This window comes from Alligator mississippiensis, chromosome 3 (genome assembly GCF_030867095.1).
Source record: "Alligator mississippiensis isolate rAllMis1 chromosome 3, rAllMis1, whole genome shotgun sequence".
Taxonomy (NCBI): domain Eukaryota; kingdom Metazoa; phylum Chordata; order Crocodylia; family Alligatoridae; genus Alligator; species Alligator mississippiensis.
Genome location: NC_081826.1, coordinates 196209030 through 196281118, shown reverse-complemented (window position 1 = coordinate 196281118; position 72089 = coordinate 196209030). Strand labels below are relative to the sequence as shown.

The following is a 72089-nucleotide window of genomic DNA, read 5'->3' as shown; positions in this document are numbered from 1 at the left end:
CATAGGATCTGGTTCTATTGTATTAGACATTGTGTATATTTTTCAAGAATTTAAGGACACCTGTGATTTTTCAGCATTGTCTGTTGCAATAAAAAACTGTACTGTACAGAACAGTGCTGTTATAAGGGATGAGATTCTAAAATTGTTTTACCCAACTGAGCCATTGGTAGTGCTTTTTCATAAGGAAAGACAGGGTGCTGGTGAAAGACCAGAGGCTTATTTAGAGAGAAGGAAATTTGTATTTGTCTCAGCAGGTTTGGCATTACCCCTGCAGGGAAATGCTAATGGTTTTAATTTTGATGTCTGAGAAATGAAGGAGCCTCTCCTAAATTGATTTAATTTTAGACTGTGAACATATTTAGGAGGGGGGTGAGGGCTGTTGATGCCTCACTTAAAGAGTTTTGAATTAGATGCCAGAAGAAATGTGGATTACCATAAGCCAGGACAAGTTGCTGTGGTTTCTGATAAAGATCTAAGTGAAAAGGAAAAGTTAACACAGAGGTATAAGCATAGCGGTAAGACTGTGAGATTTGATAGTGACGGCGCAGCTAGTGATAAGCTCCTGCAGCAGAATAGGGAAAAGCCAGGAGTAAGTGCATTGGTTGATCAAATGGGGCAGTCCATTAGAGGGCAGAACTGAGCCCCGAGCTTGGACAAGGAGTGGCTCCAGAAAAGAGAGTGAAATTATAAGAGTTCCCAAGGGGGAAACAAGTGGGAATTCAGAGATCAAAAATAATTTTGCTCTCCAAGGAATGAATTTAGAGATTCCTTATGGAAAGAGTTGTTGCATTACACAGAAAAAGATGTAATAGGTGAGTTGCCAACAGTTAGGTTACTGGAGCTCTTAGTGAAATACGAGGAAGAGAAAGCAAAAACAGTCAGCAGCAAGGGGGAGATTGCTTCCATCACCTGCTTCAGTCCAAGACTCGAATTGAAGCAACCCAGTGTTACTCTCATTCCACAGACACAAGACCTCCAGTATGGCACCTATTGAATATGACAGTTGGGGATGACCCTTACTTACCATTAGTTTTAAGGATGAATTTGAATTGTGGCATAATCAGAATATGTTGGTAGATACCAGTGTCGCATTTAGTTTAGTAAGCTGTGAAAAGGGAGAAATTCGAAACCTAGCTTTAAGTGTAAAAGAAGTCTGGGCTGTTAACAAACTTCAGTGTGGATGCAATCAAAACAGAAGAGCCAAAAACTCAGAAGCAGTACCACTTCCGACAAGAAGCTGAGGACAGTATTAAGGAAACCATCAAAGCACTGGTAAAACAGGGAGTGTTTATCAGCACACACACATGTCAAATAGTCTGATTTGGCCAGTGCAAAAGCCAGACGGGAAAACCTGGTGATTGATAATTGACTATTGGCACTTAAAAAAAGTGACTCCAGTCTTAGCCCCAGAAGTTGCAAAATATCCAGAGGTATTGGCAAGTATAGCACATGGAGCCACCTGGTTCTTAGTCTTGGACCTTCCATATGCATTCTTGGTGATAGCTGTACATGCTGACCATTGATACAAATTTGCATTTATGTTCAGGACAAAACAGTTCACTTTTACCAGGCTATCTCAGAGCTTCTATAACAGCCCATCATACTTCCATAAGTTTGTTACTCAAATGTGGGAGCAATTACCTGCTCAAGATGTGAAAGTTATCTCGTATGTTGAAGTTATTTTAGTTACAGCTGTGTCACCTGAACAGTGTATAGAGTAAATGAGAACTGTACTTGAATTCATTGAAAAGACTGAATTTAAGGGGAATCCCTCAAAGGCCCAGATGGTGAATCAACATGTAAGGTACATCAGTCTTAATTTAGGACCAGAGAGAGGAAGTCCTGATGTACATAAGGTCAAGCTGATCAGTAAGCTCCTAGCACCGATCGATGTTAGCACTTCATGATTATTTGTAAGTTTGGTTGGATTTTGCTGACTGTTTATAAAAAATTTTGTTAACATTGCTGCTCCACTATTTGCTTTACTTAAAAAGGGGGTTGAAAAAGGAAAAGAAAAAGGGGTCAAGGCTAAGGAAGCTGCAGCAGTTGGAGAGCACACATCAACTGCTGCAGCTTCCTTAGCCTGACGAAGGGTTTTTGAACCCGAAAGCTTGCTTAATAACTATTCTCCAACCATTTGGGTTGGTCTAATAAAAGATATCAAATTCACCCAAGGACCCTTGTCTGCCTATATCCTTAGACCAACACGACTACAACCTAAACCCCTGTAGCACTAGTATAGGCACTATATCACTGGAGTTATTTGGTAGGTATGTCTCCTGTAATTTTAAGAACAGTGCATACTCCAACTAAATATATTGTTTCAGGAAGGATCAAAGATGCTGGCATCTTATCCCCTTGACTTGCCAGGTGGACTATTGCATGTTTATAATATTCCTACCACACTTTAAGCATTGGTCATAGAAGGTAACCAACATGAATGTCCGTTTCCATTTCTGAATCATAAGCTAACTGAATATCTTTTTAAAGGAGGAGCTAAATTTACCAATCAAGTTTTGTTTGATAATGATGTGACATGGTTTGTTGATGGAAGTAATTTTTATTTTGAAAAAGGTCAACAGACTGGCTTCACTGCTGTACAAGTGGGAACTACTGGAGAGATTGTCCAAACTATCAAGGGGCAGTTTTTCCCCCACTTGGAACAAGCAGCAAAGATGATTGCCATAGCAGCAGCATTTCACATTACCCCCATCAATCAGATATGTGCAATCTAGCAATTCAGAGTGGGTCACCAGAGCCCTCATGGACTGGTTCCCAGTGTGGAAAGCACAAGACTTCAGGACTCCTGGTGGAAAATTGGTAAAATTCTTGAAGTTATTACACTATGTGTGTCATCTAAGTAAGAACAGAATAGTGCCCATGATCTTCAACAAGGCAAAGGCCCACCAGAGAACCATAACACTAGAGAGCACCATTAACAATGTGGCTGACTTAGCAGCCAAGGAAGGAGCCAGGGTGGGACCTGCATGGGTATTGCAGACACAGACAAACTTGGCCGTGTGTCCAAGGTTACACTGCCCCCTCCTGATGTTGTTGATTTGATGGGGCTACAATGTCAGGATTTAGAGTTAAGGAAATTGGGAGAAAATAAAGTTTTTTAGGACTGGTGCATAAGGCAAGAGCCATCAGGCCTCATCCTCACTAGGAGAAGTAAAGAGCTTCCAGTGAGTGGTGCTGAAGCAAGTGTGGACCAACCTCATGGCACTGGAACACAAAAAAGCCACCAGGGCATTGATAAGACAGCTGAAAGAATTGAAGCCTTTGGGTGGTAGCCTTCTTTGAAAAATGATGATGCTCATTTTAACAACTGTTTATTGTTTACATATAACCCAGACAGAGTTGTTCGAAAAGGTACTTTGTGTGACCAAAGAATCTATGATCCCTGGTCCAGATTGCAAATTTATTTTATTGGGCTATTACCAAGGACCAAGAGAGGTAATCATTATTGGTTAGTTGTCATTGACAGTTTCACTAAGTGGGTTGAGGCACTTCCCACAAAGAATTATACAGCATTGACAACAGCCAGAGTACTTATTGATCAAATATTTACAAGATGAGGAACTCCAAGGTACATGGACAGTGACCAAAGTCCACATTTCACTGATAAGGTAACACAAGAAATTTGTAAAGCTTTTAATATTAAGCAACAACTGCACATCCCAGGACATCCCCAGAGCTCCAGCCTGGTGGAGAGAAGTAACAGGACCATCAAGATGTGATTGAGAAAGGTACTGAATAATTATGGAAATAACTGGGATAAAAAATTACCACTCATACTTATGGCATTATGAAGCACTAGAGCAAGCCATGGTATAACACCCTATCTGGTGTTATCCATTTATGAGAAGTATGAGGCTTCCTGAGCACTGGTGGATCAATAATGACATGCCAGGAGATTGGCAGCTGAAGATGTTAACTTCTATTTTTTTGTATGACAAAACCGGTGTCCCAGAGTCATATTTCACATTGGACAGAGCTGAGCCACAATCAAGTCAAGGGCATTGATGTTTCCAGGGCAATGGAACATAGGGAATTCTGTAACTATGTGATTTGCAGTCTGTGAGGGGGTGCCACATTAACAAGTGGCACTTGATGTCAGGCCCATTTGGTGCATGTTAAAGAGGAACCAGCCATAACTGGTTCAGAGTCTATTGAGGTGAACCCAGGAGAGTCTGTTCAAACTGAAGCTGGTAGGTCTTGTAGAGGGGGCTTCAGGTGAATGTTTTGAGTCTGCAGTTCTCAGAGGACTATTGTTCTTCCCATAGATGTGCAGCCTGGTTGTCTAGGGAAGAATCTTTGGAAATAGAGCACAGGTGGTGCAGGTGGGTGATGAGGGGTTTCCTAGTTTGGAGGCACTGCCTGACTGGAGGGTCTGAGCAGATGTGCTGATGTACATAGTGATTATGGTCCACTTCAGCATGCTGAAGGAGGCAGAGACATTGCTGCTCACAGCAGATGTCAGGGGGAGCAATACCGTAGATGAGAGGGAACTGTGATGTATCACAGCATCACACTTCTGCATCACACTGGGACACAGTATTCAGCTGTTGAGTTTGCCAGTGCCAGGGTGGTTGTCCAAAGTATGCTAGGGTTAACTCCCCATCTGAGGCCAGCTAGTCAACAGAGCAGGTCATTTCAAGCTTGTACTTTGGCTGCCAGTTGGGCAAGGTGCATCTTGTAGGTGAGGGTGTGGTCCAGGGTGAATCCAAGGTACTTTGGGTGAATTTCAAAAGGGATGGAGTTTTTTCCACGCTTGACATTCAGTGTTGTTTTGGTGAGTGTGTTGGCAAGGTGGAAGGCACTACTGATCATTTTTATGATGTTTAGTTTGAGTCTCCAGTTCTGAAAGTAAGTGCTTATTGTAATGAGGTCCTTTGTCAGACCTTGCTCCAGATTCTTGATTTTTTTTTTTTTCTGTGATCATTGTCTGAATATATATATGAGTCTGAGTATATATATTTTCGGGTGTTGTGGGAGCAAGTCTGAGGTGTAGATATTGAAGACGAAGTGTGCTAGGACCGATCCCTGAGGCACATCGTTCTTCAGATGGTACATGTTGGGAATGTCTTTTCCAATATGAAGAGTGAAGTAATGGTTGAAGGTGAGTTATTCCAGAAAGTAGACCATGTTTGTTGTGGATTTTGTGAAGGACCCCATGATGTGACAATTGGTGCTCTGGCCAGGAATCTAGCCATGCACAGGGAAAAAGCCCATGTCCCTAAGAAGGGATGCAAATGCTTGGGCTGGAATAGAATCCCTGATAGGTTTATTGTGAGGTAGTGGCACCAGAGCTCAGGAGGAAGAGCTGAGAGCAGAAAATACCACTGCAGGAGATTAAAGGAGGGAAGACTTCAGGTCCAGGCCAGCAAAAAGTAAGGCTGGGAGATAACCATGGCAACGATGGAGTCAATGGAAGCCTGGTAGCAAGAGGCCTTCAACTGGTAGTTGCAGGTGGATGAAGTGGAGGAGAGAGCAGCCCATTAACAACGGGAGTCAGAAATAGTGAAGTCCAAAAATGAGCAGGCCGAGGTGAAAGTGGCCACATTAGAGCTGTGTGTGCAATCTGGAAAGAAGGAAGGAGGGTCTAAGGAAGTCAGATGCCTGATTGAAGCTGAGGCTGAAAAAACCTGCACACTGGAATGGCTCACCTTGAGTGAGGCTGAGAAGAGCAGAAAGTGAGAAGAGAAGCTGCATTAGATGCAAAAGGACATGGAAGCACTGACGACAAGATCATCTGAAGTCTGTGCAGCCCAGATGGCAGAAGAGTTGGATTTTTGACATTGATTAAAGAGTTGAAACACATTATAGGAACAATAGAAAAACAACTGTGGAGTGGAGAAGACCAGGTAGAAGAGTAGCATGAGGAGCTGGAGAGTTGAGGAGTGCGACACATTGCAAACCCAGTTGCAAAGGGTGGAGGTGAAAAAAGACCAACTTGGGGAAAAGATACAGTCCCTGAAGACCCTTCTGGAAATAGGCATGGACAGAGAGGTGGCTATACGTCCAGAGAGGGATCAGCTACAGTCATGGCTGCAAGTCGAAATAGAACAGGTTTAGTCACTAGAACAGGAGAATCAACAACTATGGGAGACAATGGACCAGGATGCTATAAAAACCCAAGACGCTTGTGAGAATTGGCTGCTAGCCACCCAATACTGAATGATGCCTGCTGATATAGAGAGAAAGCTACAAACACTACAGGCTATGAGCCAGCAGGAAGAGAGGCTGGCTGCGCTGTGGGTGCAGTTGACAGAACACATAGCCATAGCTAAAGCCGAACACTAGGATCAACTTCAAGAGAGAAAAATTTTGAAAGAGTCCTTAACAAAGACAAGAAACAGCTAGAGGCCATACGGCTAGGGGTCCTGAAGTCCCAAGAGAACAAGGAACTACCTGAATACTCAAGCCCTGGGAGTCCAAGAGATGAGATGGAACCAGTGCAACAGGAAAAGAATGCCATGATGGATGGACCCCCAGGGGTAGGACCTACACCCATATAGGAAGAGGTCCTGGCAGTGATCTTGGGGTGCCTGGATTGGAAATGAGGCCAGTTGATAAGCCATCTTATGGAGGAGATGGACTGACTAAGAGAGAAACTGGAAGAACTCGCCAGCAGGCATGAGGCCAGAATATTGACAGTGACAGATCAGATCCAGTGGATAGAAGTAAAATGAGTGGACACAGCAACTGAGCAGAAGAGCGAACAGTCCAAGACAAGAAGCAAGAGCAGTGGTCTGTTTCACCAAAGTTGCACTCAGAGGGTGAAATACCCAGCAATGCTTTTCAGATGAAACAGTTACAAGACCCTCACTCTGTTGCTTGCAGATACCACTGTGTTCTTCCTGCTCTACCATAACAAAGGGCTATTGTACAAACAGATTTTTAAATCGCATTCCAATTATTTAGTACAAAATGACCGCATGGTGATGCAGTTTGTAAAAAGTAAATATAAAACTTGCCACATTGCTGGATCTGCTTAAAACATGTTTTGGCATGGCCAGACATGTGTCTTGCAATGACTTCCACAAACATGTTATTTAAATAAAGAACCCTGCTTTTTAGTTTTTGTTTTTTAAACCTGTGTGTGTGTGTCAAGGTTGTGGGTTTCCCATCGACGATGGCATAGCCATCTAAAAAATAGGTCCCCACTTGAAATTCCCCACCCTGTAAGACATGCTGAATTTGAATATTTCCTTTTTCTGAGATATACTTTAGCACTGGATAGATGGTGTAAAAAGTCTCTTTTTCTGCCTATGATAGTTTGGTGGGAGAAACGCTATGGTCTGGTATTTCGAAAACATAAACCTGCACATAGCCATACAGGCAGAGGCCAGCATGATGTATAAGTACAGGTTTACCTTTCTTCTCCACTATGTCTACCTGACATGTCATTTGCATAATTTAATTCCTGTAGGGGCAGCAGGCCTCCTTAAAAATTTTTACATCCTGTTGGCAATAATAGGCCAGGTCCTTTTGCATATCAAAGGCTTATCATGGTTATCCTAATACCATTCTAAAAATTGTTCTTTTTCACCAGGCTTCATATATTCAACCCTGTAGTAATCCACCTTCAGGAGAGGTCCCACCTAATTCTGGTTTTATGACGTGTTAAAAATGTGTAGGAAGTAGCCTTTGCACCCTTCAAACCTGATTGCCTGGGGAAGCTTGCTAAGTTTCATAGGCAAAAAATTTAAGGAATCTATTAAATAGATACCTGGTAGGGATGTGCGAAGCAGGCAGCATTTGATTTGGATTTGGATTTGGCCCAATTCAGGGGCAGTCATTCAATTCGCTGATTTGGATCACTGTCCTGATTTGATTTGGTCGAATCTGAAGATTTGATTCTGATTCAGGGAATCAGTGATTTGGCCATAGACACAGCTTTATGTTTTTTCTCCGTACCTTGAGGTACCTCAAGATAGAGAGGAAAAAAAACATATAAAGCTGTATCTACGGCTGAATCATCGAATCTCTCTGAATCAAACTGGAGGATTCCAATTCAACTCAGAGAGATTAATGGGCCTTCTGATTTAATTCAGATTCAGAGATTTGGCCGCCGAATCAGGCCAAATCTCCTGTGAATTGAATCAGAGACCAAAGCTTCATACACCCCTAATACCTAGGTTGGCCACTTCTATAGACATGAGCTTATCTCCCTGTGTGATGAGTTTCGCACCCATTTTTTCCTTCAATAACTGCCTAATAATGAAATACCCATCATAGCCTTTATCACTGTAAGCTATGAAGGTGTAGTCATGGAACTGTATCCATAAAGACCTTAATAAAGTCAGACAGACACTCTGCACCCTTAAATTTCCAAGTGTCTTCTGGCTTTCCATTCTCAACCTCCCAAGGTTTTTCTAGTGCTAGCTCTATCACAAAAATGTAATTGGGCACATTCATCCCTGTTTCCTGCAAACATTTAAAGTCATAAAAAGTGTAACCCTCTCATATTTCAGGCTTTGTAATCTTGGGCCTAAAGCACAGGTGCTTGTTTACATCATTGATCTGCTATAACCAATATCTCTATTTGCATTGCCTACCTTTGCACTCATGTTTTTTGTCCACATAAGATTGATGCTTATAACACAAAGTTTTAGACAGACATTTCATCTGTTTTTTGGAGGCCAGTGCTATGTGCCTTTCTAAATACTCTTCGGATTGGCAGAGAAGTTTACAGCTAGGGCATACCTCACCCACATTGTCTCTGCAGTCCAGGCTCAGAGGCAACACCAGAATCTACACATGTGACTATGGCTGTACAACATCTGACAAAGATCACAATTGTTTCTCACACCAAACACCTCTTTCACATCCTCAACACCATAATAATGTTCACTATGCAACAGAAGGAAACATGTATTGGGATACCTGGGGATGTCACATGTTTAAATATAACCCATCCTGTTTTTTCCTCATGAATTACTATATACGTATTAACTTGTAGAAGATCCTCAAACAATGACACTTCACTAAGAAAGCCCTTTTTTGAGCTAATCACCCCAACTTTTCATGAAGCTGGTTTGCGCCATGTAACAGCTTAGTGTCTGTGGCATCTCTACACATTGTGACAGCCAACAGATTGCCTGCAAATCACAGGTTATTATCAAAGCTACTTTGGTCAATTAAATACTGCCTCTTTTTAGCTATGAGTTGGGCATAGGGGTTAGAACTTATGACTCTATGGGCACCTCCACCCACAGGTGTTACAACAATCATGTTCAGTTGGAATGTTGAAGCAAACAGTAGTTCTCTCCAACTTTGTAACTGGTTACTGACCCATTGTCAAAAGGCGCCAATGTCCAGATGAAATTAAAAGCTCAAGAATGTAAGCAGTTCCTCATGTCTTCTGCATCAATACAGAACTGGGCAGAGTCACCAGGTGTGTATAACTGGATAAGATATGCTACAACTTGTTCTTATCCTCTCCTTCTGGCTGCATCCACCATGTGTTATGGCCCCAACTCCAGATTCACAAAGCAAAACTCCTCTACATACTTCTAGGCTCCAAACCTTGCTATAGGCCACTCCCATCTTCTCACCCATGCCGTATCGACATCTGACCAGACATCCTCCACATGCTCAGGAGGAGGGGAGGCATTTGAAAAAACCTCTACTGGGTCCCCAGAATCACATCTTCCACTCCCACTCTTCAACTCCACAGGTTGAGAAGGAGGGGAAGCATTTGATGGGCTTTCTGAATCACTATCACTAGAGGGTTGCTTTTTTTTTCCTCAACAGCACTTAGCTTTATCAACTCTCATTTTTAACCAGGCTCAGACTTTTTGTCCCACATGTCACTTACCTTTGAGTTTGCCACCCCCTCTCTGTACAAAATCTACCCTTTCACTCCAACAATAATCGTGATCTTTCAAAACACTGCACATTCTTTCTGTAAAGTATGCATCTGCCTGCACCCCCCAACAATAATCATGATCTTTCAAGGCAAGATGGGCACCCTCCAAAGTCCCCCTCTTTTTGTTTTCACAATAATCATGATCTTTCAAAAATGGATGAAGAATCGCCTTCTGGGTGGCTTTTGGGGCAGGGAGGTTGGATCTTCTGATGTCACAGGCCATTTTAATGGGGCAGGAGATTTTGGGACAACATGGCAGCCAACATGGCAGAAAGGGGGGTTGGATTTTAGATGTCACAGTCCATGTGATGGGGGGCAGGGTTTCTGGCACCAAGGTGGTGGCCAAGATGGTGGTCAAGTTGGTGGCCAAGATGGCTGCCAGGGGGTAGGACTCCTGATGTCATGGACTGCATGCCAGTTTGGGATGTCTGGTTATAAAGCTACAAATCCTCACCTAAAAGAAGTGTATCTGGGGCAAGAGGCTGGACTTCCAGTGGCAGAAGTCATGGGCTAGGGGATAGGACTTCCACTCCAAAGATCACAGCCAAGATGGCAGCCAGGGCTCAGAGCACCTGTCAGGGGGTGGGACTTAATAGTTTGACAAGAGGTGTACCCCTTATACTACTATTGTTATTGAATGCACATACACCAACTCCAACTGTACATCAGAGAGCAGGCAGAGGGAGCTGGCTACCCATGGTAAGGACCAAAGACAAGAAAACTGAATCAAGCACCACGGTAGAAATGCCAACTGCCATGCTTATCGTCAGCTAGCAGTCTGACCCAGGACAACCTGATACAGTGGCATATACAATCTAGAGTCTATATCCATGTTTGCTGTTAAATTGGCATGGTGGTTCCAATCGGACAAAGAAGGGGATCCCATAGGCATATATACCTCATGGATATAATGCAAGTCTAAAACGCCAGCTTCGACATTTTGATAAATTGTGATGGTATAAATGTTGATGTGTGGCATGAGGATGACCATGGAAACTGGACTATGGAACTTCAGAAAGGATGTGACAATCAAACGGAATGCACTTTACAGTTCCAAATTGTATCTTCAATTTCTATTATTTGTTGGAACATAAGTTTGGCACTTTTTCCATTCAAGTTATTTGCGGGGTAAATGGTAGTATACCAGTACAATCAAAAACGGTTGCTAGCTACATAATATTGATGTGGCATATGCCTCACATCATCATCACTGGTTGAGCATTTTGGATATACATGCAATCACATTTTTCTATGGAACATCTGGAATCAAGCCATAGCAGCAAGATCAAATTTCAAGCACCTTCATCAGTGATTTTTACCAGCAGATCAATGTGGAGTTTATCAGACTTACCTTCAGTATATTGGACTGTACATAAAAAATCTATCAGACACTGTGAAATCAGTACACTTGATTGGACACAGTTTTGGTACACAGACATTGTAATGAAAAAAGATTTAACAGGATGGTGGTCTATCCATACGAGTCATATGTCAGCAGTAGTTAACATAGATGCTGTGATTACACCTGATATTGTACCAGTAGGTTTGGTACATGTTAGACAAGATTATTCACACACTTTAATAGTTGAGCTGGTAAGAGCTTTAAGAAAGGTGGAATGGCATTTGGATTATCTGAATGTAAATAGGTTCAATCAGGAGTGTAATGAATTCATCAGACCACTAAAATCAGGATGTTTTGGTTGGGAGTGGAAAATGCAAAGATCATTGCACAGAATTAGGAAATGAGACTTGTCAAGTGCAGTAAGTGGCCTGAGCCTGGAAACAGGTCTAATTAATTCTACTGATACAGAGACTTTGGGAAATAAACTTACACAAGTGTCTCATGAAACTCAAAGTTTACAAGCTCCTATAACAACAGCACTTTTCAAGATATTCTTCCAAGAATGGATCACTGCAAAAATACTTCCCAAATGGAGGGAATTGAATTAATTGGATCATCTGTTTTTATTTAAAACTGTACACAAACTGCAAAATGACACAATACTATCACTTCCCTGTTTCCAAGCACAATCATGGGTTCAAAGTGTGATGATGGGTTTAAGACAAAGGTATGTGGGGATAATCCCTAAGAAAATAAAACAAATAATATTGGAAAAAAACACTAAAGCTGAAAAAGAATTGCTAGACATTGTTTCTGTGGTGGAAGTGACAAAAGTGTTTCCAATTGTACCATTAGGACTTTGAGCAAATGGATTATTAATTATGTCTATCCTAGACAGAAAGTGGGACTGATCCAGGAGGGTAACTGGAGATCCATAGATAATGAAGGATGTAACTTTGAAAACAACCTGGCTTAATTTGTCCCAGCCATGATCTCAGATAGGAATCCTTATGCTTAAATACAAACATGTCAAAATGCACTTACCAAATAAAAAATGACAAGGTTTTTAGTGATTCAATTGTAAGACAGATCAACAAGGGATGTGTTCATGTCAACATCCTCTTTCCTCAAATATTAGTAAACCATTGGTTTAATTTTGAAGTTAAATGGTTTAATAACACATTTTTGGTTTTGTAATGTTATGACAGACCATGGTTGTGATTTTGAGGTTAATCTCCCAAAAACTATTTTTCTTAAACTAAGAACCAGTTTGGAAATTTTTAAATGTGTAGACCCAGTATCTATTGGAATGAATTTGAATGTAGATCAGAATCCGTTGTATCATCCAAAGTTAAAAATGTTGTTGGAAGAAAATCAGCACAGTGTGCATCAGTTAATCATTAACATTTCCGACGATAACCAAAAAAGCACTACCATTTTGAATTCAGTAGTTAAATTGGGAAAACATTCTTGGTGGGAATCAATTTTAGACTGGTCTCCGACTGCTACTAGAATCTTAAATATCATGCTGCACCTAATTGTTTTAATATTTGTCTGTAAGATTGTTACTTTGTTTTGCATGATTGGGATGTTATGTGCTTGGCTGAGACTGTGTAAGAAGATGTGTATGTTGAGAAGATGCATAAAGTTATAACAGCTGACATAAGCTTTGATGTGAATAACAGTTAACATTCCTATTTTATGTATTCTAGCAGGCCACAACATTTGAGATTCAGTCTAGTGCAAATAATAGATCTTTTGCACAGCACTGCACTGCCTGAGCGACCATCACTCCTCCAGCGCTGCCACGTTGGGCATAGAAGGGAGTCTATGGCCAGGGACACTGTAACTCGATTAATACAGGTGATGGCCATTTTGGTAAACCAAAAACCATCAAGGAGGGGATACGTTGGGCCACAATCCACAGTGTCCCTGGCCTAGCTACTGAGTCTTCTTAAGTTATTTACATACATTTTTACATGTTCAGTGGGTCTGTAGTACAGAAAGATCCAGAGATTGTAAAGTTTTGAAACATTATAAGAGAATGGCCCAGTTTTTTAGTTCTGAGCATGCCCAGTCTGTTTTATGTAAGGTAACTTGATTTGGCATGAACTTTCAGTAAGTTGACAGCTACCTTTCCTGAGGTGAGCTGTGTTTTAATTGGTATGGTAAATGATTGACAGCACCTCTGTGGGAGTGATTGGTCTTAAGAAAGATTGACAGAGGTGGTGTGATTGAAGGCTTTAAGAAGGGCTTGCACCGGTAGCTTGGGGGAGAGTGGATTGATTGCTGTAATGTGTGTGTGGTAGTGTAGTAATGTGGGTCTGGTTGAGAGCTTGAGAGAATTTGTTCTCCTGTTTGCATATGTGTTCTTCCTGGTGTCGAGCAAGGCTCCCCACGTGACACTGGCATAAGTCCCAAACCAGCAGAAGACTACCAAGTGACCACCACCAAGTGAAGGGTAACATATCACCCTCCCTTTGATAGAAGAGCTCGAGTATCTAAAGAGAGGCAAAGACTCCTGGGGTGCGGGGAGTTGGGAAAGCACTCTGCTCTCTGCTTCGAGTGCTTGGTTGATGTGTCAAACAACTGTCAGTGCCTGCAATATGTTGCAAGTGAGGAGAAAAGGGAGTTTGCTCTTTCTTTTTTCCTTTTTTTCTTTATTCTTTTCCTTACTTCATTGTTTGATTCCTACTGTTTACTGTTGTTTGTTAATTGTTATCACCTTGATAACATAGACTTGTAGTTAAACTACTAATTGAGTCTGTTAGTTATTTCCTAATTATTGTATTATGTCAGGTTAGAGCCAGGCTGTAGGCTTAAGCCTGGTGAGATTTGGGGCTCCACTATCCTTTTACTGGACAGTTGTGTTAATTTACTGAATGAATTAGTGTGCTGATATTCAACACATGTTTTGGATAAAAGAGGTCAGGTCTACAATCCTGTCCCACCTTTAAATTTTTTGGTATGGAACTGAGAGATCTTGTATTGGCATACGAGCCCCTATCTACATGTTCAAAACAGGAAGTGTTATTGACAGGAATGATAATTTCCACTAGTCACAAGCTAGATTCTTCTGCTGAATTATTTACAGAACTTGAAATTATCCTGGTTCCTCCCTAATAGAAGAGACTTAGCCTGCCCCCAATACCAGCGTATCTGTCTTCACCTCCAAAACTGTGAAGGAAACTCAAGAACACCCATTAGAATCTGTAGGCGTGCCTAAACCAAGAAAGAAATTTTGCAGGTAAGAACAAAATAATGTTCTATTATTCACAAACATTAATAATGTCTTTTTATACAACTATAGTACAGACTTTGCTTCATAAAGATTTCAATCTCAGTGAAAACACTGCAGCAGTAGGGTGGGTTGTTTTGCATGAGATCTTTCATCCAATCATATCCTTGTATGCAAATAGTCCATAATCCAGACAAAAAAGCACAAATAAAACTAAATGCTCAGACAGGACAAAAATCACTGCACTTCTCTCTGATACCTTATTTCACCTGTGTTTCAGCACCTAACCTTAAACATGTCAACTGAAAAGATGAATAAAACCCCGCATAGCAATTCTGCTCCAGAACTGCCTGAACCACTCAGGGATCTGAAAATTAAGTATACTAAGGTTAGCATTATGCATGTTTATTAATTCATCTTAAGCGTTGATATCAGACCATCGGTTTATTGAAACCAATAAATTAATACTAACTTAATTGGTTATTTGCAAATGTTTACCTAGATTTATTTTTTATATTGTAATTGTTGATAACATTTTCTAATTACTTCTGTCCTGAGAAATTGTTTCAGGAAGCTTGTAAAATTTATGCTACTATTTAATGCAATATATTTGGGGGATTTTTTTTTCTGGAATTAAGTTCCTGTGGTTATAAATTTCCTAGAAAGTATAAAATACACCTAAAAAGAAATATCTGTGCTATTTCTAAGGAAAAGAAGGAATTACAAATGTAAAACATGATAACAGTCTAATTTTTATACACACACACACAGATTTTGTAGGATTATAAGAATTATGCCCACTACATTAGGTTGGAAGAAGGGATGTTAAAATGAAGCTAATGTAGTTATCTTTCTTCTATTAACATAGTTGCCTAGAAAAAATACAATTATTTGTCTTACTAATCAACTATCAATGAAACAAATATAGTTGGCAATGGCTAATTAGTCAATATCACCAGAAATACTAGATAATAGCAAACTTTTTTCATACACACAGACACACACAGGTAAAGTAAGTCCGAGATTAATTCTTTTTCTAAGACTAAATCTAGACTTCTGTTCCTGACTTAAAGACATTTCACTACGCCCTTACAGTAATACAGAGATAGCTACAAGAACTTTGGACAAGCAGTTAGCAAAAGCACTGGAGTGCTTTCCTCTCTCAAACTTTCACAGAGATGAAAGGTAGAGCAAAGAGAAATAACATAGCAAGAAACAAGCAGAGAAATCTCTGTAATGATTACAGATTTGTTGGCTATTCCTATCTCTGTGTTGGGGCATGAAACAAAAGGTAGCATATCAATTGTTTGTGCTTCACAGAATAGTTTGGAATTAAATTGCCACTTCAGGTCTCTTCTTTTAGGAGACTTCTTGAGCTAAAACATTTTTTTTTCAATAAGCACAAATATGCAAAGAGAATTAATTTTAACTTCTCTCAAGATTCAAATCTTTTTTCTAATTCTGGAGTGCAAATTTGATGGGTGGTCAGCCCCACTCAGAATCAGTCCCATTCTGTGGTCTTTTACACAGAAAAGCTACATTGAATGTAGTGTGCTTTTTTCTTGAATACAGTGTGCAGAACTGGACTTCAGTTCGTAAATATTTAACAAAATGTTAAAGCTATAGTAGGGCAATATAATTCAAGCACAGCGTAGCTCACTCAGGCAATTCCTGTTTCAAAGTATAAGAAGCTTAATCCACAGAAGATATACTAGGAACAGTGTGAGACACATTTCCAATTTCAGGCTTGTCCTAGAGAAAAAACAAATGAAAAGGTGCTCATCATAAGCCTGAAAAGAATAAACTATAATATGCTTCTGCAGACCCTGCTATGTTTCCAAATTATTTAGCTAGAAAAGAACAACATAGAATACACTTTCATTAATAGGGGAAATATTTAAGGTAAACAGAATGATCAGTTTGTCAGATATTTTTATAATAGTGATGTAGGAGAGTATTATCAGGAATCCACTGAGTATAACACCTTTAGGTGAATACACATATACATCTTCAGGTATTTTGCCATGCTGTTTCCCTATGTGTGAAGGTATATGTTTTGTGAATAATTCAAAGATTCATATGCAAAGCGAGGGGCAAATGCAGCATATAATAAAGACTATCAACTATTTAAATAATTAAATGTGCAGAGGGGCCCTTTCCTAGCAGATTAAACTTCACAGTACTTAGTTTAATTTTTAAATAGGATGGTTTAATTTTTAAATAGTTAATAAATGGTTTGGATTTTGAACTGGGGTATGACCTTGAATTTCTTCCATGCCTGAAATTCCTTGAAACACATGCAGGTATATTTTCCTGAATGTTCAGTGTTCAATGAATGTTTTAGGTGTACAAGAAATGTGGATTTGTACTGGGTATTCATGATAAATAGTTTGCTAAGTTAACTAAAGAATTAGGCAATGACAGTTTAACAATTTATTCTTCTTCTGTTGCTTGTAAAACTAGTAAGTCCTGTAGCACTTCCACAAATGGGTATTAAAGATTGATCAGTTGCTTATGAAATGGTTCATGTATATGAAGAAAAGGGAAGGCGAGGAAGAAATGATGTCTCTTCCTACAGTGTCCCATGGAAGGCCAAGGGCTAAGTACAGACTGTCAAAAAGCCCAGGTTGAATCAATCTAGTCTTTGCAGGTTAGTCTAAGCAACAGAGATTGAACCAGCAACTAAGCAAACATTCACTTTTGATTCAGGAAATGCAGGCACATGACTTCAGTGGCTCAAGCCAGAAGCTGTGGGGGGCTAGAGCACACCTCCCAGCCTGCCAGATCCAAGTCTTTTCCCCACTCCCTGCTCCAGTGGAGAGAGTGTGGCCAAGCCCCAGCCCACAGCTATCTGGAGGGTCTGCCTATGTGGGGTGGGGTGGGAGGGGAGCAGGACCTACAAGGCTGGGTAGGGGGTGGGTGGCAAAAAATGGTAGTGGCATTGAATTTATAAAAGCTTGAACAAAAATAGTCCTTTCTCTGAAGTAAGTATGTATTGAACAGAAGGGAACAACCCTGTGGAAGCCTTCTGGCTCTGATCATGGACTACAAATCTCAGAGGCACCTAGAAACAGAAAGAGGAAGTGATAAGCAACCCTGCAGAGTCCTGCTGCTGTGGGTCTGGACTTTGGGGGCAGCAGGAGGAGGAAGTGAACACACAGCCCATGCTGGGGGACTCTGATTTAACTTGAACTAGGAAGGGGTCTGGGACAGAAGTTTCATAAACTGGTTTGACCTAAATCAGTTAAGACTGATACTATATTTAACCAGGTTTATCTTAAATCAGTTTCAGGCACTTTGAAACTGGTTTATGTGCACTGATCTTCTGTTCTCTTACAGGTTTAAACCAGTTTCTGATCACTTAAACTGGTTTATGTGTAACTTCTGTCCCTAGCCAAGGACTGTGGAAAGTTAAATCGCTTGTATAAAAAACAGGAAAGGGTAACATCAATGTGAAACAAGTTTTAATAACAGAAACTAGAAGCAAAAACAAAATTCAGTTGGTTCCAACTACAAACAGATCTTAATGAAGCACAGGACTACCATCTTTATGCAGGAAGAATTCTGTTTTCAAAACTGAATTCTTATTTACCAAAACAAATACCATTGAATTCAGTCACTGAAACTTATATCTCTGATTTCCTGCTGATTGCAGCAGTGAATTCAACTCACTACAGCTAAGTCTTTTCTTATGAGATGTCAGCTTCCTCTAAGGAGTAGGAAAATAGAGAAAATAACAGAAGGTGTTTGGTGCTTGAATTTACTTACATTAAGTAGCAGGGAAGTTCCACTGATTTTTAATATCACTTTTTGCAGCCTAAGGTGCCACTCAAAATGAGCATGTAGTTTTCCTTTCAAAGCACTTGAAGTTCAATCAGCTGTTTTCTGAGGAGCCATCAAATACTCACAGATGTACCAGGTTATAAAGTCAGAATAATCTTATATTATCTTGTAAGAATATACAAGAGCTAGTGCCAACTATTTTACAATGTTGTGCTTCAAACATTTGATTTAAAGTTAGTGTAACAGAGCAGGAGTCCTCAGGGTATGAACACAGCTTAATGTTCTTTTTATCTCCTTTAAATCCTTTAAGAACATTTTGTGAAATGTAGTTCTTCAGAAGACTAATGTCCAGAGGGCAGGTAATCAGGTAACCACCTTTAAGATTCAGGTGACCACCTACAGGCTCTATATAAGAGTAAGCCTAAACTCATTTTAGGGCTTACAAGGCTTTTGTAAGGGAAAGGGTCTCCAAATAGCAGGGTATTCAGGAGACACTACTGAGAAGGAAGGTTTGGTGTCTGTCTTCCCTCTCTGCTACTAAAAGCAGGGAGGTTCCTGGTAGCTAGATCCAAGTGAGATTGTTTTGCATCCTTTTTCATTAAGACAACCTTCCCTTAGCATGTAAACATGGGACTGGATGCATTATGGATGGTTCTTTCACTTTCTTTGATTGGTGTATCTACATTGGATTATATTTTACGATACTAATATCTAGTTAGGTAAAAATCTTCTCTGCTTAAGGATAAATTTAAGAATATAAATCAGATTGAATAATGTAGCTGTATAAATCAGATCACTATAAAATCAGGGATGAGTCATTTCCTTCTGTAAGACCAGGCAGTAGCTGAAAGAAAAGATATCCACCATTGCTTTGGAAGCCAAAGGTCCTAAAAATCCTCCACTGGCTTTGCACCTTGGGAGTTCCTGATTCCCAGGCCTATGTTGAAACTATTAAACTAACTAAATGTTTCCATTCTGCAGATTGTCAAACCACATGGGGTTAAAATGAAATCCCTGAAAAGCTGTCAATTTTCCAAACTTCTGATTATCTGAATTGGTGTCTCCTAAGCAGTGCAAACCATGATGTTTTGCTATACTTTAACCCCTGAAAATGAAATCCAATCAAAGGGACTTTGCAACAGCCATCTGCTTATGGTCTAGGTCTTTATTTTTAAATAAGGGTTCAGTGCAGTATAGAGCCCATCCACAACAATTGTTGATTTCCAGTTTTAAATGAAAAGGAGTGGGAAGATGATAAATTTCCCATGTGGCCATTGTGGGAGTTGCCATCTTGCTTCAAGATCTCACTGAAATAAATGCAATAATGTGCCCACCATGGTGTTTCTAGGTCTTCGTTTAGTTCTCATAAACAACACCCATTTGGCCTCTGTCACAGTGGCTAGGCAGGTAGTTGAATGCACATCTTGTAAAACCACTGAGTCACATACATGATCTTCATATCTGGCAGCAAATAATCACATCAAGATAATCGTTGTTGCTTTTGTCAGCAGGTATCAAAAACATACTGCAGTTCTACTGTTCTGCTCATGGTGGCTGCATATGCTCATGTTGGTTGGTGATTTAGCTTTTCCCTGTTTTAGTAAACCACATCCCTGTTGTAGTAAAACACAGATTGTACAGTTCATAGTGCTAAATGAATGTAGCTGCCCATATAATGCTGAGTTCCAAGATAAAAATACCTACAGCGCTTGCAGCATTACTTCGGTGTGGGAGTTTGGATTTTTGCTCTTCTTTCTGCCTTTCATATCTGTAAAATCATGTCCATAATTTAACCTGAAGACTTTTGGATATTACAGTTTACAGTTTCTGATGCATTATAATACTTACATACAGAAACAGGTTAAGATTATAAGGAAATGGCATGAAAAACAATAATAACTAAGATACTCTAAAATAATACCATTGCATCAGTGCTCTAAAACAAGTATGGTACTTAAACCAATATTTGCAAAACTTCCAAAAATAGTATGTATGACTATTATTCCTTTCGCAGACAGATATGAATTTGGCATGCACTAAAATCATAAGTTATATAACATTTTCCTTTCACTTTGCCTCTTGGCAACATAGCTAGTTATTAACTCTTATTAACCCTTTCGTTTCTTTATATCCAAGTCCCCTGAGAGCACTCAGTCTCATGTGCTGTTTTTATGATGGGCCATGTCAGATTTGTAAAATTGGTAGGTTGTAATATAGTTCTTTGCTTTCAAGTTTGAAAAGCTTCAGTCAGAAAGTTACTTACCAGCACTGTTAACTAAAGACATCAGTTTGGCTGTATATATGATATTTCTTGGGTTCCATATACGGCTAAGTTAATATGTATGCAAGTCTATAACAACTCTAGGATTATTCACAGCCTAGTTTAGCAAATATTTTGTGGATTTATTTTCTTCCCAAGATATCCACCAATATTATTTTTGGTTAGGTCATAATAATAACATAAATAATAATAATAACAGATAACTATTTCTTATCTTCTATAAAGAACTCAAACCCTTTGTTACACTTCATATTTGGCCATGATATCCAGGATTTAAATGGACTACATTGTAATGGACATTTATCCTAAAGTTTCAGATGCATCACCTACAAACTGCTCCCCAAAAACCAAGCAGCGTTAGTTTTAAAATGACCTGCCACAAAATATTTATTTCTTTGTCTCTTAAAAGTTAGAGTCCTAGTAGTCTGAGCTATAGGATATTTACTAATATGTGTTTATCCTAACAGAGGGAAGATGGGACTCCTTCCCCTTTCCCATGCCATTTGTTAGTCTTTCCATTATAGCTATACCATTCTGTACCTTATTCTGTGGCCTTTATGGATAAGTATAGACAGTCAAAAAGCCTGAGGCTGAATCAATTCAGTCTTTGCAGGTTAATCTAAGATGCGGAGATTAAACTGAGAAACAACTGGACAGACATTCACTTTAGATGCAGGGAATGCAGCCACATGCCTGCAGTGGCTAAGGCCAAAAGACAGGGGGCACTAAAGCATGTCTCTTTGGCACATAGCCAGCATGGGCTGTGTGTTAATTTCCTCTTCCTGCTGTCCTCAAGGTCTCTGGGACTTGCAGGCCAGAATTACAGCACCAGGACTCTGCAGAGTTGCTCATCACTTTCTCTTCCTGCTGCCAGGTGCCTCTGGGACTTGTAGTCCGCAGTCACAGCAAATGATAAGTTTTAGCAGAGCAGGGCAGGGCAGGGCAGGGCATCTATGTACTCAGGGAAAGGGAAGTCTCTCCAGCCTCCCCCCAGCCCCCCAGACTCCAACTAAATTTGCCAGGGGGTGGGGTGGGGCAGTCCCTGTCTTCCTCCCCCTCCCCACCAACCCTTCTCTGTTGGAAAAGACAGCACATCCCAGAGCTGGAAAGTATTCTGGAATGCTGGGGGACTGTGATTTAAGTTGAACCAGGAAGGGGTCTGGGACACAAGTTTAATAAACTGATTTTACCCAAATCAGTTAAGTCTGATACTACATTCAACTAGGTTTATCTTAAACCAGTTTCAATCATTTTGAAACTGGTTTATCTGCACTCATCTTCTGTTCTGTTACAGGTTTAAACCAGTTTCTGATTACTTAAACTGGTTTATATGTAACTTCTGTCCCTAACCTATGTGCTGTAAATTAGAATGTTACCAGAAATTATATAAGGTCAGATATGATCATAAAAATATCTTCAATAAAAGAGGCCCTGATAATGACAATGGTACAGTCAGAGTCTGGGCCTTGTTGCATTTCTGAAATGTATGGGGGTGGGTAATTAAATGGGTATAGGTGGCAGAAAGCGGAGCTAACAGGGCTCAGCCCTCCCCAAACACAGGGCAGCAGGTATGACCACAGGGATGCCTGGCCATAGACTGCTACAGAAGAGGAGGAGTTGCATGCAGACTCAGATACACTGCGCAGACAGGTTACCAGGGGTGAATCATTCACCCCTGCCCCTGTCTTGCTCCATGCTGCAATATGGGGATTGTCCCATGATTCAGCCTGGCCAGGGCCCCATTCATGGTGAATGGGGCCTTGGGCGGACCAGGTTGTGGGGCAATCAGAGCCTGGTGACTCCTCCAGAGGCATGGCATGTCACAGCACTTGGGAGCCAAGGATGGGACATGTGGACCACTGATTTTTGCATGGGGCAAGGGCGGGCTGCAGCTGCGAGCTGGGTTCTGCCTGCTCCCTGCCTCCGCACCTCTCTTCCACCTTTGGAAGTGACACAGTGCAGCACCTTGTGCCACACTGCCCGGCCCGCCCAGCAGCAGGACGCACATGGCGCCACTTTGCTTTCAAAGGCACCAGCTAAGTATGGAGGCAGCAAGCAGGCAGAGCCCAGCTTGCAGCTGCAGCTCACCCTTGCCCCATGCAAAAATCAGGAGGGCACATGCTCCCCCTTGGCTCCCTGGAACTGCACCTAGGAGCCACCAGGCTCTTTCAGGCTCTTCCCGGGGATGACTCAGAGTGGGGCTGGTTTGGGCAGGCGTGGAGGTCCTGGGGGCTCCATTCCCTTCAGCGCAGCAGTGCAGCTGAGGCTGGATCCACTCCAGTTCCCAGTTCTGGGTCCCTCTGGATGGTGCGGGGTCAGGGCTGGTGTGAAAAGGCACCCAGTGCTGGTGCAGGACTGGGGGCAGTGGATTCATGGGGGCTGCCAGCACTGGGCAATGACCCTGGGTGCAGGGGAAAAGGCAGCTGCATGGGTGCAGTGGGTCCAGGCCCTGATCCCAATCCCGATCCCAGGCCTGGCTCTGTTCTGCTCTCACCCAATCCCTACCCAATCCCAGCCCCAGCCCCACTCCCTCCCCACCATGGTCCTTTCCTCTCTCCCCACAGACTTTCCTGCTGTGGGGAGGGCACGTGCATGTATGCACACATACGCTTAGCTCCTCAATTTTTTTTTCTCCTTCCACCTATGGAAACGGGAGGTAGAAAGTAAATGGTCCTGGGGGAAGAGTGGTGAAATGAAGGAAGTCAGCCACTGAAGGATAAAATAAAAAGAAGCAGAAACAGAAAAAGAATGTACAAAAATAGAGGTAGTAAACTAAAGAAGGTCTTATATTTTAATAAATTGAATTTGGGATTTGGGTGTGGGGGGTGCTCGTCATGTTTCCTGGGGTGGCCGGGAGGTAGAAGTGATGAAGAAAGGTGCTTTTGGGGGAGCTACAACCCCTGCCCCAGGAAGGAATCCCCAGCTCATGGGGACCCAATCTGGTCCCCTACCTTGTTCTCTCCCCTTCCCCCCCAGACCCCACTCCTGGACCCGTCCATGCCCTGTGACCTGGGTAGCTGGCATATGCTCTTCAGGCTCTTTGCATGGGGTTGTACTCCTAGCGGTGGGAAGATCAAACCCTTTGGGGCAGGAGGGAAAGTTGACTTGATGCCCCCTCCTGGGAACTAGAATTCAGAAGGTGAAAAAAATTTCCACATAAAACATGAGGGTGGGGGACAGGATACTGCATCCTGAGAGTGGCCACACATTAATGAAACATAAACTAAGTAACACAACAGATCAGACTTGGAGTGGTGTAACTTCACGTTGCCTAACGTGTGCTTAAAGCTAGTTTTATGTGTTAAGGCATGGGCAATCCAAGGGTTAAGAGCTCCAGGAGCCACCTAAAATTAATGTGTAACAAAGCCTTCTGTCATAAAATATAATGCAGTGGATAAGGAATCTGGGTCTACAGATAATGAAGGATACTTCATATATTTATGATTACTATTGAATTATATTGATGTTAATGTGCCCCTCATAACGTATAGCCAATGTAAGAATTAGCACCAAAGGGCATGTTCCCATGAGCAGGAATGTGTGTTTCCCCAGTGAGAAATAGCAATGGCACATATTTTCTCCACTGCTAATTGGCCCCAGGCACACCCCTGCTCTGGCATGCAGCAATTGGCCCAGGTTGGGTAGGGGAGGCTGGGGGCTGGCCTCAGGAGCCTTACCTGCAGTCCTGGGGGCCTTGCGGAGCTGCAATGGCAGTGATCTGGGTGCACGGAGCCTGGCCAGCCAGGCTCCAGTTCTGGGTGGCACATGCTGCATCCATGTACACTTCCCTGATTTTTCTGCTGTTTTTATTTTACACTGGGATCTCATAGTGTCTAAAACACCCACTGCGCTGCAAATGAGCAGCACGGCGAATGCATGCACATGTGCACATGTGGTTTGCAGGGCCCCAAACTGCATGTGTGCGCTCATGGGGACATGCCCAATGTGTCCACCTATGCTTTTGCCCTCTATCCATTATAGGAAGTATTTCTAAATGATGTTTTCCCTACTTTCTCTTCTAGACCAACTTATATGCTGCTTACACAGCATTTTACCAAAATGTGTTGCATTTCTGTGAATATGTAAAATAATTATTTTATACAATTGCTACTTGTGGTTTAAAGGCAACAGTCTTTACAGTTGCATGAACCAGCCAATTTAGCAAACAGGACCTTGAAATCATATTGAAACCAGGACTTTGAGTTTTACTCAGAACTCCAGTTAGCTTATCACTGTTTTCCTCAAAATGCCTCATCAATGCTAATGTTTTATAGGAACTCCATAAGTAGGGCCTGGCTTTGTGTGTGTGTGTGTGTGTGTGTGTGTGTGTGTGTTCTTCACTCACTGTCCCAGCAATTGGTTGCCTTCTGCACAAAAGGGGGACAAGTTTTTAGTGCTGATGAATGACCATCATCACCCTGATCTTGTATTTCTATAATTAGTATTATAATTGTTATTATAATTATTTTACAATGAAAGACAGTTCGCTATTTATCCTCACAATCACAATGGTATTTAGGATGTCAGAATTTCTCTAAGATCACAACAGAAAATAACTGCAGTATTTCTTATACCACTAGGTGGTAACTCTAGGTAAATGGTGACTGTTCAGTGACAATGGCTGTGGTTTCCTTAACAGATCGTTATGGGAAAAATCCTGTTCTACTAACTGTGTCAGGACTCTTACTAACATTCAATTGGGATTGTCAAATAATAAAATACAAAGTAGGCAGCCATTCCGGAAATCCTCATTTTGTCTGGTTTTAGAAAAGATTTTATATAAGAACTGGGTGACAGTATGTCAAGGAGACTTCTGACTATAAAATTCAGAGAAAAAAATAAAACAAATGAGAACAGTTCAGAGTTTTATCTCTGTCCATCCTAAAACTTTCATAGTGTCTTTGGAGACCATAGTTGGGTTAGAAGTTTTTGTCCTGACCTACTAAGAAATTCAAATATTTACCTATAGAAAGGATTAATTTATACCTTACCTATAAGGGTTAAACTTATACCAAGGGTTCATTTGCCAATTATGTAATCAGCTGGTACATGTAAGGGGCTATTTGTGCTTTACAGTCCCATCTACAAGTCAAGATTATGATATTTCAATGTGGGATGCTGAAATACCTATTCCATCTGGTTTATCTTTTTAAATGTACATTTGTGCCAGGATGTCTGAATTTTCCTATACCATTTTTTCTATCTATATGAGATGGTGTTTGTTCCAGCTATAAAAAATCTATGTGGCACACACTGCTCCTTTTCCTTGTATAAAAGCTAAAATTGAATACATAATCCCTGGAATGTATGAAACAGTTTTTAGATTGTGCTATCAGCAGTTTCAATGATACAGCATGTGCCAGTATGATCATCTTTAGTTTATACCAGCTATGGTACATTTGTTGTTATTGCTTAGTTGTTCTTTGCTATTTATATGCTTGATTCTGTATGAAAAGATTTAAATCTAGAGGACAGAAGCTAATAATTAAGAACCCATTAGCAAATAAAGAAGAAAGAATACCTTCCCTATTTAGTTTGGTGTTTTTTAATGCTATTAACCTACTTTCAGTGTTATGAAAGGTGCTGAGGATTAACAAACATGAACAATATCAAGGTTTGGTCACCCAGGACATAGAGGGCATTCCAAACAAAGGGGATAGATAGCACAGGAAAAGGTAGGAGATACATGGTAATAGTTTTCTAGAGATGAGGAGAGGAGTAAAATTGTGAAAGTTCTTGGAAGTAAGCAGAGGAAATGTTAATCTGTTCTAACACCTCATAGGGATCCAACACAGGCATTCAGACTAGGTGATAAAACAGTCATATTGTATATCTGTGTTGCGTTTTATATGTTTTGCAGGAAAGTTTTATAAATGCCACAGATTAATAAATTACAGTAATAAATTAGAGATGGCAAGGATGGATGAGAGTTAATTAGCAAATAATTAATCATTTGGCCCGCATAGTCCAAAAGTTAATCACATTGGAGCAGCATTAAAATTCCCATCTAAAGACCAGTTCATAAAAGTAAGGAACTGTATCCCAAATCCAACTTTACTTTTATACAATCAGAAAAAAGAACACATGCCAAAGACAAAAGGGTTGGATATCTGATGTGTCGTGAAGGAATGGTCAACCATGGGCCATATATGGAAGGCATAAAGGGCATTTTTACACATGGAAGCACTGCAGCGCCGGGCGCTTTGAAAAGCACCTGGAGCTGTGACACTTGCAGTTGTATAAGCAGCAAAATGCTCATCAGCACTGAGAAAATGGTGGTGACATGCTTTTAAACTAAAACACCTTGGGGGTGCTTTAGTTCAAAAGTACACTGCTACCATTTTCTGTGCACTGATGCCCATTTCACCGCTTATACAACTGCATGCAGTGCAGCGCAGTTTGCCTCAGCTTGCATGTAGAGCAAACTCGATTAATCAAGTCTGCTCCAAAGCAACAGATCTCCAGCATGTCACAGGACAGAAAGGTATGTGTATAAATACCTGTTACTCATAGCTGACATGCACACTGAGGACCCGGAGAAAAGAAATTGCAGTAGTATTATCAGCACTGAAGTTTGCTGATTTTTATCCAACAATGTGACTTTCTATTTTAGTTTATATTCTGTAATTCAAAAGCATGATCACATGGCAAGACCCCTTATCTTGTAACTCTGTTGCAATCAGTGAAAAGCATGGAGTTCAGATTAGGGAAATACAGGTTATTCATAGTATTTTGAAGAAGGTGACTAAAGCTTCACCAATGAAAGACATTCACTCTACAGGACCAGAAGTACAAATACTTTTCCAGAAGTACAACACAAAAGCTCCCCTTGGATGCTAGGCTAGGATTTACCGAAACAATGGTTTATGTATATCATTAGAAAATTCTCTTCATTTCTGCCCTCAGTCATTCAAACAAGATTTCCTGTTAACACAGTTCATAACAAATATAAAGCACATAATGTCTTCATTCTCCTAAAACGTAGCTAAGTGATTTTGCTAATTAGTACAATTAAAATCAGAGAGAAGTATCATTCCTTCAACATTTATTCTTAGTACACATATTCACTTGAACTTAAACAAAGGTAAGATGTATTTCTGAATGGACTGTTGTTATGTGGTTGTGTGAATGCAGGAGTTTGAACTTAAAAATGTCAGACATCCCATAATCCTATAAGGCCATCAGTAATAAAAAAGGCAGGTGGTTAGGATTTCACTTAGCAGATACTTCTAATATTATTTTATAAAAAGACTACTGTATGTTGGGAAAAATATAAAATCCTGGTGTCTAAAATGAATCTGCTTGTACAGAGTCCTGTGACCATCACACCAAGACCTTCAATGCATAGGCATAGGCAAGAGTATGTAACTAACTGAAAATTACATTTGGCTTAGTAATTTTAAAACCGAATCATGGAAAAAGAGGGATGGGCTTATCCAACCTTCTGTTCAAGGCAGGAATATCCCTGACTATGCTGTTCGAACAAATGTTTGTCTAATCTGCACATAAAAATTGAAACACATGCATACACTTACATTATAATACACAATAATTTTCTGCATGTTAGTCTAATAATTTACTGTTTTGTAATAAACTGTTAATATTGTTTCATGCATTTTAATGATATGTACAATGTATCTTTAACATTAATATAATAATTGCACAGACATGGTTTTGGCGAGGAAGAATAAACTATATCGTTTTAGTAGACCCAGAAATAAATTCTTCTTGATCTGTGGATCCACCCCTGCATTTAATGAAATGGATCTCTTAGTTCCTGTAAAAGATTAACAACATTTGTTCTGTGCTTTTCAATAATCTTCATTAGGATCATATCTAATGAGGCAGCAATCCATGGGCAGAAGGGTTTGAGGAGGAAAAAATCACAGAGATTAGTACTCTTCTTTATTTTTCTCCTCTGACTTGGAAATAGAGAAGTGTGCAAATCACATTTTCTGGCACTTGCCTGATGCCTAAATAGTTCTCTTTTTGTTGCAGATGCCATTAAGAAGGCTGTGGCTCTTTAGTGTGGTCTTTCATTACAGAGAATCTTATTTTTTTGGAGAGGAAATAAAAGAAAAGATAAATGATGCAAGAAAGCTGATCTCTCCCAATTATCACAGGTCACATGACTTGCCTGTCTACTGTTTTCAGTAAGAGGACAGATCCTGTCTCTGTGGCACAATGGCTTCTCTGAAAGTCAAATATAGTAGCTCTGGAAAAGGGGTACATGATTTGAAGGAAGCAAGTTTGCTTTTCCTGTGCATCAAAGAGCTCAGTTCTCCAGGGGATCCCTGTATAATAGTAATGCATAATTGGAGAATATACAAAAACATACATCTTCCTGTCAACCAAAGTGAGGCAGTATATCAGTGTCACAATGGCAGTAGCAATTTCAAAAGTGCAGGTCAGTTACCACCTTCTCTTCCCTTGTACATTCACCATGGATTTAAAAAAAACTGATGTTATTAATATAATAATATGGCTTATGATGTGGGCCAAAACTATGACAAAATACCTACCTTTATTAGATAGGGATTAAAAAGGTGTTGTTGACACAAAAGTGCTTCAGGAATAGGGATTCTGATTAATTCCACGTGTGGATGATCTTATTCTAGAATAAAAGTGCCTTCAGTTGAATAATTGTAAACCACTTATGATGAATTTTTTTTTCAGAATAAGGCACTTTTATTCTAAAAGTAAATCCAACTAATTCAAACCAAGACAATTTTATTCCAAGGTAAGAATATCCGTAAAGACAATTCTACCTTAAAGTCGCATACTACCCTAACATAAATAGATTTCTGTGTGTAGACAAACTATGAGAGTAGACAGGTTTAAGTATGAAAATCTTCATTTTTTCTGCTTTGTTTAGGTTGTTGTTGCAGCCATGATAGTCTAGGAAATGTATGAGAGGCAAATGTCTTTTTATGAACAGAGGATGGGCAGTTTGTGCCTGAAAGCTTATCAAACTTCTCTCCCAACCATACAGTTGATCCAACAAAACATCACAAAAAAACCTTGCCTCTTTAAATTTCCACATTAATTGTTTCTAATTTCTCTGCAAAAATGAACATTGTCTATATACCACTTGATACATGAGGGCTTAAAACAAGAAAAGATTATTGGATAGCTCTTTTGATACTATATAGGTTGTTCATTGCAAGTGTAAAAAAAACAACTACTAAATTTGTATTCCATCATTTGTTTTCTTCCTTCCTTGCAGATATTTATAAATAATGAGTGGCACAATTCAGCTAATGGCAGAAAATTTGAAGTCTATAACCCTGCAACTGGAGAGAAAATCTGTGAGGTTGAAGAAGGAGACAAGGCAAGTTTTTAACTGTTCACCATCTTATTGCTATCTTTCAATTCACTCCCCCACCTTAAAGGCAATAGGACAAATGATCTGCTGCTATAAACTGGTGCAGTGCCACTGATTTCAGTGAGGTTTTACTCATTTCCACCAGGTGAGTCTTTGATGCAAGAATATTTTTGTAATTGATTTAATTAAGAACCAGATCAAGGCCTTTGTATTGCAAACTACTTAGGGAGCAGAATTTCCTCATGGTTTTCTACAGCCATTTTGCCTCAAAATTGGTCCATTTTCACTTATGAAAAAGTATTTATATAAATAAAAGTGTGTGTGTGTGTGTGTGTGTGTGTGTGTGTGTAAATGGGTCCATTTGAATTTACTAACAAAGTGAAAAAAAATTAAAAGTTTTATACTTCCTTAAGAATATTTTGTACTTATAGGGTGCATCCAGATGAGTGGGAATATATGTTTTCCCAGGAAAAAGCAGCATTGGCACATCTTGTACCACTGCTACTTGTCCCCAGGGAATGCCTGTGCTATGCACGCTCTGGCCCATCCCTGCCCATCCCTATGTGGCAAGTTACCCTGCGTGGGGTAGGGAAGGCTGGGATCAGCAGCTGTGCTGGCCCCAACAGCCTTACCTGGGGTCCTGAGAGCCTTTGGGAGCTGCAGCCATAATGGTCCTGCAGCAGGAAGCCTTGCTGGCAGCTGGAGTGTGGCTCTGGCTAGCCAGGCTCTGGTTTTGGGCTGCACGCGTTGCTGCCATGTACGCTGCCCTGATTTATTTTGGCATGCATTTTTTTGACCCCAGGATCTCCTGGGGCCACCCCCCCACCCCACCCAAAGCTTCAAAGTAGCAGTGCAGAGAATGCCTGTATGTGCGGTGTGTGGCTCTGCAGATGGGCCTGAGGTGTCTCATACTTCATGTCTGTGCTTGTCTGGACATGTCCATAATGGCTGAATCCTCAGATACAATCCTACCACCTGTAAAACTTTACCATCAAACCTTGAGATAGCCAGAGGTCGGTCCAGTACTTATTGAGACTTACCTTCGGGGCTTCTTTAAATTATCTGGCTGGTAATGGCTCTTGTGGGAACCCAGCTGGAAAACACCATAGAATATCAGCACTGTAGCCACATCACAATATAATCCTCTGCTATGATCAAAGGGTTGGGGGATAACAGAAATCTGTGTATTCCATTTATTCCCTTCAGACAATGGTTAAAACAATTTTCTTCCTGAATCAAAGTAAGCAGAATGAGATTTGATGGGATTCTGGCCCTTTACATTCAAGAGTAATAAAACCCTTCAAGAAATTCACTAATGCAGAAACACAGTGTTTGCCTTGCAACTCAATAGAATAGAAAGCCTTCAGCATCATCTCTACCCTACACTGAGAAACTATGAAACAATCATGCAGAGGCCTAACAAGGCAGCTGGGAACCTGGGGCAGCAGGCAAGACTTGGGAGCAGATACTGTTGCTGCTGCAGTGGCTCTGCATCTACAGAGGCAGCGGTTTTTTCCCCTCTCACCTCTCCCCTTAAGGCAGCACTGGGGCTAGTGCCCTGGTTGCCTTATCTTAGTCACACTACTGTAATCATATTATTTCTCCAAATTATGATAACATCTCAAAGTACTGCAGTGACTTCCAAGTTTGGCAGGGCCTCTATCCATGGAATAGCAATGATAATGTCATTTTAATTATATGAAATGAGAAGACAGTAGAATGCCTAAATATTCCTTAATTTTATCTGGTTGTTTCCAGTTTACCCCATCTATGATCCCAATAATTCTTCCTATTGCTTTATGATAATCTGTTAGTGGCAAGATTTTGAAGATATAAGTCCAGGGTAAAATATTATGCATGAAGCAAAATTTTGTTCATCCTTGGTTGCATATTTCAGCATTTTATTTGATACCATGGATCTGGTATTCAAAGGCTATACATATCATGAAGGAAAAGAATAATTAGGATCATATATGGGGTAAACCAGAAACAACCAGATAAAATTAAGGAATATTTAGGCCTACATATTATCTATAGCATAATAACTACAGATATTTGGGCCTCTGCCTATTATCATCGAATTTATTGGAATCTGCTGTCATGCTTAGACAGAAGTCAAGCAGTCATGTTTGGATCCCAACTTAATCATGTATAAGTATACCAGATCCATGGTATCAAATAAAATGCTAAAATATGCAACCAAGGATCCATAAAATGTTTCTGCATGCATAATATTTTATGCTGGACTTGTATCTTCAAAATCGTGCCACTAACAGATTACCACAAAGCAATGGGAAGCTCAGCAGCAGGGGCAATGACAACATGACTGCTTGACTTCTGTCTAAGCATGCCAGCAGATTCCAATAAACTCGATGATAATAAGCAGAGGCCCAAATATTTGTAGTTATTATTGGGAAAAGCCATTCATGAGGATTTCAAGTACCTCAGAGGAGCTCTTGGAATTTTCATTCTTGTTCTTTTCCATTCATAGTAACTTGGAGCTAAGATCTTGTATGACTGCTTCTCTACTTTTTGTCCTCAGCCAAAGAACTTCATAACCTCATTCTTAACGGTAAATTATGTCTCAAAGTAGAGGCACCTTTGATATAAAATGCTAACCCTCTGCCTCTCCTAAGTCTTTAAAAAAATCCAGTTATATTGCAAGGCAGATTGATCTGATATTTGATCATCCTCAAATTAAATTACTCATGACCTGCAACTGTTCACATACCATTCAGGATTCTTGTAGCTTTTATTCTTTACAAGCAATCTAACAACTTGTTAAATAAAGAGATAACACTGTTCAACACACAGGTTTGCTTTCTGTCCAGTAATTTTGCAGATTAATGTGTAATGACAACTGCTATTTACTAAATTGCCTAGTGAAATGTACAAATCTAGTAAATTACACAGTCATTGTAAACATAATATTCCAGAGCCTAGTCTTTAGATAATGAGCCAAAGATTTTAGGAATTTAATTTGTATGTACAATGGAGTTAACAAAGGGATGTACACTGCTTTTCAGTGGTATTTAAGGGGGAATAAACAAGTGGAGTTTACAAAGCACAGACACATATGTGGGTGGGAACTATTTTCCTTTCAGTTAAATGGCTCTGTCAGGCTACAGTCACTAATCCTAAAGGCCTCTAGTAATAATAAAGCAGGACTACTTCATTTAACAAATGGTCAGTGAGATATAAAGTAAATGCACATCTATAACAAGTGTACAACCAAACCAAACAAAACCCTCTCATAAATCTGGCCCTCTCTTTCAGTGTAGATTTCTATGTTAAATTTAGTTCTTTACAAGTTAAGGAGAAAACTTTTTGTTGTTGTTGTTTATTTTAATTTCTGCTCACAGGACTTAATTAGTTTAATTTTAGTTTTCTATTTCTATGGATTTTAACTGTCTGAGCTTGTAGTAAAGATCCCTGCAGAATATTATTTGTATCATTTTCAAACTAGATTATACACAGTTTAACTCTCACCATTTCTACAAGTATAATTTGTGGTTTTATTCTTGTTCTCTTTCTGTACTAAATAATATATGCAAAGGGAATACCACTGAAATGTTTTATTATGAAGCTCACATAATGTTTAGGCAAATAAAAAAAAAGTATTAATTATTAATTTAATATAGTTGCGTTGAGACATTTGTATCAGGCTAGATGTTTGGAGGAGATTTTGTAATTTCAGCAAAACATGGGAGAGTTTTCTTGAAAATGTTTACATTTCCATCAGCCAGCTCAGCAAGGTTCTTTGGGATATGATATCTTTTATTAGACTGACTGAGTAGTTGGAATGAAGCTCTTTGCAAGCTTTTGGGCACAAGTACCCTTCTTCAGGTATAGGGAGACACTGTTGTTGTTCTGAGATCTCCAAGAATCAGCCAGCTCTGCACTTTATTTGTATGTATATGTAATGATTTATTGTGTGGTATTAGAATCACAAGGAATTCAAAGCTCAATGTGAGAAACATCATAAGACAATAGTTGAATGATTTACATTAACATTTGCAACTTTGTGTACCTTTAACTAGGTACTTAAATATATGACCCCATTGTCAGAGGTGTTAGATGCTCATACGTGTGATTGGTTTACGTGTAGGCCAGAAGATCAGTAGATTGTTGGTTGTAAAATATGCAGGGATATGCTGCTGTGGAAACCAGTTTCATCCCTCAAGGCAGAACCATAATAAAAGATATGTAAGGCTACTGCTGCCATTAACCTGAAGAAACTACTGCATAGAAACAGCCAAACTCTAATTTATGTTTGTAGAATAGGTATCTTCTCCTGCAGCTGTGTTTTGCCCCTTGTCTGTTTGAGGAACTGGGACATAATCCCACGGAGACATCATGCACAACTGTTCATTTTATAAGAACAAGCAAACTTGTGGCCTAAATCAATGGTTAAACAGACTCTCCCTATACCTGGAGAAGGGTGGTTGTGCCCAAAAGCTTGCAAAGAACAATTCTTCCAACTATTTAGTTGGTCTAATAAAAGAGATCACATCTACCCAAAGAACCTTGTCTGGTTAAACTGCATACACCCATGTGATGGATGTAGGGTTTTTTTTCTGTATATGACAATGTGTATGCCCACTTTGAATCAAATTCTCAGCTGATATGAAAATAATGTTTAATATGAGTTATACACGTTATTGGCCGATTAGTATCTCAAGGAAAAAATCCTCTCCACCTCCATAAGGCTAAAACTTTAGCAGAGGTATGTTTTATCTTTATGATAACTTCAATACTCCTCACATTCCTCTTTTAGGAAGGACTGTTACTAGAACCTTGTAGTTACAAATTCATCATTCATTAACTCTTTCATCCTGCTCCTAAATTACTTGTCCTATGCAATATATCTGTGGTGTATACACCCTCCATGAAATGCTTGGGTTCTAGCTAGCAGTTTTGCACTCATTCTGTAGCCTTCTGGACTTTTATGATAGGATTGTCCTCTTCTGAAGGAGTATGATAACTGAATATTAGTTACAATGTCTGTTATAAATACTAAACCTTATTTTTCTTCATAACAGTTTAACTTCACGTTAATTTCAATAGAATTACTTTTGATTTTCTCCAGTGTGGGGAGGGAAGGCAGAAAATTTTAATTTTTGTACATGTTTACTTAACATTATGTGCATGAACGAAGCAGAAATTCTGTTATACACAGTGATTCCTACTTCTTCTGGAAACCTGATTTTTAATAACATACTGAATTCCATTTCAAATCCTGGAAAAAAATCTCAGTAACCCTTTACATAACCCTTTACACACTGATAACACTCCAGACATTGAAATGTATATTGTTTCATAGTGGTGAGAGCTAAGTGATTAATAATAGGCTATGGCATAAAAACTGTTGAGGTGTTGGCAAGTTAACATGTTTAATGCAGGGGCAAAGCCAAGGACTTTGAAGTACTTGAGCTTGGCATCTTAAACTTGAGCAGTTAATCAGACACCTCCATTACCTAGGGTGCTTAAATGTTGTCCTTGTATTAATAAAAGTCAAAGGTGATGATCTGTTTTCAAAAGAACACATTTATGACCATCATATGAAATCTTTTAAGGTACTTAACCTGAACTCAGTTAAGTCAGTAGAATTATTCTTTTTTTTAATGCTCCCATATTACAGGTACCTGATTTGTGAGCTCAGTAACTTACCTGAACATCAACTTAGATTAAATTACATGATTAGGTGATAAAGTGGGGGCCAGGTTTGAAAAATTAAAGGTAGAGTCCCTCAGTATATTTGTATTTATGGGTTTGAGAATCCATCTATTTCTTATATCATTTCTCAAGCAATACTGGTAATGTTTGGGGAAACAGTAAGTCAACAATAAATTATATACGTATCTCAAATTAAATTGGAACCACTTGGGGTGCAGATAGGGTGAAAACTGTCACTTCTATCTGGCCACAGAAAGTGGTTTATAGCCATGATCAAACACAAGTGCATGGCTAGGCTGCAGACAGCTTCAAAAATGGCAGATCAGGTGAAAATCAGAATCCTATTGCATGAGGGGTCAGATGAAGATCTTTCAAAACAGATTGTCTTCTGTATCTTCTGTCTGCATTGCCTGCCAGCTGGTCATTGTTTTCAGAATGGGAGGGGGGAAAGGGAGCGGAGGGAGCTCATTCTCGGGGGGTTTCATCCCCTGGTAAGGATGGGGTGGATGTATTGTAGCCCTCCTGAGGTGGGGGGGCTTCAATTCACCCACTCCACCCCCAGCCCTGACTGAGGAACCCCTAGAAAAGGGGTAGGCAATGTTTTTTGGCTGGAATACCAAAAAAAAACAAAATGTCTACCTTGTAAGGTGCTGGAGTGCCGGCATGCCACAAAAACAAAACTGGGACTGAGGAGATACATGGCAGGATGCACTGCATATTTAATACTATTAATAATCATTAATGTTGCTTTTTTAACTTTAATTTTTTTTTACAGTAAGTAGAGAGCTGGTGTCAAGTGGGGAGCAGGGGCTCCCCAGGGCTCCGCTACTCGGGCCACAGCGGGGGGCCCAGCAGCACCGGAGTCGGGGCCCAGCCAGCCTGCACAGCTCCGGGGGATGGGGCACAGCCACTCTTCCCACAAAGGGATGCTGCCTGGCTGGGGCAGGACGCCAGGCTCAGGGGGCTTCTGCTTGGTCTCTGTGTGTGCTAGGTACAGTGTGAGTGGAAGCTACAGCCACAAGCTATTCCCTGGGCTCTGGGAACAGCCACCGCAGCTGGTGCTCAGGGCCGAACCAGCCAGGAGCCTGCAGCACAGAGGCTCTGTGCAGTGTCTGCCCCAGCCCTGGCCCCTTGAGGGAAGCTGCAGGTCAGCAAGACTGGGACCTGGGCAGGCTGAGGTAGCCATGGTGGCTGTTCCCAAGCTCCAGGGGGCTCCTGTGCCCAGGCCCCTGCACCAGGGAAAGCTGTGCCCTGCCTGCACTTTGCCCAGTGTGCAGGGAGGCCGATCCCAGAGAGGGAAGCCCCACAAGGCCGGAATCGTGCCCTAGCCAGGCAGCATCCCCACATGTGCATGGTGGCTATGGCCCATCCCTGAGGAGCTGTGTGGGCCAGGCCAGGCCAGGCCCCGCCATAGGTGCCGCTGGGCACCCCTGCCTGCCCACCCACCACAGCTCAAGCCAACAGAGCCCCGGGGCAACCCCCACTTCCCACCCATCCCCACCTTTCTAATGGCCCGGCCAGGCTGGCTTGCCCATGGCACTTCCCCCCACGCTGCCCAGACCCTGTCCCAACTGCCCAGCCCCAGCACTTCAGTGCTGCTCCAGGGGGGACAGGACATCTGCCTGCCTGGGCAGCTCCCTCCAGGGGCCAGCCGGGCTGGAGGGCGCAGCCTGGGAGCACGGGGAGGGGCAGTCGAGCACAGACAGCATCCCTGCCTGTGTTCTTCTGGGTCCGCCCCAGTGCCTGCCGCGGTGCTGCGACTTGTGGCTGCACAGGAGCAACTTAGAAAAAACAAACAATTTCTTTGCGTGCCTCCCAGCGTGCCAGGAAAAATGTCTCCCTGTGCCACTATGGTACACATGCCAGGATGTTGCCGACCCCTGCCCTAGAACGAGCTCCCTCTGCTCCCTTTCCCCCTCCCATTTTGAAAAATTTGCAGCCTTGCAAGGAGGAGGGGCCACTGCTTGGGGAACCTGGCTGCCGGCTCCCAGCCAGCAGCTACATGCTCGTCCTCCCTGGAGCCAACAGTGAACTTCTGTTTGTTCCAGGGGATCCTTGTAACTCAGAATGCTTCCTGCAAAATATTCTGTTGAAGTGGGGAGCTGTATTTCTGTCCGCAGTTAGTGGGAGGATCAATATATCCTTTTTTTTTTTCCATAATGTGTAGCAAACTCTAGGTGCAGTACAAATAAGAAAAAATGGGATCAGATAACAATCAATATCAGTCAGAAAGGTCTCCTCGTTGTTCTTATGCAGGAGGACATTGACAAAGCTGTTAAAGCAGCCAGAACAGCTTTTCAGCTTGGGTCTCCATGGCGCACAATGGATGCTTCAGAACGAGGAAGGCTTTTGAATAAACTGGCTGACTTAATTGAAAGAGATCGTCTACTCTTAGCTGTAAGTATAAAGTATCTACTTACAAAGAAAAGGGGAACAGTAGTCTCATATTTATGTCCTGATTTTAAAAAAGATGCAGTATGCAATATCAGTAAGACTAGCATGTGCTCAGGCCCTCTGAACATCAGCCAACAGTTTGTTTTCAGATACATCTCTCTCCTGCTTTAACTTGCAAATTAACATGTTAAATAGCCTGCACTTTTGTATCCTAAATTCCCAATTCAGGAAAGCATTTATGCACATACTTAGCTTGAAGTACATGATCCATTCCCATTAAGGTCAATGCACTTACAATGGGATGTATTTAACTACATGATTAAAACTGCACGTGACTGTTGCAAAATCATGGTCCAAAATCACAGCTCAGTTTAACTCTTCCAGAGATACACTTAGAATACTTCAGAGACAGGAGAAACTTTAAATTGCATTAATGTACAGTTTTCATCATGGCAATCAGGGCTCGTGGTATAGATGATATCTTTTATTAGACCAACAAGATTTTTGCAAAAAAACCAAAAATTAATTGCAAGCTTTTGGGCACAAACACCTTTCATCGGGCACTGGAGAAAAGATTGTAAAAGTTCTCCTGGGTAGAAATGAAAGTTCATATTTCATAGGATTTCACAGAGGAGTCAATAGATGGAAAATTCCTCTGGGCAGTCAGTTCATAGCTGGTATGGAGCGGCTCACCTGTGAGGATCTGTGATGATGCAAATTACCTTGAAACAAAGGCAGGAGCAGGATCTCAGGTTTCAGATGGTCACAGTTGTTTCCTGCTTGGGAAAATATGAAGATATCATTTTTAAAAGTCAGCTAAATCAGTTTTCATCATTTTATTCTCATCCTCTTCCTCCCTGTCCTTTCTTTATATCTAACATTCTTAGAGATGATTACAAGGTACCGAAGACAGGAACATACTTGCTGTTGCTAGTAAGAAAGTGACAAAAGAAGATCTCATAACTCAGCATACTTAGTACTGTGTGGGCCGGGAGCAGTCCGAGGCCCTTTTTTTCGTGTGGCGGGCTGTGCCAGCAGCCCGGACACGCTGGGTCGGGGAAGGCAGGCGGCACGCTAGAATTAGGCACAGACGCTTAATGGTTGTTTAAGATTGTTTACTTACACCGTAGATGGTTGCGGTGCAGGCTGGAAAACTTCCAGGAATACTTCGCTTAAGTCCCAGTTTAAGGACTCGGACAGAGCTCTGGATTCACTCACACGAAGTTTGCTAGGCTCCGTGGAACTTGTGCGCGCAGGGAAAGGGTACATCGAGGATTTCGCTCGGCGATGGGGAGAGGCTAGAGACTGATCAGACCCCTGTTGCCTTCTTGATATTCACGCTGGGTCCAATAGGCTCCGCAGCACTTAGAGATCTTCACGAAACGTGAAGTCTCCTCCTTCTGATGTTCGTGGAGTCCTCCAACTTGGGCGGAAACCACTCAGGCCTCTTATACGGCTAGCAAGCCAATCGCTAGCCGCCACGTAGGAATAATTTAGAACTGACCAATAGTGGGGCATGAATCTAAATACAAATGGTGGGAACTCCTTGCAGCGTGCATTTCCTTTCCGCAGCTAAGAAATGCACCCTGCAAAGAAAGCTACAAATGGCGGGAAAATAATTTAGCAGTGCCGAAGCACACACAAACAAAAAATCACACCCTTGGGTTGTGACAAGTACGGCATCCTTTTGGGGAACATTTAAAGTCAGATGGCTGACACTTAACCATGCCATGATATCTTTTAAAATATCTCTGCAAAAATCTCTTTAAAAAAATAAACCAAACCAAAACAAAACAGAAAGGTTTCCCTACACCTGTGTTTATATTCCAAATGTTATACTGTCATGAAGACAATCATTTTGCTATTACAAGCAATGCTTGAACTGGTGTTTTATAATAGTCAACTACATAAAAATACCAACTAGGCATTATAATTGTCTGTAAAGTTCATAGAAAAGAATGGAGCCATCTGCAAAATCTTAAAAATAGTTAACTTGATGGAAAGACAAGAGCAGAGCAACACCACCTAGTTTTCCTATCGTGTTTACATTTCTCAGACTTTCAACATGATATTGGATCCCTCTTCCTGTTAGATAAAGAATACTAAATTCAGTGCTCCCTAGACCCCATCAAAATGGTGTCTGAGAAAGATTTTGTCAACTCAGAGTTTCTCTAGCGTACAAAAAGATGCACTGGTTTGAATATTAGAGCTCCCCCAATCACTCTTGGCCCAAAGAGAATCCAAAGTGGCCTTTTTTTAATATTCATTATTCATTTTTAATATTGTTTCATTAGTTTGTTGCATCTTGGCAGAATCAAAAAGCCTGTCATGTGCATGTGCTTTTGTTGTCATAATTTCTGCTCTTTGCCTGATTTGGTTGGTGTTTATATATTTTTCCCACCTTGCCCATTCAGATTTCCCCCTACCTCTTGCATCTCACCACCCACAAGGCATTACTTACTTGTGACTGCCTGCATTTTCTGTTCCAGGAGAGCAGGGAAGGTAGGGTTAACCTGTGTGTCTGGCCTAGAGAGCAGCAGCCCCAGCAGCAAATATTTAACGCTTCCCTGCCTGCTCCCCCAGGACTGATAGTGAGGGCAGCTACAAGTAATTGTGGAGGTACTGAGCATAGATATGGGGTGCTGGGTGGGAAGTAGTAGGCTTAATCAGGGCCATCAGAGGAGGGGAAGCAGGTGGGGTATTTATATTAAGGGAGGGTTACCATATATGTCTTGGTTTTCCTGGAGATGTCCTCTTTTTAGATCCTCCAATCTCAGTCTAAATCTTTGTTCGTTTGCTTGTTTTTGAATATGATCAAATGTCTGGGATTTTGGTCAACTCAGCTTCAAAGTTTTTCCTGGCACTTCCCAGCTTGCCCTAGCAAGGAGCTGTTGGGGGCTGGGAGGAGGGAGGTTGGAGGCAGGGTGCACACACATGTGGTCAGCATGCAGCCAGGCCAGGGAGGTGGGAGCAGCCCAGCAGCTGGATACAAGTAAGTCTGTGGGGCGATGGGGATTGGAGGGCCAGAACTTGGGGACTGTCGGGGGGGGGGTGTTGTGTGTGTGTGTGCGTATGGCAGGGGTGTGTGGAGGAGATGGGTATATGAGGGGGCTGGGTGCCTGCCAGCACTGGGGGAAGCTGTCTGGACACTGGGGATGCAGCAGGGTGGGGGGAGGTGCCTGCCCCCCAGTGGGGAAAGTGGGGGGGGGCTCTTTGGGGGCAGCAGGTAGCTGCATAGTTGGCCCAGTGGCACCAGGGCCGGTGCCTGTACTCACAGGGGCAGAGCAACCAGGAGACATTGCAAGGCTGGGGGAAACAGGGGTCTGTGGGTCAGGAGTGAGGGGCACCAGCAGGGCTGGAGGGGCCAGGGTTTGGGAGTGAGGGGCACCAGGGGGTGGGGAGGGCTGTGGCTTGGGAGTGCGGGACACTGGGGGGTGGGGGACAGTGGGTTGGGAGGGTGAGGCACTGCCAGCACCAGGGGTCTGTGGGTCAGGAGTGAGGGGAACCAGCGGGGATGGGGGCGGGGCTGCGGGTTGGGACTGAGGGGCACCAGCATGGCCCAGGGGAGCAGGGTACTGCTCTTTGGAGATGAGATGCACTGGCATGGCTGGGGTCTGCAGGTCTGTAGTGAGGGGCAGTAGCAGGGCTTGGGGGGTGGGGGCTGTGGCTTGGGAGGTAAGGGCAACATAATGGGCAGGGCACCAGCATATTACGCCCCCCCCCACCTGTGAGTGGGGTCATATACCCCTATACCTCATATAATTGATATACACCTCCCCCCCTTCCACCCATGTGACAGGTGTCCTCTTTTTTGGAACTGGAAATATGGTAACCCTCTACTAAGAGGTAGAGTGATTACACCTTAATATAGCAAGTATGTTTCTGTCTTTGGTACCTGGCAAACATCTCTAAAAATGTTAGCTATAAAGAAAGGACAGGGAGGAAGAGGAGGAGGAAGAGAATGAAAGGTGTAGAGTGCCTATACCTTAGTGTAACATAAACTGGGTAACATTGCCCTGGAGTGTTGTAACTTTGAGGTGCAGTAATGCTTAAAACAAGTTTCAGGTAATATGAGGACAATTCAGGTGTGAAGACCTCCATTAGCTGACCAAAATTACTGTGCAACAAGGCCCTTATTCACTCATTGTCTAGACAACCAATAAAGGGCAATCCATTGTTTAAGTGGTGTTTATTTTTTCTATATTGAAATACTCTCCATCAAAGTCTCATCATGGGCACAGGCCTCTGATCTGCAAATGAAAAGTCTTCTAATCTCTATTCTGCCCTTTGAAACTTCCAAAATAGAATCCTGCTCACCTTATTTGTAGATCATTCATTTTTTCACAAGACATGAAAACTAGTATCCTAGGATAGTGGGAAGAGTATAGAGGAGACCACTGGCTCTCCTTTAGAGGACTCAACAAAAGGAAGCACATTGAAAATGGTCACTGGCTTCATTTATATCAACTGAGCCATAAGAATCTGTCTGTAGATATAACTTCTATATACTCAGATTTACTCAGCTAACAAAAATCCAGATGTTTTCCAGAATCTGCATCGTTTTAAACACACCATGAACACATTATCTGCATAGATCACTGAGAGTAAAACCATATAGACATTTGCAGATTGCAGATTGATTTTGCTCTGGGTAGGTATTCTTCAGAAAGTGAGTCTTTGAAGATGTGAACTATATTGTTTAGTCAACCAAAAGCAATGTAAGAAAAGATAGGTATTCAGATATGTATTAATATTCATGACTCATTTTTAATTTGTTTTCTTCAAGACCATGGAATCCATTGATGGTGGAAAACTCTTTTCCTCTTCCTTCCTGATGGATTTGGGAGCCTGTATTAAAACTCTACGCTATTGTGCAGGCTGGGCTGATAAAATTCAAGGTCGTACCATCCCAATGGGTTAGTAGTACTGAGACAATCTTCTCAAGCATGGAACTTATTTAAGTATGATGAACCTTTGAACTCTCTTTTTCTAAAATTTATGTAGCATGGAAAATAGCTCACCTTGGGAAAGACTTCAGATAAACATTAATATGAGTCAGTTAAGGCTTACCAGATATCCCTTTTTACACACTTGGCACAGTTAGTATGGCTTATTTATGTATTTGGCAGATATTCAACTTTAAAAAAGTATAATTTATTGACTAGAAAGAGGTTAGGCTCTATATAAAAATAAATATGAAGGTTTAATATTAATAAGCAATGTTAGTAGTAGAGTTTACATAGTGTTATGGCATTATAAACTGGATGTTAAAAAGAGACTTTGGCTCAACAAATGATAAGGCCGAGACCAAAAGAAAGTGAAGCGGCATACTAGTCATGGATTCAATTTGAAGGTGGTTTAGGAAGAGTGACTTAGGGATGTGGAAGAAATTCACTTAATTTTGTTCAAACCACATTCAGTTAGGCCCCTCACAGAACAACTTTTTGACTGGCTTTCCTTCTCTCAGAAAGAAGAAGATGTAATAGAGGTGGAGGATTGTACACATCTAATCCAATGATAGAGGATTGTATTGTATGTATAAATTGTATTTATCTTCAAGCTTTTGGGCACACACACCCTTCATCAGACACAGGAGAGAGCAGAGATTGTAAAAGTTATCCTAGGTAGAAATGCAGATTTAGGATTGTTGGTAGCTTTTAAAAACATACATTAAGAAAAAGAAAGAATAAAAAAACTGTTCAGTAAGTATGATTTAGTCAACATATGAATAAGCCTTTCCAGAATAGAGACAGAATCAGATCTACCACTGGGAAACATTTTGAATGGGGCAGAATCAAACCTTCAAGCATGTGGAAAAAAATCAAGATTGAATCCAGATGTGTTTTTGTTGTGGTTGCTTACTTGAAATATTGCAAATACCATTTGTAAGTATGATTGTTTGAGGCTGTTTGGTACCTAAATCTGTTATCTTTTTGCTCTACTCTCTCTCAAATGTTTTTGTCTGAATGTGTTTTTTTTTTTCTTGTTAGACGGAAATTTTTTCACATTTACAAGACATGAACCAATTGGTGTATGTGGCCAAATTATTCCTGTAAGTTGGAACCATTCACATATAATGAAGATGTTTAAATTCATTTAGCAAAATTATGTTTCCATGAATAGATAAATGAATTTTTAACCACCGGCATCTTTTTCCTCAGTCCAAAGTATGGTTTCACATCCTGATCCTGAGTGTTGTTCCAAGTCTTGAAGGTTCACTGAAACTGGGAGATATTTGCCACCTAACTAACTTTTTGGATCAGAAATATGGGGTCAACTTATACCAGCACCTGTGTGCCCTCACTGCTGGCCAGGCACCCAGGGGGTGGACACATGCCACAGCATCACTCGCAGGGGACAGGGCTGGGCTCAACACAGCCCCATCCCCTGTGGGTGGCACTGCCTGGGCCAGCTGAGCACTGGGCCTGGCACCGCTCACAGGGGATGAAACCACACCAGCCAAGTGCCAAGCCTGTCCCTGTCTCCTGCGAGCAGCGCTGCCAAGTGCTGAGCCCAGCCCTGTCCCCTGAGACCAGTGCCAGGATCAGCACTTGGCTCATGCAGCTGGGCTCTGCACTCATCAGTGTCACTTGCAGTGACAGGGACAGGCTTGGTACTCAGCAGGCACGGCCCAGGCAGCACAGCTTGCAGGGAATGGGGCCACACCAGCTGAGCACCAAACCTGGGCCCCTCCTCTATGAGCAGTGCTGGGCTCGGCACTGAACTGGCACACCCCCATCTCCTGTGTGCGGTGCTGCCAGGGCTGTGCCAGCCAAGTGCCGAGCCTGGCCACACCAGTCAAGTGCTAAGCCTAGTGATGCTCACAAAGGCCAGTGATATAGTGTATAAGTCAATGTTGAATTTTAAGAGTTAAAAATTGGGTTTCAAAACTCGACGTATACACTGTGAAATATGGTTTCTAATGACTGATCAACTGAATGATTCTGGAAGTCACAAGAATTATTTTCCTAGTTCTTCCATTTACCTGTGTTATGTAATGATTTCAAGCAAATGGCTCAAGTATAATTAGACAGTGGGTGTGCCTATACATGCTTTTACACACACCTAAACTTAATGCACATTTGCCTAATGTGCCTTAAGGCGATTTAGGCGTGCATCTACATATGCACATGCTAAGGTGCATTTAAGGCACTGTGTGGATTGTCTTAGGACTAAAGTCAGTCCCAAGTCAGTTGACATACACAACATTAATGTTTTTAGCATGTCTACGTGTGCATCGAGGTGCTTTAGCTATTCCCACCTGAATTTGATACCTGCTTTTGCAGCTATCAAATTTAGGTGTGAATTAACCTAAAATCACCATTTTTACAGTGCATTAAGGGCGCATGTGTAGACATGTGCCCTTAATGTGCCTTAAATTGGGCTAAAGTTCCTTAAATTGGCATGTGTAGATGTGCGCAGTAAGTTCTTCATAATTTTGTATACCTTGGGGTCTTGAGTGCCCAATTGGAAACATTTTGGATTAAATCCTATATCATTTTACATGCCTGTGTGATATATATGAAAACATGTAACTCCAGTTTATAGCATTTATGAGGTGTTAGCAATTCAGCTTCTGGTGTGCAAATATGCATAAGCCCAGTTAACATGCTCAGTAGGGTTGTGTGCTGGCCAGCAGGTAACAATCACAGCTAATTGCACGCCTAGTGCTGGGTATATCCCCAAATTTTACTCATAGAAAAACTATGACTAGTAACAGGAGAAACAGAGCCCTCCCACTGTTAGTTCAATAGTCTAGTTCTTAGGGCGCTTGTGTAGAAAGGATGAAACTCAGGGTATGGACAGGAGTTCATTTTTAGTGGTGGAAATTTCTCAGAATTTCTGAGAAACTTCCACTGTTTGAAATCTTTCTGAGAGAGGGAGCTCTACAGGCATTTGGCTTACAGCTTCCCCCTTTCCTATGCTCCTTATACTTCCCCAGACAAGGGACATTTCAGTCTGGGGAAGGCATAAGGAAAGCTGGTGCACTGCTTGACTCCGGCCAGTCACAGAGAAAGAGTACATGTCAAACCTGCCGAAGAAGTACATATCAAACAGTACAGCTTTTCAACACCACCAGCAACAGGAATGAGTGACTATGTCATTATCCGTCTTTGCTGATTGTGGTATTGAGACAGATGGTGGTTAGCCTGAATATATTTCCTGTTCATTATGAAATGCTACTAGGTGTCTTTCCAGACATGTGGAACAAGTGAGTAGGCAAATGAATCCACTCACCTTGAAGACTAGATTGAGGGCATCAGTAGGGTGCCCATGAAAGCCATTTGGTGAGATGTGGGGTGATCATGTACTAGCCTGTCTCCTTTAGTACAATGGTTCAGAGATAAGCTGGACTCTGCTAAAGAAGGAAATAGCAAAATTCATCAGTTTTACCATCAATCTGGCTTCACAGTTTCAGCTTCATGTCAGCTCCAACTGCCAGTTTGGGTTCACTGAAATCAGCTACACCCATATCACTGGGTTTTGCACAGTCCTGTATATGGGCTTCTGTTCAAAGTGTATGCACAATGAAAACCACAGAGTCCAACAGCCTGTACTATTGTCCTAGGGAAACAAAATGCCATAAAGTGATATGTTAGAAAATAAATAAAAACTGGATAAAAGTCCTTCTCATCTGTCTTTTAGTGGAACTTCCCATTGGTTATGTTCACTTGGAAGATTGCCCCAGCCCTTTGCTGTGGAAACACAGTGGTTGTCAAACCAGCAGAACAAACTCCACTGACTGCTATTTACATGGGCTCTTTAATTAAAGAGGTAAGTGTGCCATAGTAGAGCTATTGCTGTTTACTAAGGAGGCAAGTTAAGGAATGTAAGGAAATACTTTGGCTCTTAGTACATTTTGGTAGAAAGAGCTAATCGGCCCTGTGCTAATACAGCTCATAGCATAACCTTGTACTATGGAACTTACTTAACTGTGAATCTGCAAAGCAAGGGTAAAAAGCCTACATATCTTTCACCTTAGCCTTCTCAAAAAAAAAAAAATTCTCGCACACAAACACACACACACACACAGAGTAGCAATGTAGCAAACTACATTTCTTGGCAATGACTGTGTATTACACAAGCATCATAGCTTTCAAAGGAAAAACAAAGAATTCAAAGCAAAGCATTTAGAAGTGGGTGGCTTTGCCCAGACACACATTTTGTTCACCTGAGTTTATGATTAATCAAAAGCTGTAAAGTTAAACAGCTTCTCACAATACAGTGTCTTGAGAGAGTACAACTGCTGTAGTTCTGAATGTTTGAAGTACAGTAGTTTATAACATTCCATAGATTTAAAAGTAAAGTTGACTGGGGTTCCAGGTTAGCAAAGACACCAGAGAAAGAGCAGTGAATCAGTTAAACAGGTTTTTGCTCTGCCAGAGGAATCAACATAAGCAAACAAAAAGCTTTAAATAGGTATGGTTAATCCAGTAATGTCAACAATCACTAGCCCAGTAATTAGCTATGTCAATAATCACCAGTCCAAAGTACTAACGCACTGACTCAACATATTTTTTTCTGTTCTGCCTCATAACAATGACTAATCAGAAATACAGTAATCAAATAGGTATAGGATATGGTACACTTGGGGAAAACAATGTAATGAAACAGTAAACAAGAAATGATAGTTCGATTGGAAAATGAAGTTCAAGAAACACTACCTTAGATCTGTTTTGGCTCTGATGAAGTAGCTACTTTAATAATCCATCTTTCTATTCAGACTAACATTTTTTCTGCCATTAAGATTTGGTGTTATTCTGCAACTATGATAACTAGTCTGATACTACAAAGTTCCTATACAGAGATGAGTAAAAAAGTATAACATCATTTGTCATTAAATTTTGATTTCTTTATTTTAATTTTTCTTCCCCACCCCTCCCCGCCCTTTATCCAAATTTCAGCTGCTCCAGTATAGTTGAATATGAATTTTAAATGTCCAGGTTGAATGTCTTTAATGAATAAACCGTGCATTTTTAGAGGGTGTTGGTTGTAGCCATGTTGGTCACTTTTCAAGGTGCTAATTAATAACCATACAAGTATATGAATGGTTATTAAGGAGAAAGGAAATAAGTAGGCAAAGTCACAGGGAATTAATTAAATAGCCTTACTGAGTCTGAAAAAAAAAACCTGACCAGTTTATTTATTATTATTTATTTCTACAGAGAAGAGACGAGCATTCAAATTAATAGTGTATCATCAATTGACAATGACACTGAAACTTTACAGCAGAGTTGCCCCCACTCCAACTCCCTAAAAGAGTGTCTGTAAGGACACAAAGCAAAAAAGAAATAAATACCAAGTAGAAATAGGGAACCTCTTTGACTAGGGGTGGGAAAGACTTTGGCTGATTGGGGAAAGGTTGCTGGTGGTCTATATAAAAGAAAATATGCGTCTACACAAGATGTTTTACTCAAGATTACAGCCAATTACTGCCCAGTAAACATCACCATCTACATGTGCAGACACTAACTGTGCAGCAATTAGCTCTACTCATGAGTAATACAAGTAGTAAATTTACTCTCAGTTTTTTACTACGCAGTAGCACACATGTAGATGCCTGACTAGTGCCAGCTCCACAGTCACAGGGCCAGGTCTCTGGGAGATTACTCTCTCCCAGTGCTGGCCCCAAGACCACATAGCTGGTGCTGGGAGATAAGGACCTCTCAGCCTGGGCCCCATGACTGTAGAGCTTGGGCTGGGAGACAAGCTTCTCCCTGTGCCAGCCCCGTGATCATGGAGCAGGGGCTGGGAAATCCCTGCTGCCCGGGCAGCGGGACATTGTCCCAACCTGGGAGCTGGTGGTGGCACCTGCCCTGGTTGCAGGCAGCTCCTGGGGGCAGAGAGCAATGTCCCAGACCCAACTAGGAGACAACTGTTTCCTGGCCCTGTGCTCTCTGCCAGCCCCTGAGGTAGAACAAGGGGAAGTCTAAAGCTCTCCCTGATTGTTGCTGGGGTTGATGCAGGGCTGGCAGGGGTGGGAGCAGATTGCTGCCATGAGGAGCAAATCTGCTACTGAGTCCCTATACAGGTACATGCATGCCCAGGAGAGTTTATTCTAGAGTAATTTACTGTAGAGTAAACTGCTTCCTAAGATTATCTGCACATGTACATGCACCCTCTGTGTAAGAGAAAGGGAAATAATCTTCTAGTCTTAATTGTTTCTTCAGAAGATGTTTTTTTTTTTTTCTCCTATTCAGGCAGGATTTCCACCTGGGGTAGTAAATATTGTACCAGGTTATGGACCTACTGCGGGATCAGCAATTTCTCACCACATGGACATAGATAAAGTGTCTTTCACAGGCTCCACAGAGGTATTATAATGAATGCAAGTAATTATAAACTGGAATTCTCTGAACCCTCTGATTCTGAGTAATGATTTAGTGTGTAGCTTGTTTTTACATAATTATTTAAACTTTTTCTAGCCTGTTTTGTCAAACAAAAGTCTGTTTAATGATTTGTTGGTTATTATAAAATCCCAACATATCTGAACAGTGTTTGTATTATAGGAAGGCCCCCTTAAACAAAGGAAGCCAATGAGATGCAGTGGCTTCTAAGTTAGCAGCACTGTTTCAAGCATTTAAAAAAAATGTTTGGTTTTGTTTTGCTTAATAGTTTTATTTTTGCAATCTTGAAAATTCAACAAGCTGTGCTCTATTTAATTTAATAACCACCACCACATTCCTAATGATTACCCAGATGATTCGTTGGCATATGCTTAACTTTGGGCGTGCCTATACATGCAGTACTGCACAAGTCTACACTTGGTACTGCGCAGTCCCGGCAATGCACAGGTAGTTTCCAACCCTACTGGGCAGAAGAGCAAGCTACTATGCAGTAGCTTGTTGCTACTGCTTAGTAGCAGCAGCATCACAGTTAATGCCCACCAACACTACATGGACATAGCAATGAGCTACATCTCTGTAGCTCATCCTTACAGCGATGTAGCATCTCATGTGCACTTGCCATTTATGTACCTGAATAATCTTAATGCAGTTAATGGGACTACCCACATGTGTAAAATAAAGCTTATGTCAAAGTCTTTTCACTGGGTTTTGGTGGAAGATCAGTGAAGGCATCTTGCTACCACTCCAGAGGTGTGAATTTGAGCATTGTAAATAAAATTGTCATTTGTGTTATATTTTAGGTTGGCAAACTGATCAAAGAAGCTGCTGGGAGGAGTAATCTAAAGAGAGTCACCTTGGAACTTGGCGGGAAAAGTCCTAATATTATATTTGCAGATGCAGACTGTTAGTAGTGCCATTTATCCTTTTGTTATATTAACTTTCTTCTTTTACAAGTCATAGAGGTTAGACCATCTACCCAGATGGGGTGTGGGGTTTTTTTGCTTGTTTTTTTTCATTTTTTCCCATATATACAATGCTTTGCCTCCAGCTAAGACATGTTGGTGATTCTTTTCCAATGTAGTCAGGCAAGAATCTTTTTAACTATGTCATAAAGACATTCAGGGCCCCCTCTAACTTATGGTGCTTTACTTAAAGTGCCAAGAGTTAGAGTCCCCTCTCCAACCATGACCCAACAGATGTTCACCTGCTGGGTCAGTGGGTGGGAGGGAACAAGTCTGTCTGCATTGGCCCTAGCCAACAGGCAAGGGCACTCCAGCAGCCTCTAAGGAGGCTGCTGAACCACCTCTTTCCCCAACCCAGGTACAGCTGGTGAACTCAGACTGGTGGGGTGGTGGAGCATCCCACGGGGGGAGGGGGAGCTTCAGCTGGCTGGGCACTCTGGCCAGTAGTGGGGTGACTGTAAACCACCCTGCTCCTGACCAACTGCAAACCCCCTCCCCCCACTCCCATGGGACACTCCACTGCCCCACCAGTCTGAGTTCACCAGCTGCACCTGCCCCAGACCCTTCCCCCAGCTCCGAGGCTGTCAGCAGGGCAAGAGGAGAAAAGGAGAACACAGAGCTGCCATCTGGGCTTTGCCTGATCTGAGCTGAAGGGGGAGGTGGAATAGAACTTTCTCACCTCATGCCCCCCATCCCAACTATCCCAGATATCCATTGTGGGGAGCCAGGCTGGGCCCACAAGATGAGGGGGGCTCCATTCCACCCCACCCCCTCCATTCCACCCACCCCCTTCCAGTTCAGCCTGGGCAAAGCCAGCCAGCAGCTCTATGATGCTCCCTTCTCCCTCCCTCCCCAATGACAGTGCTGCCCCCATGTGAAAAATTAACCCTCAAGGGAACACAAGTTCTCTAGGATGCTTTATTTTAGAACACCTTAATCTAATACCTGATTTAATTAAACGTAATTTTTTGCATGATCAGCCATTTCAGAAATGCTCTGCAGCCACGCACGTGTGTCACATCATGGCTGTAGAGTGCTTCCAGGGGCCTGATCATGCAAAAAATGTAACTTGTATAAGCGCCCAAAGATACCCGAGAGGTAATTTTAAGTGGTCATTTAGTCACCGTTGACACTACATCATGTAAAAATGTGCATGAAAAGTCCAAGACAAGGTTTCCTCTCCCACCCCTTCAGCACAAGACAGAGGAGAGCAGGCAGTTGTTGTTGCTCTGACTCTTGCTCCGAGCTTGGGTTGGGACTAGAGTCAGAGCCACAAGCAGGCATCTGTCCCCACCTCTGCCTCCTCCCTGCAGCCTTTATCCCATTCTCCCTCCCCACCCCCCCACCCCAGTTGTTTTATTTTTTTCATTGTTCAGGTTTCATGGCCAAGGTTTTCTAGATTGGATAACTAAATACATATGTCCATATATAGGTACCTGAATAAATGTTCTAATGACTCTGGCTCTAGCTTCTTCTCTATTCCTTGCTTGGCCAATCAGCAGTGGCAGTTCTGGCCCTGGGATCTGACTGTGTGGTCAGGCAGGGGCTGTACTTACATATGCTCTGTGCCCCTGGAGGGAATGAAGCTGGAGTTATGTCTATTGGTAAGGGGGAAGGAAAAGAGGGCAGAATCGGTAGGAAGCATGGGGGGGAGATGAGGACAGAGGATGTGGGGAGTTGGACTGGAGAAGTGGGTAGAGGTTGTGGATAGCAGGCAATGGGCAGAGGCTGCAGGGGGGCAGAGACTGTGGGAAGCAGAGGCTGCATCAGACAGAGGTTGTGGAGGGAAGGCAATAGGCAGTAGGTAGAGCAGACAATGTGGTGAGGGTGGGTAGGCTTCAGGGGGAAGAAGCAGATAGGGGCAGAGAGCTAGGGAGGTCACCTGCTCCCACAGCTGCTTGACTCCCTGCTGCTACTTTTTACCATGGTAGCAAGTAGGGGGGACAAATTTAAGATGACCCTTCCTTACATTGGTGACTGGTGCCTCCTGAGTCTTGGGGGGCACCTGCAGATGCTGCTGGCAGCATCAGCAGTGGGGACAGAGCTGGCGAGGACCCACAGATGTCACGTGCCCTCCCCGTGTCCCCTCTACCAGTCACCTATGCTTCCATAATTAGGTACTATACCTGAAAAATTATAACAAATTTATAAATTTTCGATATATAGAAACTAATTATCGGAGGGTTACCTTAAATTCAAAGTCATCTTGAATTTAGATAACTGCAGTATAGTCAAATGTGCACTTGTCTACTTGTGTTAGAGTTTTTATATAGTAACTTCAGCTATATGTAAGCAGATGGATGTCAATGCCTTTAAAGACCAGAAAAAATGAAACTTAAATGGTGAGAAACCATAGCCAAGAGGATTCTCCATAATTTTGTGCTATGAACATTTAAATGCAATGCATAGATGACAAAGAAATTAAGACTTGACTATATGTGTTTCTTTGCAGTGGACAGTGCTGTAGAGTTTGCGCATATTGGTCTGTTCTACCATCAGGGTCAATGTTGTATAGCAGGATCTAGGATTTTTGTGGAAGAGCCTATTTATGAGGAGTTTGTTCGCAGAAGCATTGAGCGAGCTAAGAAAAATGTCCTTGGGAATCCTCTGTTGCCTGGTATACATCAAGGTCCACAGGTAAGTTATAGTCCTATCACTTTAATTAGTACACACATGCTAACCACTACAGAGTGGTTATTTTGGTATTATTCCAATAGTTGTATAGTGGTTATCAGTGGCATAGTGAGTGATGGAGGACCAGGGCACCAGTCCCTGCTGTTGTTATTCTGGAGAATGGTTAAACAGGAGGAAAAGGTTATCTGGGTTTTTTTCTTTATTGTGTGTGCATCCATTGCAGGATGTTGGGCAATTCACTAAATCCCTCTGTTTCAGTTCCCTTTACAGTAAAATAGGAATAATAGTATGGTACTGATCCACTTAAAATGCTTTCAGAAATTTTCATTGAAGGCTAGTGAGCAAGTGCAAGTGTTTATTACCTCCATGTATATCAATTCGAGACCTCTCATAGTCATAACAGTATATTCAAGTACTACCACTGTGTTATCAGTGAGCAGCTGTGGGAAAGTCGAAGATAATGATTTTTCCCTATTCCTCCCCAGCTCTCATTTTATATCACTTCTGCTCCCAACCTGCAAAACTGCCAATTTTAAACTCTTATCACAGCTTTTTGGCAGGCCCCTTTTTTGGTCTGCAGAATCTTACGCTTCTACTCACACATCCTATCCTAGTGACTGTCCAATTCAATCAATCTAAAAACACAACATTAAAAAAAATTATATCACTATATGTATAGGTTCCATTACAAAGATGTTAAATGCATTCTTGGCTGAAGTCTTATTCAAATACTATATACTATAAATACACCTTTTATTTTGATTACTCACTCTATGCCCAAGCCTTACAGGACAAGGGGATCATATCAGAGCCAAAGGCACAGCCTGACTAAAGAAAACTCCCCCGGATACAATGGTGATAACACGTTCATTTCACTGGCAGCTGTATAAACTTTGAATAATCAAAAACTTCTTGAAAAATGTAAAAATATACCCAAAACCACCTATAAATAATAGGACTGATAGCGTAATATGCTAAGGTATGTCATCACCAATGTTAATGAGTGGGTTTTCGCAACAGAAAATCAAGCTGTGTATGTTCATTAATCTAGTGTGTAGACAATCCTGAGCTAACAAGAAGCCATTCTCACATTATTGCTTTGCTGAGTCTAAAATTAAACACTCACAGATTAAATGGAACAGGGAAAAAAACCTTTAGCAACTTAAATGAATGGGCAAACTGCTCTAAGGAACTGCTCTAAGGAACATTTCTGAAGTGGTTTAACAGAAAAATAAGAAAACATTCCTGCCCTTTCTCATCATTTCCTCTTCACAATGCACTTCTTAACAGTCTCATGGGCTAATGAGATTTGTATCCCCAGAATAGCTGCATTATTTCTTTATTTTTATTGTTCTTCAAAATTGAATTGAAGAAGGGATGGGCTGAGGTTCTGCTATCAGCACTAAATATGCAATGGCTGCTCCTTTGAATGTATTGTTTAGGTAATTATTTCAAACCTCTTTCTCTCCCCTTTAAGTTCCTTGTACTACTTGGCATCTTCTCAGTTCAAATGGGGCAGCAGTTTGTGACTTGGAAACCTTTCTCAACCCAGTACAAAACTATGACTGGAACACTGTCATATAAAGATAGATATATTTACTCATAAGTGCATGACAAATAAGAGTGTAACATTGCTACTCAATGGGTGGCATTGCCCTTTGGTTGGGAAAGCCACCTAGCTACTCATTTCCACCTTCTGTTCCTTCCCCTCCAACAACTACCTTTTGTTTGCTTTCTCACACAAGTTCTACTGCTTTGTTCTTTCTTTGTGGTTTCTGCTACTCCCACCTCCACTTTCAAACATAACCAGCGCTTCCAGACATGGAAAAAAAAACAGTGCTTTACTTTCAGCTTGGCAGGACCCTGTACCAAGAGCAGCACATGCCCAGAAGAGGCATCTCATTAGGTGGACCCGGCTCACCCAACATCTGTATAGACTGGAAACTTCATTGGGGCTTTTCAGAACTTTTATCTAATAGCTGATTGAATCAGCTATTAGATAAAAGCACCAAAAAGCCCTGCTGACATACCCAACCTATACAGATGCTGGGGAGCTGAGTCAAACTAATACATTTCCTCTTCTGGTAGTGCCATTTTGGGGTTTTTTCACATCTTTCAGTGCCCAATATAGGTGAGTAGTTTTGGGGGGTTTTCATTATTGAAGTTCCACAGCCAAGGTTTTCTAGATTGGATAAATTAGATTCTTAAATCCATACATACTAGATCCCTGAATAACTGCTCTACTTTTCAAAACTGGTGCTTATCCTTGACCATTTATTTCAGCATTTTGGTACGTGAGGAGACCTATTTTGCAAATCTTGGCCCAGCTGTGCACGTTTGGGAAACACCAAAAGCCAATTAGAGGGTGACTATGAACAATTTTTATCTCCAGGAAAGCTCTAATACTGCAAAGAACAATTTTTCCAACTGTTTAGTTGGTCTAAAGAAGATATCACATTTACCCAAATAACCTTGTCTGAATATGTAGGAGAGGCAGGTATATATATATATATATATATATGTGTGTGTGTATGTATTTATAAACCTTTATAAATTAAAGTTATTTATAAATAGATATATTTAATCAACCAAGGAGAAATGTTCCTTCTCAAGACTAAGCATGGGCAAAACTGAAATCTGAGATTCTATACACAAAAACCTTTGGCCCCCTCTGCATGTTACAGGAATTTACCTTGGCACCAACTATGCATGCAAAGTAGCTATTACACAATACAAAGCTCCAGCTTTTAAAATTAGACCTCAAAAATGCATACTGACTTTAGTGACTGGTTGCTATCGAGCTTTAATTTGCGCAGGTAGTAGGGTGTTCCCTGATGGTGGCAGCCCCATCAGACGACCATGCCCAGTGAAAAACCTCAGATTCCTAGGAATTGCAACCACCATGATCTCCAGGGTCTGAGGGATTCACGCACCCTCAAGCCCTGGGAATTGCAGCAGCCATGATCCCCAGGGTCCAGGAAGCCCCAGGGGTGGGAGTATTGTCCCTGTGGTGATCTTCTGGTGATCCTCTAGCCCCAGGGGTTTTCCACACTTGTGGGGTTGGAGGTGGGCATGGCCAGGCCCCAGCAGGACTCTCTCATTAGGGAGGTCTGCCTGCACAGTCACAGGCTTTTCCCTGCTGACTCCTCAAGGGGTGGGACTATTGCTAGCCCCTAGCCCCGGGCTAGTACGCTGAGTCAAGGGGAGTGTGCAATGCATGCATCTCCCTCCCTGCTTCGTCATACTGTATGCAGCAAACTGACAGGCAAGGAAGCCAGCCGGGGGGGCTGATAATTGTCTTTGTCACCCAAATAGCAAAACAATAGCCTCTCTCCACATTACTTCAAACTTCTAAACAGCTTACCGGCTGACCTGTTGATTAGCTCTGAAAGCCCTAAGCAGTCATTGTTCTGTCTGCCTACCTGAGTGAAACTGGAGAGACACATACACAGACATCTCTCAGCATCAGCTAGCATACCACATGCTGGCTACAGTCCCTGCTATGGCAGAGAGGAGGAAGGGATGTCTGCTTAAGCAGCGAGTGCTGAGGTGGGGAGAGGGGGGCATGGGGAGGCCAGCAGACCCTGCTGTGCCTACAAATCTGTGCTGAGCTCCAGCCAGGGAGCAGAGGGGAAGGGCCAGCCCTGCAGTGGATCAGGGAGCCCTGCCCAGTACAGAGAGCATGCCAGGATGCTGGGTGACTCTGATTTATCTTAAACCAGCAAGGGGTCTGGGACAGACATCGCATAAGTCAGTTTGAGCCAAATCAGTTAAATCTGATACTGCATTCAACCAGGTTTATCTCAAACCAGTTTCAGCCATTTTCAAACTGGTTTATATGCACTAAACAACTGTTCTGTTACAGGTTTAAACCAGTTTCTGATCACTTAAACTGGTTTATGTGTAATGTCTTTCCCTAGCCCCTAAGAATGACTGCAGACTCATTTCAGTGACAAAGGTTCAGCCAGGCTAATTATCTACAAGGCCCTAACACGCTTGTGATATGATACACAAGGTATTAACACATGTATGTCCATGACAAAGTACAAAACCATGTAGGCTCCCCTAGGCCAATACAAAGTTCCCACAATTTCTAATTTTCCCCTTATACAGTGGTCAAAACAAATTATGTATTACATTCCACCAGTATTTTGAATATCTTAAGCTTTGGGCTTGTTCCACATCCTGATCTGGGTGTTCCCATTCCAGCCTTATCATCCTGGTACTGGACTATTCTACACCGTATACAGCCATCTCCCCTTCCTGTCTCCTGGCAGGAGTGCACACCTGGCCCACATGCCAAGGTTTGCTTATGGAAGGAGTCCATGCATCAGTCAGATTCACTGATCAGGCCTACTTTGGCCAATGCTTTATCAAAGCCTTTGTGTGAGCAGTATATATATTAATCAATGTTCCCGTGAGGCCTACAGAAAACATAATTAAATTGGAGCCTGTTTTGCTAAGCACAGGACAAACACCTAGCATGAGACAAACATACAATTGATTTTATAACTGTAGTTATCAAGGAGAACATAAGAAAAAGTGACCCAACTGACAGTGACATCCAGCCATTTCAATTCAATATATTCCATTCTTCATTCTGTCATACATCTTGGGGCTATTTTGGCCATCAGCGTAGCAATCATTGTATTTATCCATTGTGTACAAAAGGGTAATTGCTTAAAAGCATAATGAGTAGCAAGAAGGATAATCTAAGACTTTAATCCTTATAAATAATTTAAAGATTTTATCATAACTTTTATAGAGTTACTGGGCAAGTTGGATCCTTACTAAAAGGTTGAAAGCACCCAGGGTTTTCCACAGTCTTTTAAAAATACTGTTTTATTTTATGTGCATGTGTGATAATATTAGCACTCATTAAGATGACGCATTTGGTCTCCTGCCTTATCCTTATGTTTACTAAGTCAGCTCTCATGCTGCCTTCTCTACTCTGTGCAAAGGGCTAATGTGTACAATGTGTGCACCTTGAATTATAATGTAGGACCAATAGATTTACAAAGAAGAAAAACTGCTCCCAAGATAAAATGCTTTTTGTATGCTGTGCTATCTAATCCTTCCTTGCAAACTCCATCAACAGGGTTTTAAAACTTAGCCCTGATAATCATAAACAAAGTTTTTTTATCAGGTGACAATGTAAGAACTGGACACATCATGTGAGAAGTGAAGTAAGATTTAGCTTTAAGTCAAATCCTGGAGCAGGGTTTTAGCTGCCACGTCACCTCACTCAAGTACATGAAGTATGGTCTTGGGCAAGAAGAGAGAAATACATCTTGCAGAACAATATAATAATGAGCCAAACTATTTCAGAAGGATTATATCTGATGAGCAAAAAAATGTTTGCTTCATTGGAGTCAATATGAGTTTTGCCATTTACTTCAGTGAGGCCAGGATTTCACCCTGAGCATAGTATGGTCCAGCATTACAGAAGATCACAGAAAAAAATATTGAGTTCTTGCAGGACTTGAAAATTAACAACATGTACAGATGATAAACCATTGGAGAAATGGACCACAAAGGGAGGATTACTATGCCTAGTCAGTGCAAGGCAACACCATGTACAGATACCCCAAGGTATCTTTGTGCATAATAACTCAGAAACTAGAAGCAGTAAAGATCTGTTGGTGTGGTGCTGTCCTTAGACTGATAATCTCTGCTTCTCAGCAGGACAGATTAGCCCAGGCACAGTGCCACTTCAGTATAGCTGTATTGCTTGCAGTTCCAGCACTGGCATAAGTAGTGGTAGAGCATGTTTCAGCATGCTGCTGCCTTGTACAGTACTGATAAACTCTGAGAAACAAGTCTTTGTTGTTGATTTTAAGTCTTGAACTAAATAACTGTACAAAAGTTATTTAAGGGGTGGGATGGAGCTGCATGTTTAACTAACTTGCTAGCAAAAGATGAACAGATTCAGGTCTGGTTTCCATTATCAAATTAGTCACTTATTAGGAGCAGGGGAGGGAGAAAGGTTCTTAACCTAATTCTTTTCCTTAGTTGCTCCCCACTATAAACTGCAGTCTAAAATCCACTTCCTACTATGAAGGCCTTGCCAGAATGATACATGCTTGCATTTGTTTTTAATGTTGGTGTAACACTATAAACAAACTGCCATCTATGTTTTCCAAGTTTCAATAGTTATTTTGTGTTCTAGCAACTGTCAGTCACAGAACAAAATGAAAATAGCACTGAATTTCAGTTATGCCGTGTGTAGGTTTTTATTTTCTTTAATAGCTTTATTAAAATGTGACTTACCAACAGTCCTGCTAAAAGCCTAAAGAGTTCCACTGGCTGGGCTTTCTGTTAGAGCTGAAGGATTAGGCCAAGTGATCTGCATTTCAATGGACCAATAGCAACTGACAGAATACTGGGCAAAGTCTAAAAATTGATGTATTTTATAGAGGAGAATCATCATCGCTATTTGAGTACAACCAGACTACCAAATCCATTAGAACATCTAGCCCATGTTATTATGCTGAAATCTCTAATTACTGGTCTAGATGAGAAAGGCCTATAAAATTTTGAGCCATTAAAGACAACAAAGTTTCTAGTTTCTCCAGCTGTTTCACTTCACTATGTGAGATTTAAGAAAGTAAGAACTTTTTTGAGGCACAGTTAATGGGTTGCGAAGAGACTGTTATCAGTTCATGCTACTTTTCCCCCTGCTCCTTGCAATATCTTTTCATTTAGGTTGATAAGGAGCAGTTTCATAAAATCCTTGAACTAATTGAGAGTGGGAAAAAAGAAGGCGCCAAACTGGAATGTGGAGGAGGTCCATGGGGCAACAAAGGTTACTTCATCCAACCCACAGTTTTCTCTAACGTTACAGATGATATGCGCATTGCCAAAGAAGAGGTAAATAAATTCATGACAGTCTGTACTTTCACTGGAGTGTTTCTGTTTAAACATCTGTACAAAATATCCATTTAGACGGTCAAGTGTATACATAAAAATGATCACAATGTGTCTTTCACTCTGGGTTTGGTCAATTTTAAAACCCCTTTCTTTGTCACCTTTGCTAACTAAGCCAACACTATGAAATGTTAACGTAAGGAGAAATAATCTAACTGGCCAACCAAAGCTCCAGGCAGAGCTGATCTGAGATAATAGATACAGTGGCTAGCATTGTTATTTGTATCACCCTGGACTGGGCTGACTATGTAATAGAAAAACAGCAAATCTGTAAAGGGCAACTTGTGAATTCTTTGTTCCTCTTGATTAGCAGTGCTATTACTGCAGCAGTCCCTTGACGTCAGGATAACTATTCCAATGGTGAGCTACTGCTCGACAACAGGAATAAAGGATTCAGAATTTGGCCAGGGCAAGTCCCTGGTGCCCACTCTGTTTCTATGTTATGTCCTTTTGAAATCGGTGGAAATTTAGGTTATACCAGACAGATATAGTTAGGTGTGTAAGAGATGTCTATGGCTGAAAGTGCCTACTCCAGTAGGCTACATTCAGTTGATTTACTCAAATTGAGCACTGGAGCCTGCAAAAAAAAAATCATGAGAAGTCAGGAAAAGGAAGAGAGGGTTAATAAGAGCTTTATATCAAATAGTTGCTAGTTGCAGAGAGTTCCTTTCTGCTGGTCTGGGAGTCAGGTGGGAAATCTCTCAGAAATCTGCTTCCTTGCAAGATTTACCCATTTCACTTGGATCAGCAATACCACAATAATCTCTTCTTATAGTGTGTTACCTGTATTAAATTATCGAGATGATAACAGAACAAGAAGAGATGATTTTGAAAGGTTCCAGTAAAAATAACAGTTTTGAACCTCCCAAGTTAAATTTTTGTTTTGCATTTTGGGGGAAGGGTAAATTCACCTTCTGTTTTGTGTAACCCAGTGCAGAATGGTCAGTTTGCTTTCTGTTTTATATAAAACAGTTCATGTAATCCTAGTTGTGAAATTATCGCTATATGACTTTTCTAATAAAGTCAGGTACAAAACAGTAGTTAATTTCAATGGGACCGAGACAGCCCTTATGGCAATTATCTCCCATCCATAGCTACAGAAGAGTTGTATAATGAAGCACTGCACTTGTTGGCTAAGAACACAGGATTAAGTTAATGTGCCCTTACAGAGGAGCTGATTCTAATGGAATATTTTCTTGTATATTAGTTAACACCCAGAAAGAGAGCAGAATTTTTTTTGGCTTGCTTGTTTAGTTATGAAGCAACTTGTGGAGATAAAACCTTAATAAAATGTTTATAAGAGGAAAAAATGAAGGTCTTTTCCAGCTTAAGCCTGCCCAGATTTACAACAGGATCTGTTTTTTCTGTTAGGCATTAAATGATCTTTAATTTTTTTAATGTTTACTGTCATTGCTTGTCATTTCCATATTATACAAATCTATTGAACATTTGAATATCATATAGTACTGAACACCATGTCTTGGGGCTTTGAAACTTTTATTCCTGAGTTGGCTAGGTAGAAGGTCAGTCTAACAGAAATCAGATTTTCAAATAAATAATTTTAAATAATAAATCGTGCTAAACTTTCCACCTTTTCAAACAGTCTTCCTCTTCTTTGTGTGCCTGAAATAGATATTTGGGCCGGTTCAGCAAATTATGAAGTTTAAAACTGTAGATGAAGTTATCAGGAGAGCAAACAATACTTCATATGGTTTAGCAGCAGCAGTTTTTACCAAAGACATTGATAAAGCATTGACCTTTGCAAGTGCTCTTCAAGCTGGAACTGTGTGGTATGTAAAAATATATTTATTCTTCATTATAAGTAGTCTTTGGGAATAATAGAGGGATAGTCTAAGTGCCTTCATTGCATAGCTTCTTATACACACTTGTTTCCTTCTGAATCTTTGTCATTTACACGGAGCACAAAAGATTTAAGTTCCAAAATATCTAATATGCTATTATGTAACGTTTCTTCTGACCCTGAAAGTCAGAAAATGCTGGTGATCTGGTTAAAAGGAGAAAAGAAAAATGTAACTGCAATCAGCCAAGTTCTCTCCATTCCCAATACTGTGGTCTCCCACTATCATCCCAATTCATAAGACTCAGTAGGTGAGTCTACATGTCGCCACACAGTGATGTTGCTACGGCACCATGATTTAACTTTAGTACTTTGGAAGTACTAAAGCGTGGAGCAGTAACTGTCCATACTGTGCCATTAGATTTCACTGCTATGTCACCATAGCAGTGTCATAAAATGAGAGTGCACACCACTACATTGATGTAGCTGCCGACCCATGTGATTGTTACGTCTCCAGAGCTACTGTACGGCAAAGTAGTGCATCACTACGTTGATGTGTAGATGCTCCTAGTTATATGTACTGCCTAAAGAAATCATAGGTGCATCTACATATGTATTTACTATGGTGTAAAATAATCCAGAGTAAGCATTTTTGGGCTGGTATCTACACATGCAAGGATTAGGGAGCAGATTTGCACCCAGTTCTCTGCAGCTATACAACGGGCCCCTGCTGCCACTAGGGAGAGCTCCAGGCTCCCCCACAGGTGCTAGCCTAGGGGCTGGCAGGGAGAACCAGGTCAGGAGACAGCTGTCTCCTGGCCCCGGGGGGCTGTCTGCTGCTGGGGCAAGGACAATGTCCCCCTGCTCCAGTAGCAGTGAGCTCCTAGCCCTGGCTTCCCAATCAGGGGAAGGGGACTTAGAGAGCTAAAGAGGAGGGGCAGGTCCCAGCCCCCTGCCCTGAACTGCTGATGGAGCAGCTAGCAGTAAGCTCACTGCTAGCTGCCCCATCAACAGATCAGGGGAGGGGACTTGGACCTAGCTCTTTCCAAGCCCTGTGCCTTGATCGCCCATTTGGGGCATGGGAGTTCCTAGCTCCCACCCTGCACAGTGGGAAGAAGCTGGGTAGCTTGTTCTCCACCCAGCTCCATGAGCTGGTGGGGGGAACACGCTGGGGGGCTTGTTGCCTGCCCAGCTCCATGAGCGTAGAGCTGAAATGGAAACAAGCTCCCCAGCCTGTTACCTGCCCTTGCAGAGCTTATCAGGGAACATACTCCCCTACCCCAGTCAGCAGGGAGCTCCCTGCACTGCTCTGGGACACCAGGGCCTGTGCTGGGAGATCCTTATTTCCAAGCCTGAGCTCCACAGTCATGGGGCTTGGGCTGGGAGACTCTTATCTCCCAGCATGAGCTCTACAGTCACAGGGCTTAGGCTGAGAGACCCTTATCTTATCTATCTTGAAGAGGTTCTGGAGTTGTTGGCTTGCAGGGAGTTGGAAGCAAATGGAAGGAAAGGGTGAGAGAAACCTAACTGCCAGCTCTGAGCCAACCATGACTAGCAGGCATACTGACAGTGGTCCTGGTGCATCACTAAAATGGCATATTATGTGAAATAATTTTGAAAACTCCAAAAAATGGCATTATTTTGTGTTATATTTTAAACAGCACACAGCTAATCCCCCCCCCCCCCCAGTTTGGCTCAACAATACAATATATGGTTTTTGATAACTCAAACGAAAGGTGGGGAGTTTGACTTAAGAATTGTTTTTCCACTGAAAAAAAGATTTAAAACTGTATAACTACAACTATTCGCACCTTATAGAGATAACCATGTATCCAGTGTTCTGAAACTAATTACATTTAAAGGAAAGATAAATAAAGAAATAAATACACCATTTGTTTCCATTAAACAAATGTTTGTGTAGAAATCTCTTGTTGCCAGTGAATCCAGGGAATAGTTTAAGGGCCTTCATTGGATGAAAACAGGGGCCCTTTAAGTGAGAGAGAAGAGATTCAGAACATATGGAAATGGAGAACAATTCAAAATACTAGAGAACTATTAGCTAATGAAAAGGGCCATTCTGTCCAAACCACTAATACTAATTTCCAGTTTAAATTTCTGTTATATTAAACAGTCATTTATCATAAATAACAAACATATCTAAAGAAGTTTATTACCCTCAGTGACAAACAGCATATGGGATTGGAATTATTGAGCAGAATCCCACAGTATGTCCTGGGTAAACAGTGAAAGGAAACTATTTCATTTCTGGGAAGAAACCTGAAAAAAGTGTCTGAGAAAAAACCTAAAAAGACTTTTTTTGAGCTCTGTCATTGGAACAATAAATTTATGGGTCTTTCAAAAACAGTAACAGAAGGGATTTTTATTATATTTATCAGTTACAAAGATAGAATGACTACTATTCTGAAGATCCCTAACTATATTATAAATCCGTGGTAGTACACAGATGGTATCTAATAGTGTAAATGCGAATAACATTGCTTTGCTGAACTGAGAACTATATACATTTAAATATTTTGCTAAAAAACCATAGCTGGTAGAAATCACCATATCTCTATGGAAATCAAAGAAATAACATGGATTTTGATAAGGTAAGAAGTTATGCCATGATGTTCAAAGTCATCTTTTCATTTTTCTTTTTTCAGGGTTAACTGTTATAGTGCACTGTCTGCTCAATGTCCTTTTGGAGGATTTAAAATGTCAGGAAATGGACGAGAACTGTAAGTAAAATAGCCTGAGATTTTATATACATGCACTCACACACACGAACACACGCGCGCACACACACACGCACGCACACACACACACATACATATAGAGTCATAGAGAAGTAGGGCTGGAAGGGACCTCCAGAGGTCATCTAGTCCAACCTTCTGCCTGAGGCAGGATCATCCCTATCCAAACCATGCCATACAACCATAATTTAAACTCTACATAAGATTATCCTCAACCCTGAACATTTGAGGGTTTGGTTCATTTTCAGTTTGGGTCACTTCTTTTATCTGAACTGGCTTATTCATCACTAGTCTTAATATTAGTAAGTGAGCCATATAAATGAGTAATATAGTGAAGGAAATCACATGATGTAAGCTTGTTCCATGAAATAACATTATACCTTCTGATTTTTCAAAAGTGAATTGAGAGCAGCCATTTGCCAGTTTCTAAAGAGGTATAACTTTCTCACTACAAAGGTACTAAAGCACTGGACAAGTTACCCAGAGCGGTTTTGGAATATCCATCCTTGGAGGCTTTTCAGAACCAGCTAGACAAAGCCTTAGGTAGGATGATCTAGTTGGGGGTGGTCCTGCTTTGAGCAGAGGGTTAGACTAGATGAGCTACTGAGGTCCCTTCTAACCCTCCTTTTCTGTGAATTTATTATTCTATAAAACAGCAAAGTTTCATCTGTATTAATTTGTTAACTGACTATGTCATAAAATATAATAGAGGGGTATAGGGCATCCAGGAACTTGGCACTAGTACAGAAATCTAACAGAAATCTGGATCATAAAAAAGGAAGCATTTCAGGAGACAACTAATTTTAATGTCAAACATTTTCCTAAACATTATTTGGAAAAAAACATGTTTAACACTGAAGCAAATGCATGAGAAAAATCTGCTGAGTAACAAGACAGGAAATGTATCAGGTCCCATAAACTTTCACAAACTTTAACAGAAAGCTGCATAAGTAACCATTACAATGGCTATTATCCCATTTTGCTGCTACAATGTAAATTACTGACTGCTAGAATTAACAAGACGCCTCTTTGAAGAAGTTGGAAAAAAAACCAGGAAAAGATTTCTCTGTGTCCTAATAGTTGATAAACCTGTTTTTTCTCATATTCAAATCTAGCAAATTGGCTGTGAGAGGCAACATGCATATCACAGTGAAGCTTACTGTGCTAAAAACAATTAAATGTCTAAACACCTTGCATATGTTTTTACAAAAAAAATTATAAACTATCTAAGTATGCAGGCAATTCTGATTTCATACTGTGAAGTTTAAAGGGCTACTGTAATATACTAGGGATTAGTCAGACTTGAAATTTCTTGACTAATCTAAAGTTTTTATGATCAGTTTATTATTAATAGAGTTGGGGCCGTGAATTGATGTTGTGACCATGATGGTCCAGGAAGCATGCACAAGACAAGGATTTTTGTAGGCAATATCTTTTATTGCTTCAACTGCATGGCAGGGATAGACTTAGACAAGCTTTTGACAAGCTTCAGTATTGGAGAAGACATGAAGAAGAATGCACTGTATTCAAAAGCTTGTCTAAGTCTATCCCAACAATGCAGTTGGTCAAATAAAAAATATTACCCACAAAAATCCTTACTTCTTGCATGTTTTCTGGACCATCTTGGCCTTAACAACCCAGTTCTATTACCCACAAAAATCCCTGCTTCTTGCTTATTGTGTTGTCTACATAAGACTTGAGAGCAAACACTTTGAGTCTTGAGGCCTTGTTACACGGTAATTTGAGGCAGCTCTTGGAACTCTTAGCACCTGGAGTGTCTGCACATTAACACCTGAAACTGGTTTTAAGCACTCATATGCCACTCCAGGACAGGATTATTTCTGATCCATGCTTCCCAACTTGTGTTACGCTAAGGTGTAGCCACTCTAGGATACACCTTAATGCAAACAACCACTCCCCTCCCCCCCCATCTGCTGCCCTTGATGCGGCCCACTGCTCCCCCTGCCCTCCCCAGCACCCCAGATCACCACTCATGGCCCCCTTCCCCTCCCCCTGCTCACTTATTTGTGGCTGCTCACACTATCTGTCTCAAAGGAGCAGGAAGAGAAGGGTTAATCTGTCTGTCTGGACACTGCTGCTGCTGCTTTGTAGGTAGGCTCAGCCCCTAAAACAGTAGCATCTGCCAGCAGCAACTGGGAAGGCAGATTAACCCTTCCCTGTCTGCTCCCCATGGCCAGACAGCTGGGCAGCTACAAGTTGGTAGGGGCAGGGAGGTTGGGGGGGGAACCCCAAGGAGCAGGTGGGGAGCTCTGTGGGGCAGGGGGGGGGGGAGGAGGGTAGCAGGGAAGCTCAGAATGGAAGGGGCTAATATTCTTGCCTTTCAGTCCTCCAGGCTCTTGCTAGCCTGAAGTGTGACTGCTCCAAACTCAAGCTAGCACTAACGCCAATCAACATATGTGCAGCTCACAGTATGAAGTATAACAAGGCTCTTAGGAAAAGTCAATCTATCACTTCCATATTGTAAGGCAGAGGTAGTTAGCTGTGTTAGTCTGAAGTCAGGAATGATATACTAAATTTTCAAAAGTTTTAGAAAGCATTTCCAGGTTGACAGTTTTGTAGCGGCAACATTTTTTTCTGTCATTTGGCACATTTGTTGTCATTCGGCGTGTGTAGACGAAATGAGGGCCCTAATCTGAAGCACTGGCTTTTTAAAAACACCACTACAGTTTTGGGCCGATTAAACCCCTGTGTTGTGCTCACACACAATTGACTTACCTGCCTGTCTGGCGGCGGGGAAGGGAAAGCAAGCTGCCAGCGGGTGAAGCGGTCCCTGGACTGCGGTGGCAAGGCTTGTGCTTCCCTCGACAGCAACAGTGGGCCCCACCCAGGTGGCACCCACCCACAGGCACCTGGCTTGGGTGGGTAGGAGGGAAGCACCAGCCCCCTGAACAGCTCAGGCAGCTGGCAGGCTCCAGGGGTAGGGAGGGGGTATCAGGTTTACCACTTTTCTTGGGTGGAACCTGCCTTCCCGGGCTGCTGCCAGGCTGCCTGCAGGGCTTCCTACAGAGCAGCAAAGCTGCACAGAGCTGCACCCCAAGTCATTTAAGGCTCATTACACTGCCAAATTTCCTACAGTGGCTGGAATTAATGTGCAATACACTGACAAGATGTGCAAACACTGACACCATTAAAGCGGTGCAAAATCATTTAGCCCACTTTAAAGTGCCGTGCACACACGCCCCTCATTTCATCTACACATGGCCATTCACTATAACATTTTGCTGTGTAGAATAAAGCCTAGATTTGGAGGCTTAGAAATTTAATTTAGAGACATGTTAAATTGACTTAATAACAATGGATGCCTATAGACATGGGGGAGGCTGCTCTGATGTGCTGTAATTACAGTAAGTTGGAGCAGACTCAATTAATTGCCCAAATAATTGAGTCTGCTGGAGTGTACTAATTAGAGTGCCTCCAGCAGCCTCCTTATCTCACATATAAGCAGCATCCCCATGCTTCAAAATGGTGATGGTGCTTTAACTAAAGCCCGTTCAACATGAGGGGATGCTGATACATGAGCCTCTGTGAGAGGTTTAATTAGAGCTGCCAGAGCAGTGCCTCCACCCCCAGAACACGTGTAAAAATGTCCAGTGTTTAATGCCAAAAAAGAAAGTTTATTAACACATGTTTCTTGGGAAGCCACTGCTTTTCATTTTGTAGTGTGGCTTCACTGTATAAAAGGCTTCAGAAAAAGACAAGAAAACTAAAACTTACATACAATACTAAAGCAAAAGTCTTCTGAAATATCGCTCACTTAATATCATTGCAATAAGCATTGTTGTTGTTTCTTATCTAGGGGAGAATATGGCCTTCATGAATATACAGAAGTTAAGACTGTCACGATTAAAATTCCAGAGAAGAATTCATAATGATGTTTCAGCTGCAGAATTTAGTAGCTCCCAATGCTAAGAAAATCTACGAAGTCCAACTGTGTTGTGAAAAGTTTTATATCCCAAGTTATTCTTTTTTCTTTCTGTTTGTAAAAGATGCATTTGCTTCCATTAACATTATAAAGAACAATGTAGAAACCTTAAATATAATTAACCAAGAAAGGAAATTTTAAACGTCTAGTGTGTTGCTAACAAATTTTGAAATTCCCATTGAGAAAGGACTAATTTTTATTCTATAGTGCTATGAAAATCTACTTTTTCATAATGCATACTACTTGTACAGTAAGGTTTAGCATGTTCTTCTAAATGGTAAACAGTAAGTTGCCTTTACATTTTTTTTCTCTTTGAAACCTTAAAAAAGCACTTATAAGTACCTCTTGGTAGATGCTCTTCTCTGTGTCTTTAGAAAATTATTAATTTCCTCTACATACTTTTCTGATAATGTTGACTTTGTCCCTTATGTTAAGTACTGCATAAAAGTAATTTGGATGTAAACCTTATTAAAATCCATCTTAAAACCTGATAATGTTTTTTTCATTGGTATTTTAGCATGCATTAGTTTTCACTGGACACACTGTACAATACATTTTGTACATTTTGGAATGAAAAGTGGTCTCTATTCATTGTGTTTGTCATTAAAACATATTAAATTGGCTGTAGTAAAATGAAACATCCTAATTCTTTAAAAGTGTCTTTTACAGAAGAAGACTGAAGCACGGACATAAGGTTCTAGGCAAATGTACAGAGCTGGATTTTCGTTATAACAGTGATAAATCTGGCATAAAATCTTAGATAAGAAGCAGAAGCAGTAGTTCTTTGGTATAGCACAGATGTATTATAGCCTTCCTGCTATTCCACTCCTTTGCATGTACACACATGTGCGCACACGCACACACACCAGTGTTTTCCTTCTGCTGTTCTCCCTAAATCTCTTATTTCACTGTTTACCATCATCTTCTCGCAAAACCTCCTTGTTATTCTTCATCCCTCCCCCGCACCCCCCCAGCCACAATCTCCCTTAAACAAAACCTGTTATGAGGCTTGTGTATATCTTAGGAAGTCCTTATACTCTGTAATTTCAACGTTTGGATACACTCACAGTATATCTCTGTCCACTCCCTCCTGCTTCAGGCTTCCCATAGCAACAATCAGTGAAAAATAGTGTAGTTCAATGAGGCACATCACACTGTAGCCATTCCCACCTTTTGCCAGAGATGCTAATATTCTTAGGCACCACTGAAGTCTAGATCCAAAGCAGCTCTCCTGGCTGTCCCTTCCCCACATCAGCTCTATACAATATACTCTCTCCATTAGTATGAATATCACACATTAATAATTATTAAGCAACAAATATGTAGAGAGGATCTTGTTGATAATTTTGATAGATTTGTCATCCTTAAGTAGGAAGAGGTCTAAACCAAAGCCTCAGCTTCATATCTAGCCCCTTCTCCAGACACAAGCAGCTTTGGATTTAGGGAAGTTATTGCCTGGATCCACACTTTGTGGCATGAAGAGCCAATATCTGTTTTATAAGGTGACACCACCAAAATCCCTAACTCATGCTTTAAAACAACCTTATATCCCCATTTGGAGAATAAGCAGAATCCACAGACCAGTTGCCATCTCAAGGAAAACTAGGAGGATTATAAAGAAAGAGGGGCAAAAAGAATGGGGTAGAAAGGCAGTGCAGTAATGGTAAGTGAGTGGGGTAGGAGGGAGTGGGGTAGGAAACAAAGTAGAAAATACAGCTTAAAGAAATATTATGAGTTGGGGAAAGATGAAAATAGAGCAAGACACAACGCTGACAAAATTGTGGAAAAAATATTATTGGAAGAAGCATAGATACTGGAAGGAACAAAACATTCAGTAAGGAATGTAAAGCAGCATGGAGACTAGGGATGGAATTTTATGATGCTCAAATTGCTGTATTTTAGCTCCCACTGATATCAGTGGAAAAAGCTGGAGCAGAGTTAAGGCAATGGGAGTGTTTTAAAAATGTTATCCTCAGGAGAGAAATACAAAAGGAACTAAGGAGACTTAGAATGGTCCAGATGTTGTCCTTCAAGATGCACGTCTCTCTCTCCTTGCCTACAATTTTTAAAAATTATTGTGTAGCATTATGCAAGATTTTCATAGTTTAATAGTTGGTAGGGTCGGAAGGGACCTAAGCAGATCATTTAGTCCGACCTCCTGCCATGGGCATGAAAGGATGCTGGAGTCAAATGACCCCAGATAGGTGGCTGTATAGCCTCCTTTTGAAGACACCCAGGATAGCAGCAAGCACCGCTTCCCTTGGAAGTTGGTTCCAGCTCCTAGCTGCCCTCACAGTGAAGTAGCACCTCCTAATATCTAGCCTGAATCTACTCTTAGTCGACTTATGGCCGTTGTTCCTTATTACCCCCAGTAGTGCTCAGGGGAACAGGGATTCTCCCATTGCCTGCTGGTCCCCTTTGGCAAGTTTATGGGTGGCCACCAGATCCCCTCTCAGCCTTCTTTTGTGGAGGCTGAACATGTTCAGGTCCCGTAGCCTCTCCTCATAGGGCCTGCCCTGCTGCCCCCTGATCATGCGAGTGGCCCTCCTCTGGACCCTCTTGATGCTGTCCACATCCCTCCTAAAGTGCAGTGCCCAGAACTGGATGCAGTACTTCAACTACAGCCTGACCAATGTCACATAGAGGGGGAGGATCACCTCCTTGGACCTGCTCGTGATGCATCTATGGATGCATGACAAGGTACAGTTAGCCTTCCTGACCACGTCCCCACATTGGCGGCCCATGTTCATCTTGGAATCAACAGTGACTCCAAGATCTTTCTCTGCTTCTGGGCTTACGAGAACGGAGTTCCCCAGCCTGTAGGTATGCTGCTGGTTCTTCCTCCCTACGTGCAGTACCTTGCGCTTGTCCATATTGAAACCCATCCTATTTTCATTCGCCCACCTCTGTAACCTGTCGAGATCTAGTTGTAGCCTATCCCTCTCTTCTAGCGTGCTCACTTTTCCCCACATCTTAGTGTCATCTGCGAACTTGAACAAGGTGCTTTTCACCCCCTCATCCAAATCGCCAATGAAGATATTGAACAGTGAGGGCCCAAGGACCGAGCCCTGGGGAACCCCACTGCCCACAACTCTCCAGGTCAAAAATAACCCATCCACCACCACTCTCTGGGTGCGGCCCTCTAGCCAATTAGAGACCCATCTGACTGTGTAGGTGTTGACACCACAGACACCTAATTTTTTAATGAGAATAAGGTGAGAGACCGTGTCAAAGACCTTCCTTAAGTCCAAGAAGACTACATCCACCGCGACACCTGCATCCAAGGCTTTTGTGACCTGGTCATAGAAGGCCACCAGGTTGGTCTGACAGGACCTGCCTCTAATGAACCTGTGTTAATTGCCCCTAAGCATAAACTCCCCTGCTGGCCCCTCACAGATGTGCTCCTGGATAATTTTCTCAAAGAGCTTCCCCAGGACCAAGATAAGACTAATGGGCCTATAATTTCCTGGGTCCTCTTTCCTCCCTTTTTTGAAAATGGGAACCACATTGGCCCTTTTCCAGTCATCAGGCACCTCACCAGAGCACCATGAGTGCTCATAAAGCTGTGCCAGGTGTCCTGCAATGACCTCTTCCAGTTCCCTAAGCACTCTAGGGTGGAGATCATCAGGACCTGCTGATTTGAACACGTCTAGTCCCTCCAGAAGTACCCTGACTAGGTCCTTACTGACCCTGGGCCTGGCTGTGCCTCCCCTGGGTCCGCCCGGAATCCCAGTGGGGGGGATGTTCCTGTCCCTGCTCAGAAAAATGGAAGCAAAGAATCTGTTAAAGAGATTATTTTTGTCATTTG

At 41.6% G+C, this 72089-nt stretch overlaps 1 protein-coding gene across 2 annotated transcripts; it reads left to right on the top strand.

Annotated features, from left to right (window-relative positions):
- Nucleotides 1-13496: 13496 nt before the first annotated feature.
- Nucleotides 13497-68775, top strand: ALDH1A1 (aldehyde dehydrogenase 1 family member A1). Of its 2 annotated transcripts, none has more exons than XM_006258303.4 (15): nt 13497-13680; nt 14346-14466; nt 14738-14845; nt 29748-29852; nt 37779-37919; nt 42703-42832; nt 43907-43968; nt 46563-46691; nt 49118-49231; nt 50065-50167; nt 52679-52863; nt 59566-59730; nt 61420-61577; nt 64249-64323; nt 68156-68775. In XM_006258303.4, the coding sequence occupies exons 3-15, from the start codon at nt 14753-14755 to the stop codon at nt 68226-68228; spliced, it is 1533 nt and encodes a 510-aa protein (XP_006258365.1). In that variant the 5' UTR covers nt 13497-13680; nt 14346-14466; nt 14738-14752; the 3' UTR covers nt 68229-68775. The 2 variants fall into 2 exon arrangements, with proteins under 2 accessions (XP_006258365.1, XP_006258364.1); XM_006258302.4 differs by having other exon boundaries at nt 14314-14466.
- The last annotated feature ends 3314 nt before the right edge of the window (nt 68776-72089 follow it).

Excerpts from the sequence above, each read along its gene's own strand:
- ALDH1A1 (XM_006258303.4), top strand. The coding sequence starts at position 14,753 with ATGTCAACTGAAAAGATGAATAAAACCCCGCATAGCAATTCTGCTCCA. Across the intron at positions 42,833-43,906 it reads AGGTCGTACCATCCCAATGG|ACGGAAATTTTTTCACATTT; the intron begins GTTAGTAGTACT and ends TTTTCTTGTTAG. Across the intron at positions 50,168-52,678 it reads TATATTTGCAGATGCAGACT|TGGACAGTGCTGTAGAGTTT; the intron begins GTTAGTAGTGCC and ends GTTTCTTTGCAG.